General features: G+C 36.3%; 1 protein-coding gene across 1 annotated transcript; it reads right to left on the reverse strand.

The window, feature by feature from the left end:
• Window positions 1-503: 503 nt before the first annotated feature.
• On the reverse strand, window positions 504-5,919 carry LOC149569935 (rhamnogalacturonan I rhamnosyltransferase 1-like). Its single transcript, XM_089822616.1, has 8 exons — window positions 4,629-5,919; window positions 3,308-3,375; window positions 3,112-3,200; window positions 2,753-2,918; window positions 2,350-2,639; window positions 1,996-2,200; window positions 1,735-1,892; window positions 504-1,515 (listed from the first exon to the last, which is right to left on the reverse strand). Exons 1-8 carry the CDS (start codon window positions 4,960-4,962, stop codon window positions 1,266-1,268), a joined length of 1,560 nt encoding a protein of 519 aa, XP_089678742.1. The 5' UTR covers window positions 4,963-5,919; the 3' UTR covers window positions 504-1,265.
• Window positions 5,920-72,089: the final 66,170 nt, after the last annotated feature.

A 72,089-nucleotide genomic window follows, 5' to 3' on the forward strand; every position in this document is an offset into this window, starting at 1 on the left:
GTTAAAATAAAACGTTACAACCCCTTTTGACATTTGTACAATGGAAACGAGACAAGAAACTAAATCCCTCACAATTACCTGTTAAAATATAAGCTTCTTTCCCTTTCTTTGGCTATTACTTCCTGGTTCAGAAGCCCAATATGTTCTTACCTTAAAGTTATGTACATTACACAATTACCCCTTGCTCTCAAATATATTTTTCTTGTCTTATTTCCATGAACGAGGGCAGATTCAACTCCTACAACCTAAAAACTACTCATTAGACATAATGGTCGTTGAGTGAAGAACTCTGCTATTTTTTGTCAATGTTGGATCATAAACCCCCCATTTTTTGTCAGTGTTGGATCATAAACCCCTGACACTACAATGGTTTTGTAAATGTTGAATTATATAAGGTGAATCATGTGTACATAATTAACATAAAATAATTGCATTGCCAGCCAGCTTGTAGCCAGCTATACCATTGCCTCGCCAAAAACCAACCACAACTCAGTTTGACGAGCTTTCTATATAAATTGCTTCACTATCATAAATTCCCTTTGTACACAGGAGTTCAAGGACTTATTATAACAAGAAGCTGCAGCGTAAGCACAAATTTGCCTATGTGACTGCTGTGCATGTGAAAACAATTGAAGGGATTAACTAGACATTAATGGTCGACAAAATATCAAACTATGAACCTTTTTTCTCATATCCATCCAAGAGACAATTACCCATCTGAATCTGATATTGGTTAATGTCTGTAGATGCAATAGGACATGAATACATTTCCTTCTTGAATCTGCAATCCACAAGCTGCCTTCCATACACTTCAATAGGTACGTACAGTCATGCCTTTTCTGGCATCAAGCTGAAAGCTGTACACAATCAGGCAGCTCACTGAATAGATCTTATCTTAAAGGATGAGTAGATTTGACATAGCTGTAATTATAGGATTGCTTTACTCACTTAGGTGATATTAGCCACGAATTTCCAACTAGATTGCATTTTACAACACAGAAGCAATCCTTGCATTTGAACACATGCAGATGGGATATCTAGGAGGAGTTCATGAGGCCACCCATCTCAACATTCTAAAGTTGTTTAGCTCCAAATTGTCAGGAAACAGTCAAACGAATCCTCTTTAATAGATAGTCAAACAACAACTCCTCCAAAGAATTAATAATGTAACCAGACAGATGGATTCTTCATCATCCGAGACTCCGAACGTATCATCTTGTTGGGACAAGAGAACTCATCCAATAAATAATAAATTAATGGAATAACTAGAAGGAACTGTGGTCACCATCCAAAGGCTGCCGCAAACATTCTTGTGGGTTGGCATAAAAATAATCCTCTTCCTTGGGTCTATCAGGAATAGCTATTCTTTTTGTTGGTTTACCCATCCGCTCAGAATGTACTTCCTTAACTGCCAGGGAGAATTCATCCCAGTTTAAGGAACCATTACTATATTGGTCTAGAAGTCCAACTAGTCGCTTCCGATCCAACAGGATTGTTTTGCGAAATCCTAAGAATCTGCGGTACGCATTATAACATGTATAAATATCAAGTTGATGATGAAGAAAAATTAAATATATTCTACAACCATCTGCAAGCTAACAAAGAAAATTTAATTTGAATAATGATGAAGAGATATTTGAAAAGCACAGCGAAATATCTTTTACTTCAATATGCTACCAAACTAAACCACAGTGCCTTCTTGTATAGATAGAACAGTAAGCCATCTAGCATTACCTGCGGTGCCCTTCAACAACTTTTGCCATATTCCCATCATATGTTGGAACAAACACATCACTCTCCAGAGAAACCAAGTAATCCAGGGCAGCCATTTGAGATGAATGATTTTGGAAAGGCCTCAAATCCTCAGGATTGAGAAGCATTTCCTTTCTAACCTGTCAAAACATATCAAAAACTTATCATTAAGATTAGTGCTAGAAAAGAGAAGGAAAAACTACAAACAACATACAAGGCAACCCTTTGAATTATGCTAAATACCATATTCGGATAAGCTTCAGACAGGGCTCTCATTCTCCTCTCTCCTCCATATATTTCACCAGCTGCAATATAAATTTGGATGTTTTTATTGATGTCAAGTGCTTGCAAAATCAATGCAGTCTCTTCAGGTGTCAATGGACATAATCCATCCAGTCGTTTTAGATCAGAATTTATGACTTTTTCCTTCCACCATGGATATGCATACCTAAAAAAGGAGATGCCAGATCATGATAGTCAAGACCAACCTTGCAAATATTGTCATAGATAAACTATATTGCAGGTTGTGACAGTAAAAACCAACCCTGTAAATAACTTAAGGAAATAATGTTTCAATCATTCTATATAATAGGTCACCTCATTCTGGTGAGTTCCTCAGCCTCTTCATCACTGCATCCATGAGTACAACCAGAGAAAGCCAGCATATCCATTTCATAACGAAGATGTAAAACCAAGAATGGGCCATTTTTCCTCAACATTTGCAAGAGTCTTCGACCTAATTCTTCAATCTGTGATGTAAAGCGGAGTGCATTGTAATTTACACGGCAACGTAGCTTTTGAATTGCTAATGGCAAGCCATTGTTAGCTAGCCGTGCATCTGTCTTGTTCAAATGCAAAACTTTGTATTTCTGTATCAGTGGAAGGATCTGCAGAGCAGAAATTATAATAAGTATCATTTCAGTGTCATTCCAGAAGGTAACTGTGCAAATAACAAATTGTTAGAAATGGCCTTTGAATCAGCTAGAGAAGCCTAATTTACCTGATGAAGGTAATATGACATGTTTGACCAGCTAACAGGAGGCATTGACATTACCGGTATTTGTTGAATTCTTATCTTCAACCTCGGAGGTAGTTCTTTGATTATTCGAACTTCATCTCTCAGAGATGTAATGAAGTGATCTACATCAAATATGTCTTTGAATTCACTGCCCAGACGAAAATTCAATTTTCAATAAACCATGAGCAACTTATTCCAGAGAATATGATTCTCTATACCTCATTATTCTCATTTAATGACAACATAAATTAACTCAAGCTTGTTATTCAGAAAAATGAGACAGAAACATGAAACAAGACCATACAGAGATGAGGCTGCATTATAGCAAGTCGAATGCTCACCTTGGGTCTGCCCAGAATGATGTTTTGTCCAACTCAGGCACAATAAGAGTTACATTAAGATACCTTGCAATAACTACCATGTCACATATCTGTCATGAAAAAGTCAATAAAAATGATCAGATCGCACAAACATGTCTTCAATTATACATACACAAAACTTCAGCAATTATTTCAAGTATTGTGGTGGATACCATACCGCTGATCGCATCTGATTAAGGCCACCATTGCAAGACACCAACAGGTAACCATTGTTTTTATACACTCCTGTGTTGGCCAATAATCATCCCCATACAGTTTTAGTCCAAAACCATCTTGCCATTCTAAAATTTAAACTATTAATGTATCTACATTGTTTGTGAATTCAATCAACTTTTAAAAAAGTGGCCAATACATATAAGGCAAGCAAAATAAAGTGAGCTTAAAACAGCGATTAACCGATTATTGCAGATAAGCAATATGCTAGACTTGCCTCACAAGTAACTTGCTAGTTGGTTTTCTACAACTAAGGTTAGGTTAACACAGTTAAGTCTGCAAGTTTAATAAGCTAACATTATAAATGTAAACCGGTGTGCCTGAATATCAAAGAGTCCGTTGTTGTCATTTGCATGTTCCTTTGATTCATTCGATTCCAGCAAACTTACAAAGGACGCTAAAGCAAAATTTCGTCCAGAAATCTCGGAGTACAAAGCAAAACCATCTGTATGAGTTAAATAAATATATAATGTAATTCAGACAAGCTAGGGTAGAAGATGAGAATAGTTTTGATTTTAATTAGATGATCCATTCTGGCAGAACAAACTGCGGAGTCAAATGCACTCTCCCACCAAGAAAAATTACAGTGAGCAAACTACATGCAGCCACACAAAAAAAAGCTAATTGCACAATCGAAATGCAGACAGAGGGAAGGCATAAGAGAATCAAAGCACAGTAAACAGGGGCAATTTCAATTACAATCAAGATCATCCACAAGATTAATTAACATTTGAGGAGAGGATTTAGGCGAACATTGATTTCAGATCAAAATCTTCCATCCGCAGAAAGACATTGTCAAAGATTTTCAGGATAAAACCAATTATAATCTAATCGAAGTTTTTGTCCAATATTTATAGCTTTGCGTGCTTTATCGATTAGAAGCTACCCAAGTTTTTGCCCCGCATTTATGGCTTCAATAACTTTTACACAGTTTACCAAGTGGAAGACATTGAAGGTTTTGCCCGCCAGAATAGCATCAATACTCTCATTAAACGTCGTCTATAGCAAAGCTTTGATAGTACAAAAATTAATGTTTGAAAAGCAAGCAAAGACGACTTCGATCCATATCCAGCGATGCAAGCAATCGCGTGTAGATCCGACGCCATCAGGCCAAATTGAAAGCTTTCAGAGGCACGAAAACAAACAATCTTAAACCATTCTTTTTGTCTTATCCATAACGAGAGTAATCTACATTTGTTAAAACTTCAAAAAAGAATACAGAGTACCACTCAAAATGAAAAGAAATAGCGGAAAACAAGGCTTACTTTTCGGAGGCAGGGCGATCTTCTCCACTGCGGGCATTCTCAAGGGCAAAGTGCTATGAGAAAGTTCGTCCATGGGCGGATCGGCGTGAGTAAAACAAGAAGGCAGGCCTTTAAAAACACGCGACCCCCACAATTCCCCCAACGCCGTAAGCTGAATAATGCATGTCCACACCAAAACTGTGGACGTCGCACGAATAATCCACACCTGCGTACGAGAACGCGGCGGAACCACCAGATGCCTAAATTTCTCGGCCTTAGTGTGCCCCGCCACAAAGCATTTCAATCCCATTAAATGCCCTGCGTTTCCCTTGCTGTTCTTCTCTCCCTTGCACATTGCTAATCTATTTCCCCACAAACCCTCTCTTTAAATACAGTTCCGCCTATTCACAGCCCGAACCCTGGTTCCGCCGGGGGCTTTCTCCCAGCTTTATTGCAAAAACAAAACACAAAAAAGACCAAAACCCCACTTCCCAACCTCACTTTTAATGCTCAAAACGACGCAAAACTAAGATCAGCCTCCGCTCAATATATATCCAGCCCTCCAAATGTTTTACCGTATCTTCAAATACTATAAAGACTTTAAAACCATTAACAGCATCTCTGCAGAATCTTTACTTCGAACACCAGGGCATAAATTTGTATTTTACAGCATCTGCATGATTAGTAATGAATGTTACCCAAATGTCGGTCCGTCGCCCATGAGAGCATTACACACACACCTGCTTTTTCATTAATGCCCTCAAAATATCAATGCAATGCAGACCACCCATTACAGAAGGCCATCAGCACATTAAGAAGTCCAGGGTTCGAATCCTTTAAACCCTTCCGGCCCCGCTTCAACTTCCCCCTATTTATTTCTTCCTTTCCCCACATTTCAATCCATCCTTCTCCACGAATGCCCTCCAGATCGTTCTTATTTCGCCACTGTGCCAAGTGTCCAGATCGCCCGTAGCCGGTGGAGATTTTGCAGGCAGTAATATCTAAATTAAAGCCAGATTAAACTGTACAAATCTACCGCAATAATTTCCCGGCGAACAACTCAGACTCTGCATCAAATTCCTTTCATCTACCCATTGTAATCAATCTTCCTTCCCATTTTTGTTTTAACGATTTGCCACATCCGCTGGCCATGGCCGGCATTTAAAAATACCAGATCTTGAAAACGTAAAACAGAAAAATAAAAATATACGAGGAGATCTCGCTCTAATAACTCCTCCGGCATTAAAAATAGATTTTTATACTTTTTAATGCTGGATTTTTAGACATACATACTCTGCCCATTCCCAAGAACAAAGGTTAAATATTTAACTCCGATACAACTCCACGTAACGGGACGGCCCGCTTCCCGAGGTGGGACCCACCCACAACTGTGCCAGCCTGGCATTCACCTCTGTCCACATCGGCATCTCCATGATTCCTCTGACGTCACCCTTCTGCTTACGTGGAAAACATGAGTTTTTGACATTTATATTTAAATGTGATTGTGGAATTTTTTCGAATATAATATTTGCCCACCGACACTTTCCTCTGGTCTTCTGGAAAGTGTGAAAACGAGGGGATTCTTTATTTTCAACTCGGGATAACGCTCGTTCGGGTTGTGTCTGATGCGACGGTTGGTATATTTTTCGCGTGGTTGTTTACGATCCGACGGCTGATAGTTGCTGGGGTTAGATAGAGCGTGCGGGTAAATTTGTTGACGGGTGGACTGACTGAAAGTGACGGGGGAGCTGACGGGTTGAATTGGAGGTTTAGGAATTACATGGCATGGTTTTTGGGAATTTGAATTTATTGGTATTTAGAAAGCTAAATGGTATGTTGGAAAGAGACAAAGATTTGGTTCTACATTTGAGTGTCAATTATAATATGCATAACATAATAATACTAAACATAACATAAAAGGGAGGTGGGGTTTGCCAAGAGAAGATCCAAAGGGCTTAGATTTGCTCTCTACCGTGTGGGGATCAACTTCATCAAGGTCCAAATGATTAAGGATTTGACACAAAGTAGACCCATAAAGAGTCATGAATGTTGCTATGGACGGGCATTCAAGAGAGTTAAAAGTTGAGAAGAAGTTACTAATATTATATGTTTGTATTTTAGAGTTATTTTGTATTTTAGAATTAGTTGAGAAGAAATGTCTTTAATATTGAAAGAATGCATAGAATATTAAATATGATTTATAACAAATCCACACCATAGAACAATCACAAGTATGAATCCAATAATATACAATTACACAAGATACCACTTAACATAACCAAAATGCATAATCATCCACTATACAAGTCACATGGTATAAAAAGCTCAAAGAACATACATCATGAATAAATATATCATCTCATAAGATCTCCAGATAATCAATTACAGTACAATAGAATATAACCTTCCAAATAGAAAAGACAAGATCAAAATGAAAGGGACAACTGCACAAGTACATACAGCAATAACATCCAACTGTCAAATCTTAATGGTATAAGAAACACTACCACTCGACCTCGTGGAACCTAAATGGCCCACTCCCACTATGATGAGGAGATAATCTCAAGTCTAATGTGAATATCAATCTATAGGTCATAACCAACATCTAGGTCAAGGAAATCCTCATAGAAATCTATCTCAAAGGTACCAAGACACAAGTAACATCTAAACCCAAAGGCAACAAAGACAGATAGGAAATCTACTATGCAAGTGGGCAAGTGTCATCGCATGAGCCAACTCTAAGGTTACCCTGGCAACCTCTCTAGACTCTAGCCTCCTAGTATCTCTATGTGGCATCAATATCCTTTCGTACAGACAAGTCATACTAACGAGGCAAGGTCGCAATCAATCATCATCTCTACTCTCATCCTAGCCTATACTAGCACTCAAGGCATGGGCAAGGAAAACACTGACTCTTGTTAATTCATTTTAAACCCATTTAATGAAATGTTATCACTTATTAAAATAACTTATAATGGGTTACCCAAGCAGTCTCTTTAGGGCTTCGACCTCCATTGCAAGCCACTTCCCAACATACACATAGATTACCTACCCTAAGCTCATGAAAAGTACAACTCATAAAATCACAATTTTCACCTCAATCCTATACGAGCAATTGGAAAGCACCTAAAAATAAATCACAATATTCACCTTAGTCTTATGCAAGCAACTAGAAAACACCTATAGATAAATCACAATATTCACCTTATTCTTATACAAGCAACTAGAAAGCACCAAAATATAACTGATCGAAAACTCAAAAGTTACAATAAGAAACTCACAATAATCACCTCAGTTCTATAACAAGCAACTAGAAAGCATCAAAAGATAACTAATTGAAACTCAAAGGTTACACCAAGAAAATCACACTATTCACCTCAGTTCTATAAAAGCAACTAGAAAGCACTAACAAGCAATTGATGAAAACTCAATAGAAATACGTGAATACATCACAATGGTTGGGTATAAAAGATCGTGACCAAAATATACATAACATCATCATGGAACAAAACTCTCTAAGCCTCTTGTAAACATCCTGACTAGTCAATGTACTGAGTCAAACCCGAACCCAACACTAGTAGATCATACATCACATCTAGTATATAACAAATGTAGTTTTCATAATTCATTTGATTTTAAAAACATAAAAGTTCAATTTTCACAAATGGGGTTTCAAGTTTTCATTTTTTTCAAAAGTGGTCATAATCGATAAAGGTTTCATATGTTGTATTGATCAATTACAAGTCTCAAGTTCGTGCCCAAAGCTTATACTTTCAAATAGATACATATTTGAATTTAGTCAAATTATAACCTTTATGGGACAAATATCTTCATTTAAAAATATACACCTAAAAGTCCATTTACTAAGATTTCACAAGTTTCCCCTCTATAGATAAATAATCTTTTAGTAAATCAACAATAGATTTAAAAATAAACAAATCAAATATAGCATTATTGGTTTGAAACTCAATTTCCAAAAATATTTCAATTTTAATAAAACTATTGTAAACTTTAATTTAAACTATTTTAATTATATATATAATATAACTCTTAAATTAAATAACATACATATATATATATTTATTTTTTTTTTTTTTTTTTTTTTTTTTTTTTTAAAAAAAATTATTATTTATATATATATATATACTAATTAGAAACACTTTAATAGAAATAATATAATAATTTAAAAAAACAAAAAACAAAAAAACTTACCTACTCCCTTCATGTAGGCTACAACATGCAACTATGGGCTACCTTTGGCAGTCGCAGACTACATAGGCAACAACGGTCTACCTTAGGCAGTCGCGGTTTGCTAAAGCAACCATAGGTTGCTGGAGTTAAGGAGGGGAGGTGGGGGGTGGTGGCCCGCCTCCCAATCTTTTTTCTTTTTTTTCTTTTAAAATTATATTAAAATTATTATATATAAACTAATTAAAAACACTTTAATATAATAATTTTAAAAAAACAAAAACAAAAAAACTTACCTACTCCCTTCATGCAGGTTGCAGCATGCAACCGCAGGCTACCTTTGGCAGTCACAAACTACTTAGGCAACAACTCACCTCCCAATCTTATATATATATATATATATATATATATATATATATATATATATATATATATATATATATATATATATATATATATATATATATATATATATATATATATATATAACCCAAACCAAATTCAAAGCCCCCCTGCATAAATTCACTTTTTTTATTATAATATAATTATCACTGTAATTATCAATTGTGGTAATTATATTAATATTTTTTTCTGATAAAACTTCACCATAGATCTAATAGGGTAAAGAATCTGAAACAGTAAAAAATTAACAATTTAAAACTAGTCTTCTTTTCAAACCCCATCCCGAATTCACAATTTTCTAAAATAACTCATTTTCCAATAAGAGTATTTAATGACAAAAATCAAGATTTCTCATATTAGGTTTTCATATTGATTTCAACCACAAACATTTTTGAAACAAAGAACAATGATTTCACAAACAAGGGTTTCAAATGGAGCCATTTCCAAAACAAGATTCTCAAATAAGCATAAAGAAGACAGAGAGAAATATGAAGAGAAATTATTGTGATAAATTTAAGCAACAATCCTACCTTGATCTAATGCTAACCAGACAAACGCTCGAAAATTGCAAGAATTTCCTGTTTTCTCAAAAAACTCTTTTCTTTAAATTTGCTCCTCCAAACCTATGTGTGGAGAAATGAGCTCTAATTTATTAATAAAGAGCTTTCTCCTTTAGGGTTTTAGTTTTGCAAACACGCAAACCCCTTTTCTTTATTATTTTGATTTCATGCAACTTTTTACGTTTTAGTTAAAATAAACTTTATTTAATTTACTCTCTCTCTCTCTCTCTCTCTCTCTCTCTCTCTCTCTCTCTCTCTCTCTCTCTCTCTCTCTCTCTCTCTCTCTCATTAAATCACAAGACATCTTTAATAATATATTTATTAATTTAACTAATAATAATATTTATAGTTTATTATTAAAATGAAACTCCTAAATAAATTATTATTAAATTTAATAAATATAATTACGTCAAAATTAGAAATTCAATTAAATCTTTTAAATTAAATTATTTTATTTAATTAATTTCTAAATTAATTAAATTATTTTATTTAATTAATTTCTAAATTAATTAAATATAATTAAATTTTTTTTTTTTTTAATAATTTTTTTGTTAAATTAAATCATTTAATACTCTTTTAATTTTGATTTAATTATAACTGAAAATCACAACAGACCCATAAATCCAAATAAGAAAACCCATTATAAAGACAAAGTACTAAATCAAACTCAAGGGTCAACATCTCAAATTCATGTCACTTGACAAATTTGAAAGGGTAAATAACTCAAATACTTGTCCTTCTCTCCAGGACAATTGACTCAGGGTTAGGATTTGGACTCAAGGACTATCTCCCATCTTTACCATTGAGATATTGCGATAGGGTATGCTCATCTTGGCAATTCACGAAAGTTGATACCTGATACCTACAATCTGCATAAAAGTTGAGCATGCACATATACATATAAATCTAAACTAAATAGGGAATGGCGGGGAGTGGTGCATCGTATAGATCTTAACTAGCAGGTGACTACGACTCCCTCTTTCAACCACATTAGAAACATCAAACATAAATTAAAACATACAAGTACACCATACACATGCAAGTATGGGGTAAGTATCCATTGAAACTACATATAAATCATCTATCTAACTATCATCATGAAAATACTAAAATCATTATATACAAGCATCATCATTGAAAGAATAATCATAAACATTTTTTTTTGCTCTCAGTGACTCAGTGGCATCCTGATGATGGATCATACAGTATGATCCGAAACGTTGATGAAAAAACTCTCACACAATCTTCGCCATAAATTAATACAATATTCATGGATTGTGGAAATCTATTTGCTTTGAATAAGTAGCTTATCAAATATATCAACTAAGTTTGAAATAACATACAATCAAATCAAGTAATCAAGTACTACTAATCATAAAACATAACCATAAAGCTGGCCTAAAAGAATTTGGTAATTCAACATGAAAAGTAAACTAGGGGTAGCCACTATAGTGTGGATCTAGACTAGCTAGGATTTGGATCTTGAGGATCTTGCAAAATTGATATTGTAATTGCTATTGTATTTGGTCATACCCGGGAAGGCCTTACAACCCGACACATTGCATTTAATTAGTTATTTTATGAATAAAAAGTTGTGTTGGTATTAGATCTTGTATCTTGTATTGTGTTTTTGATGTGTGGTTATTTGTTGGGGGCTAGAACATCTCCTTTGGGGATTCTCCTACCTTGGACTATGTCATGTCCATAGCCATTAAAAAGACTACACAAAGCCCTTGAGGATGAAGATAACATAATAGCATATTGTTGCCCATAACCATCACAAAGTGAAGCAAAGAACCAAGAACACTAAAAAATGGTATAACAACATATTGATGCACATATAGCAGCATATGTTGCTCATGACCATCACAGAGACTACATAGATCCAACAATAATGAAGATAACTTATGTGGAGTATTTAGCCTAATAGTTATCCATGTTCAATTGCATTCTAATTGTGGGTGATTGTTCAAAAAATTGAAGGTTAAATGTTAGCACAGACAGTTGTTTGGCTAGTCATCTGTACTAATTACTAAGTCATACTTTGTTGAGCTTTAGTTGTTAGTTGAGAAAACTATGTAATATTCATATTAGGTGTTAATTTTAGTTTATATAGGAGATAATTAAGAAGATAACTCTATAGTTAAACAATTGTTGATTTCTAGTCATATAAGAGTGAATTAAGGAAAGGACTTTCTAGTCCAAAAGTTTTTAAAATAGATTTGGGGTCTACATAGAAGGTGGGGAAGAGATTATGAGTTTTGTAAATATTTTATAAGTTAAATGGAACAGATCCATGGTGTTTTGCTTCTAGTTCTTATGTGTTATTATTTATGATTTCGTAGGCTTGGGCCGAGTGATTGCATCAGTTTGGTATTAGAGAAAATCTTTCCTATGTGTAAGAGATAGTATGTTCTATAACAATATTGCCTCTATTTCTCCTTTTAGTACATGGACAATGTTTATGTTTGCAACCATCTTTAATTTGTAGAGTTGAATGAGAGTTGTTATGTCAAGTTTTTCACATAAGAGTTTGAGGAGACTTTGATGTGGATGACATGTGCTTTCAGGTAGCATTTTTCGTGCAAATTGAAGAAGTTGTGGAGTGGAAGAAAAAATTTGGACATCTATTATATAGAAGCAACATGCAACTTGGAAAAGAAAAAAGTGCATCAACTTGTGAATGGACATTGTTGTTCATTATTTCTTGATGCATGTGAAATATTCAATATTTGTGTGAAATTTGTCTAATAAAAAAATACTTATGGAGATATATCAAGATGCAAAAAGGATGATAACTAACTTGGAAGAAAGAGTAAGACAAAAATAAGGAAGGAGTTAAAAAAGGGCCAACAAAAGGAGTTGCAACAATTAAAGTTTGAGTTGGAGGAATTATTGTGCATATTGGAAGATTAAGGAACATGTAGCAATAAGAAGTTAAAGAAAAAGAAATCTACATCAAAGGTATTGAAGCATTATGAGAAGGTGAGAAAAAATGATGAAGTAAATTATTCATTTTGTGATAAAGGGTCATACTCAAAAAGGGAAGTCATTTTGTCAAGGATTAGACAAGGAATGACATTGTTAAAACAAGGAAAAAATGAATCAATTTATGAGTTGGCATAAATATTAGTGGATGAAAGACCCTCGGATGTGATCTTTTAAGAGTTACAAAGGGAAGGAATAAATGAATCAGATAAAAATGAAAAGATAGTTTAATTTGAGGATGATGTTGAATTGTGTTACATCAAAGAAGGGGAAGACATTGAAGAGTACAGTGCAAAAAGAAAAGAGGAAGACTGCAATGGGAAATAATGCAACCTATCACAAGAGGAGGCTCAAATGGGTGTAGTAGTGGAAGTATTTTGCATTGAAGAGGAAGCTACAACAATGATGGAGATCTATGGGAGCCCCATATGTGATGAAGATTTGTTGACTTTAGAGAACACAACTTGTTGGAAGCTACTACAGGATTGTCTTGAGGATCTCAGCAGTGATGAAAAAGGAGTAGATCATCACTTTCCTAAAGAGTAAACAATGATGCTTGAGAGTGAGAGTAAATATATGAATAGTTGTGATTTAAAGGACGATGTCGAAAAGAATTTATCTTGTGAAAAATATCATATTGAGCTAGAAGATGAAAGGCACCTCACAAAATCTAAAATAGAACACATGCCTCAATGACATAATGCAAAAGAGGAGAATACACTTGTCAAAGATTCTTATTTCATTAACTTTATTTCTATTTCTAATGATTTATGTGCAAGGAAAAATGGGATAAAGAACATCAATGATTTTCAATGGAGGAAAACTATTAAGCTTTCCATGAGCTTGAAAAAGAGCATGAAGACCAATTGGCAAAGGAAGAGGATCCTTATTTCAACAAGTGATTGGAAGCAAAAGAGGAGAAAATGTGATGATCTAAAAAGATATCTTGGTGGAAGGGAACATTGTGGCTTAATTTTTGAAGTTAAAGGAATGATTATATTATCTATTCCAAACTCTTTCCTAGATTTTTTTTGGGATAAATAGAAAATCCACGTTACAAACAATTAAATTTTATTGCTAGATTGTTACTTGTTAAAGCTAAGTTGAAAATAAGCTTTGAACCAAGAGGTTCAAAATTTTAAAAAGAAAGGGAGAATGATAAAAAACATTCAGCCTAACACATGTCCATGGTCAACTGCATTCTAATTGTGGGCGATTGTTCAGTTAACTGGAGGTTGAATGCCAACATATCCAATTATTTTCTTGGTCATCTTGAGTAATTACCAAGTCGTACTTTATTGATCTTTAGGCTTTAGTTGATAAAAACTATGTAATAATCATATTAGATGCTAATTTTAGTCTATATAGAAGACAATCAAAGAGATAACTCTCAAGTTAAACAACTATTGATTTATAGTCATGTAGGAGTGAATTAAGGAGAGGATTTTTTGGTCCAAAAGTTTTTAAAATAGAGTTGGGGGTCTATGTAGAAGGTAGAGAAGAGAGGTTCTGAGTTTTGAAAATATTTTATGAATTAAGTGGAACATATATATCGTGTTTTGCTTATGGTTCTTTTGTTTCATTATTTATGATTTCTTACTCCTGGGCTAAGTGACTGCATCAATGACATAACAACATATTGTTGCCCATAACCATCACAAATCACCACAAAGAACCAATATCATTGAAAATAACATTACAACATTTTGTTGCCCATAACCACCACAAAGTAAAACAAAGAAGAATAAACTAATTGTTATGAGGTAGTAGATCCACTTGAGGTTGATAATAATAAGGATCAACAATTAGAAAAAAGCCCTTAGACCCTATATCATCACCATATTCCTTTTGTTGAACAATAACCTTAACCTGGAGTTTAATTTGTTGAATTTGGAAATCAATCTTGAGATTTCTCTTGGCCTCATCCTAGGTAGTTGTGAAAAAAGTGAAGTCCAACAATAAAAAAGTGTCTGAATAAAGCTATACAAATGTGATTTCTAGGTGACCATCATTAAGATTATTAAAAATAGTTGTACACCCATATCTCTATATGTGACACAAAATAACATGTATGACTCCACCAATAATCATATTAATATAAAATTGTACTCTAAGTAGAGCATCTTTCCAATTTAGCTTGTGTTAAAAATTAGTTGGTAATTCATCAAAAACAAGATTCTATTATTTTTTTTAAAGTTGGCATCCCAAAAAAATATGTCGTATGACAACTACCTAGTTGGATCATCACACATTTCAATCTATAAAATATTCCAAGGAGTTAATTGTACATTTGAATTGGTGTTTGATTTTCATATTAGAGTAGATCATTTTCATTGAACTTGCAATTCTACTTCAAATTCAATTGAGACCCTAAGGATAATCTGGAAGGAGTTACAAGTAGGCCTTTTTAAATGGGAAGAGAAAAGGAAAGGATATATTGACATCCATAAGAAATTACTAATACATTTTACCCTGATTTCTGATAAATTCTTGCAATGAATAATGCATTTTGTGTCAAATTAATTTCTTTAGAAAAAAAAGGTTTGCATTAGTTAGAATTCCAACGAGTGGTGTTCATCAAAATTTTGATGAACGCAAACATTATATGAAAAAAAAAAATATTGCACATTCATTTTAATCACAAAAAATGTGTGCAAGTGAGGTTTACAATGTCACTTTGTAGAAGGCATATTTTTTTGTGGTTATTTCATTTTTTTGTATGCATTGGGAATGGATTTTGAATCAATTATTTTTCCTTTATGAATATTGAATCTTTCTTCCCCATTATTGGAGAGAGGATCATATGCCCTATTCATAATTTCTTGATCAGCAAGATCAACTATATATATATATATATATATATATATATATATATATATATATATATACAAGTGATAGGTGGGTTCTTTATTCCTTCATTGTTTTACATATTTGCAATAGGGTTATGACCAATGGGAATAGTACATTTTATGGTATGTCTAACAAAAACCAAAGCCCCTTGTTGAAAAAGATGAGCAATGTTCTTTGAGAGTAACATTATAATAGATGAAATGTGATTCTAATAGCATAGAATGTTATTTGTCCATTAATAATACAAGATTTGGATCAAAGTGCGATTGTTAATCACTATGTTGGATGGAGGGACCATCATGCCATTCAACTTGTTCATGTGCATGTCTCACATTAAGCTATGGTCCTCTTTTCCAGTCTTTGTATTACATAATTTTTTCATCCATCAAGATACGTATTTAATCTTTCTATATGTATAGGAGGAAAATGAATCTAGTACCCTATGCACGAATGAAGCATAAAACCCAAGATTCACCTTCTAATGCAAGCCTAATTTAACACAAGATAAAGTGTCAATTTGTAACATAATGCAAAAGCGCAAATTTATTGGAATTAATTCTCCCTCACCTTTATAAAGAGAGGTTTTGATGTAATGCAAAACTAAATATAGATGAATTGGAATGTTTATTGAAATGGAGAAGGAAAAGGAAAAGAGACTCACCTTGCAGAAATACAAACTTGTAAATGAGTTGTTGAATGTTGTTAGAAACTATTTCAAGTTCTAGACCTGTAACAACAAGATCTACAAAACCCAAATATTATTTGGCTCTTGGTCAGGATCAATCTCGGAGGTCGGGTTCAATCTAGAGGGAGATTAGGGTCACACTACACCCTTGACCCACAATGTCCAATCGTGCAACAATTTTTGAATCTCTTAAGTTCTTAAAAAAAGGTATCTAATCTACACTCTATTTTCCTTTTGAGATCTATAACCTACAAGAAAGATGGTTTTTGTTTTGTTGATGGGGGGGCTTGCCTTGATCAAAACCCAATTTAGGAATTAGCCTTGAAATGAGATAATAAGAAAAATAGAAAATGCTAGCAAGTAGTAGAAGTAGATCTAACTTGAAGCAATGTAAATCTATCAATATAATCTTAAATTTAAAATGTAATCAAGTATGTAGATTCAATAGCCTTGACTTAACTCCAAAAACCATAGGAATTTGAAATCAAAGTAAATCAAAACCTTTGTGTTTGAATGTTCTAATATTTTCCTTAGGAATGAATGGAATGATGGATGTAGAAGATAGAACAAAAGATCCCAAATGTATGGAGGGAAATCTTGAATGTTGAGAATGTTAGACCTTGCATAAACTCCTTCAATTGCTTGAATGCTCAAATCCTTGATCTTCAATGGAGAATTTTTTTTGAATGCCTTAATTGCTTGAACAATTCTTGAGTGTTTGATGTGTGTGGATGAATATTCTTATTCTTAATGTTTGGATGGATAGATAGATGGAAAATGAAGAAATTGGATGTGCTTATAAAGGATTCATAATAAACTTTCTCTCATCGACTGATCAGACAAGAAATTGATGCCTTAGATCAACATTGACACAAGGGTTAAGAAAGGGACCTAAAAATGGGTCCCAATTGCAAACATGTTGCATCCCTGACTCCCAAATATAGAAACCCCAAGATTCACTTGGGGTCCCATAACAGGTTCCATTTTTTGGAAACTAGGTGCAAATCTTGAGTAAACCTTGTTGTCTAGTGTGGAAAAGAGATTCTAAGTGATTGGAAGAAGACAAGGGAGAACCCAAGTCTATAGGTCTTGCCTCAAGCTTTTCTTCATGAAATAGGAATACAAAGGAGGATCTATTAGGTTCTACCATGATTTTATCTAGGAGGAATAAAAGGAGATCAGAAGAAATGGGAGAATGTGAATTAAATGCTTTATGATGAAATCTGTAAGAATTTTCCTTTGGGAAAAATTCACCGAGGAACTAAGAACTCAAACACAAGCACAATTGTAGACCAGAAAGAGAGAGTATGATCAGAATGACAATATATTCATTCAATATGCCTTAAGAGTACATTAGGAGTACCTATATATAAAGGCCTCCAAGATACATCTAGAATGCCTCAGAATTAGCCACATGATAAGTCATACAACTAGGCACATGTCCACTAGATATGGGTTATCCTCCATTAAGCACAAAAGTAAGTGCAATGATGAGAGGATAAGCCTACAAGGGTGTAACATGCAAATCAATGTTGTAGGCAACATGTGTTAAAAAGGGAGTGTGAATAACTATGTTGTCTACATGAAAACTCAATGAATGATGCAAACTCTAGTGTTGTAGACACCGTGTGCTGAATTAGAGTTGTGTACTTCTATGTTGTCAACATGACAACTCAAAAAGGTGTGCAAACTCCTAAGTGTCTCACACAATAAAATAATGCAAAATAATAAAATAATGCATTAACCTAAGCAAACTTAAGTAAGTGTAAATAGTAAATGCGTATTTACACCAACACCCCCCCTTAAGTGCAACTTAGGGGAATGCCCTTAAGCTTACATAAACTAGGATGAAATACATGATGGATCCTGACTACTAGGCCATGTTAGGTACCCATGTACACAATGAAATGCAATCTCTCATAAAGCGGAGAAAGAGGGAAAAACTCATGGGAAAAACCCTCCCCCAAAATGAGAGACAAATAGGGATGCATGGATGGATGGAGTAATCAAGACCCCCCCATTACGACATACATCCAATATATACAATAGTGAATAAGGAGAAGAACAAGACCTCATAAGACGAAAAAGTCCTCCCCATAAGAAAGAAGAGGAAGAGAGTCAAGGTAGTCCCCCCCCCCCAAATGAAGAATGCTTGCCAGTGAATGTTGCTCCAAGGAAGAAGCAGGTCCATGAATGTTGGATGATGTTCCTCCCCTTTGGAAGAAACAAAGGAAAAGGTGCAATCCTAAAGATGTATGGTGGTCTTGAAACCTACTCAAGTATCCCTGTGTTGATGCTAATGTTGACCCTTCCAACTATGCTCAAAAGAACGAATGCAGATCTAGCAAGGATTTATGTTGAACCTATTCTAATGAACCATTTATCTCCTCAATGGATAAAGAGACCTCTGAAAATTGTTGTTCATAAGGATCCACAATCATACCAACCTATAAAGATTAATCATGTAGAGAATGGACATGAGGGTCAGAGTGAGCCCTCGCAACAACTGTAGAAGGATCTTCATCATTAATGAGAAGATGCAAATCATCAAGGTTGTCTCCCAAATCTATGGTGTGTGATTCCATGAACAAACCTGTAATGTTTGCCATGTAGTCATAATTGGAGCTAGAGCTGGAAGACAACATGTACCATGCTACGATGGACCTTTCACTGTGGCAATGTATACATGTGGATTGGACTGATGATGTGATCTCTCACTGTAGCTGTCGATAGAACCCCACATGTCTGAATCTATTGAAGCACTATCAGTGGTGTCACTATTAGTTTCCATTGTGTATGAAGTGCGAAGAGCATTAGAGGATAATTTGGGTGAACTTTTCTCAAAGTGAACATCCTTCTCCACAAAAATCTCATGAGTCTCTAGATCCATAAGTTTGTATGCCTTAGCATTATCTTCATATCCTATGAAAGTACAAGGCATAGGTGTGAGTGCCTTGCAACCCCTGGAAGATAGGTTTGCCCATGCTGGATAACCAAAGACTCTGAAATGAATTACAACTAGTTTTCTTTCGCACCATGCCTCAAAAGGAGTCTTCCCATCTAAGGCATTATGAGGAGACCCGTTAAGTATGTGAGTAGCACTGATAATAGCTTTTACTTCTAATGTAGGATCAAGAGACTTGACCTTTATCATGCAACTTGCCATGGATTTGAGAGTCATAATCCTCATAGCTGCAACATCTATCTTGTGTAGACTGAATGCTAGTGGATTCTGAAGATTGATTCCCTCAAGTTTGCAAAAGTCCTTAAGTCTTTTGTCGACATATCTATTCTCATTATCCACCTATAGAACCTTGATGGCTTTCCTTGATTTCTGTTCAACACAAGTCTTAATGGCTTGAAGCTTATGAACCACTTCATTCTTGTGATGAAAAAAGTAGACCCAAGTGAATCGTGAAAAGTCATCAACAAAAGTAAGGATGTAGCGGCCTTGGCTGACTAAAGTCACTACAAAAGGTCCTACTAAAACCATGTGAACCAACTGGAGAACAATTTGAGCTTTGGAAGACTTGCCTTTATCATACTTCTCCTTGAGATGCATATCCACTGAACATGATGAATACTCACACTTAGAAAAGTTGATGTTAGGTAGACCTTTGACCATGTGTTTAAAGCAAAGTTGTTGAAGAGAGTGAAAGGAAAGATGGCCAAACCACTCATGCCATAATGTGGTTTGAGAAATAGAGTGAGTCAACAAGGCTTGAAAAGGATACGTATGCACAAAGTGGGAGAAGGAATAAAGCCTCTTGTCATCATTGCATTTCTCCACTGCAACCAATGAATCATCTCTAAGACTGTGCACCATCACTGAATTTGGAAGGAACTCAAATTTGTGACCATCTCCAAGGTGAGTGATTTGGTAAACTGAGAGGAGATTGGAGCTAAGGTTTGGAATGTAGAGAACATCTCTAAATTTCCCATTTTTCATTTCCACATGCCCTCTTCCTTCAACTTCCATTTTAGTATCATCTCCCACAAATATGTGTGGTACATGTGACTGCTTCAATGAAGAAAAGTCTCCCTCTAAAGAACCCATATGGTAGGAGGCACCTGAGTCAAGTATCCATTTCGAAGAAGAACTTGAATTAGCCATAAGTGCTTGCCCTTTTCCCTTTGAAGAAGTTGGAGTTGAATCCTTGGAAGTACCTAGCACTTGAATCTTGTTCTTCCTGAGTAGATTTTATAACTCATCGATTCTCTTAACCTTGCAATGATGCTCATCATGATTTGGCTTTTTGCAATATGCACAAAAAAGTTTTTCCTTGTTTTCACTATTTCCCTTCTTGTTGGAAGAAGAACCACCTTGTTGTGAGGAGGACTGTTGTGTCTTAGACTATGATTTCTTCCTCCACTACTTCTTCTTGTTGTTGCTAGAAATTTTTCCTCCTTGACTTGATTGGTGCTCATCACTAGCCATGAAGGCTTTGGCCTTTGATGTCATGAGAAGTCCTAAATCCATCAAGTGAGTTTGTTCAACAATCAACAATTCTGCAAATGCATCAAATGTAGGCTTCTGGTAAGCAGTTCCCATGGTCAACCTATGAGTATTAAAACTCGAAACAAAGGAAGTGTACTCTAAAAGTAGCCTTTTTAGGATGTGATGAATCAACTTTTCATCTTTCATGGATTACCATAATCTTTAAGTAGTGCCCTATACTCATTGGCTTTGTTGATGTAATCCTGAATTGTGTCAAAGTTCTTTGGATCCAAGAGAAGTAGATCGTCCTTAATCTAAAATCCCTTTTCTTCATCCACCTTTCCATACAATGATTCAAGTTTGTCCCATGCAGGTTTGGATTCTAAGAAACTGACAATGTAGAAGAAGAGATTTCTATGTACACAATTCCTAAAGCTTGTTGATCTTGTTTTTTCCATTCAATGAGTTCTTTAGCATCAGTAGGTCTGGTAATTGTACCATCAACATAAACGCTATAACCTTTTTCCATTAATCTACTCCATGCAATATCTTTCCATGTAAAGTAATTGTGTGAAGTTAGAGGTGGACATTTAAATGAATCCATGATGCAAAAAATGAATAGAGAACAAAAGAGAGACAAAAAAACACAGTACACCCCCCCCCCCCTTTCACTCAATCAAAAGAGCCCCCAAAAAAAGATGCTTTTGGAACTTTATAATTAGTGTGTGTACAATGGGCCACTTGTCAAAATGAACAAAATGGACTTTTTGATTTTTCTTTTTACAATTGCCTTTTGAGGCCCAAATTTATCACTAAGCACTATAGCTCAAACGTACAACAATTCTGAAAAGTAATCAAAGCATTACAATGCAGAAAAAGCCCTAGTTTTGAAAGTGAGAATTTTGTCCACATAACCCAAGAATCTAACTGTAGATCTGGAAAGTAGAAAAAAAATAACGTCCTTTGAAAAAAAAAATGGAACCTAAAAAAGTGACTAGATGTGCCTGTATAGAGCATTTGAAGTTGCAAAATGTAGGATTAAGTAGGTACAGTTGCCAAACAATGTAATTTATAAAAAATCCTTGCACCAAAACTAGAAAAGAACACCACCACTAGAAAGTTTAGGAGATTCTACCCAATTAAAAAAAAAAATCGCACCTGAATTGGAGTCTGAATGACCAAGTTATGGGCTCGCAAAGTTAGGTTGCCAAATCAAAAAGCAATCTAGAGAGGGGTCTGGCAAGAAAATTGCTATCTTAAATTTGATGGTCAAATGACCATCATAGTAGTTGAAAATTTCCTGGTTTTGGTGGTCAAATGACAGTCAAATTTAACCTCGCAAAAAGATGACACCAATAAAAAATCAGCGGCTGGGCTGACATGGCAGAGTGATTGGACTATTCGTACTGTACGACCTGTACATGTGGCATCATACGACATACATAAATGCTGATAAGGATGACATGTGATAGTTGTGTCACTATCTATGTGGTGTTGATGTGTCATATTAGGTGTCACTATCTAAGTGGTTATCTATCCATGTGTGCACCTGCATGCTTGGCTGGCAAGTATAGCTGGACTGCGCAATGGATGTTGAGCTAGCTAGAGGCTATGACATGGATGGGCACTAGGTCTACATGGAGGAGTTCCACATGGGTGTAGCTTTAACTGATATGTGGCGTCCTTACTGTGTAGGTTGAAATGGTCATGGGTGCAAGAGATTGGGTATGTAGCAGTGTACACAATGGTGTCGCGTGGTGGACAAGCAATGGACAAAGCGAGGGCCTGGAAGACTTTTAGATGACACTAGTAATAGTGTGCGGGGGCCAAAGAAATAAAAAACAGCGAGTAGGGTTTGTTTTTATTTATCCCACATTCATGGGGAAAGTGGGCTCTAGAGGCTTTAAAATGAAAGCCACCTGCATACAAAACAAAAGAAGAGCTGTCGTAGGCTAGGGAGAAGGTAGTCACCACCGGTGGTTTAAATGCCAAAATTTTTGACTTGGTTGATCTAGGGAAGGGTGTGTGTGCTATAAATTACAATAAGGCTAGATTTGATGCCACGACCGGAGTAATGTAAATGCCCACCAATTTGTATAGTCTACCAAATAAAATAATAAAGGAATATTCCTTTATGCAAGGTTGAGATCTGACAACCCGGTACCCGAACTATAAATCGGGGCCTTTGAGTGCTAATTTGCAAAAAAAATTGCCTAACAGTCGAATTTTTCCTAGGGTAGCCGAGTTTATAGTCGATCTTCACCAAATTAGCATTTTAGACGCAATGGCGAGGTCAGATTTGGCTCTAGACACTCCTAATTTCTACAGTACTCTGGATTTGGGCTGAGGTACTAAAGTAACAATGGTCTTGAATGACTATGTCATTAGAAAATCTCCAAGCTCTGATACCATGTAAGAATTTGCCTTAGGGAAAAATTCACCCAGGAACTAAGAACTTAAACACAAGCACAACTGTAGACTAGAAAGAGAGAGTATGATTAGAATGTCAATATATTCATTCAATATGCCTTAAGAGTACATTAGGAGTGCCTGTATATAAAGGCCTCTGAGATACATCTAGAATGCCTCGAAATCAGCTACATGGTAAGTCATACAACCAAGCACATGTCCACCAGATATGAATTGTCCTCCATTAAGCACAAAAGAAAGTACGATGATGAGAGGATAAGCCTACAAGGGTGTAACACGCAAATCAGAGTTGTAGACAACATGTGCTAAAAAGGGAGTGTGAATAAATGTGTTGTCTACATGACAACTTAGTGAATGATACAAACTCTAGTTTTGTAGACACCATGTGCTGAATTAGAATTGCGTACTTCTGTGTTGCCAATATGATAACTCAAAAAGGTGCGCAAACTCCTAAGTGTCTCACAAAATAAAATAATAAAATAATGCATTAACCTAAGTAAACTTAAGTAAGTGTAAATAGTAAATACATATATACACCAACAAAATCACATTAAATGGATGTTAAACCATTGTTAAATGGAAGGGCTTCCAATTTAAGATGATACATTTAGCCCCTAATTTAGAAAAGTTATAGGTCAACCCAAGCTCATGGTAAAGTAGAGAAGGAAATGAGTCTGGTGAATCACAATGAGATAGAACATCACTTAGTCAAAGGGAATAAGCCCCCAAGACAAAGGGTCCTAGCTCCACATACATACCCAAGGATGAGAAAATAAAGCAAAAGAAACAAAAACTAGAAAGATAAAGACACAAAAAGGGTTAGTACTAACACAAATCCAAATCAACTAGTGAAGAGACCTCAACCAATAATGTCATACCCACTAATATCATATTTGGAATGCTATTGCAAAAGCATGTGTGATAACATAAAAAATTCAAGAGCAACATCATTAATAGTATAGCTTCATGATATATTCCTACTAGTATTAAAGGAGGGGAGAGAGTGGGGGGGTAGGGAGAGAGAGAGACGTGATTATCTCACCTAGTAAGGTGATCACCCTACTATGAGCCACAAGAAGTATTTCTTATCAAATATGTCATTGAATAGTCTTACGAAGCTGTAACCTTCCAGTTAACCCATCGAAGTTCCACCCATAGATCAATGTCCTCACATCACCATGGCATAGCTCAATACAAATTTGTTACTCATTTATGGGACTTATCATTTTGTGTCTAAATACATTACCCATGTATGGTACTCGTCATATTTTTTTTTAATGTGTTACTAGTATATAGGATTTAACATTTACCCATGTACGAGATGTGACATATTATAAAGTGCAAAACTATATACAAAGGAGGGTGTATATATGCCCCCTCCTTGTCATGTCTATATAATAGATATGATAAGGAAGAGAAAGAGTGTACCTACTTCACACAACAAGAAAATATCCTTGAAGAAATCATGCATAATATATTCATAGAGAAGGGCATTAACTCTTACAATATAAGAATATAAGCAATCATGAAAAATGATATATGACTTATGGAATGAAGATCCTCTGTTGGGATTAACCTCAAATAGAAATAACAGTTACATGCAAATATAACCAATATCAAAAAATAATAGATCGCACATAAGAGAACATAAGGCACCAAGATTTAACATGGTTCACCCAATCCCTAGGCTACATCCACCAACAACAAGTCCAATATTATTATTATCCAATGATTACAACCTAATTACAATCCATAATCCCTTACAACTCAATACCACTGCAAGAACTAATTTTTGCATCACACATTATGAAAATCCCTAACCCTAAGCTCTTTTTATACAAGCTTTTTGCCTCTTACATAATTAGGGCTAGAATACTAGAAAAACAGCAGCCTACATCTTTTATAATATAAGGACATTTTTTGGCTTCAGGGGTCTTGCCCCCAAAAACCCTCGTGGGGGCATTGCCCCTTGACCCCACCCTATACTATGACAGGGAGCACACCTAGGGCACTACCCCAAGACCTTGCAAGGGTGCTACCCCTTGACCCTATCTTAGGGGCGCTACCCCCCAAACCCACGTAGAAATTATATGGGGAGAAAACCACTTTGGACAAACCTGCAAGTCTGATTAAGCTCCATATCACAATAATCTCCCACTTGGAGATTGATCAGACTCCACAACAATAACCTCCCACTTGGAGACTAATCATAGCACTACTATGTTGACATATCAGTCAAATTTTTTATTAGTGACATACAATTATTTGGATTGTAAATAGCTACCGAGCTTATTATATAGATAACAATGTTTGCCAAGCATTTTGGTTGTTGTCAAGTTCTACAGTTGCTATTGAGTCCTTTGGACAAATTCCAATGTTTACCGAGCAGTTACAATTACTATGAAGATCAACAGTGTAAACCATGCATCTCAGTTTATGTCAAGTTTACTAGTGCAAACTTAGCTGTGCAATGCTTATCGAGTTCACAGTTTATGTGATGCAAATCCAATGTTAACGAAGCTACTCAGTGTTAACCAAGTGACTCAATTTATACCAAGCTTGAGGTGATAGTGTTTATCGAGTCATACAATGTAAACCAAGAGACTTAGTTTATATGACAAGTTTCATAGTTTTCACAAAGTCACTAGTTTAAACTAAGTTCAAGACTACTTGGAAGTGATCAACATGGATCGAGCTTCTACGTCTACTGAGTGCATGACGATGTCGAGCATTGATAGTGGGTGCTAAGTATTAGAACCTCATTGAGTCAGCCTTTAGAACTCGAGTGTCTTCATTTGGGCTGACTTTGTAATATTTGTGTAAACTTGTATAGTGGCTTACTTTGTAATTAGTATAATTGGATTGGTATATATAGTGTATTGTATCACATCTAATGAGTGTAGTAATGATGCATATAAAATGTAATCTAAAGAGAAGAGCAAAAAGTGTGAATTACAAAGGCTAAAACAATATAAGAAGCAGCAAAGATTCATCTATCATAGCAAGGTGATTTGTACACTTAAAGGAATCTCATTCAACATACTAAGTTGTAGATCAGAGATAAGCTACTATTTCATCCTAACAGGTAGATTAGTCAAATCCTTTAACAAGGTAGACCTAACAGTCTTTTGTAAATCTCTTTACTGAGTGCATACTTCATTGTATGCTTGTAAATCCTTTCACAAGGTGGACCTAGTAGTCCTTATTTCTCCTAATAGGGCAGATCATCAGAAGTGACCAATGTAAGCCTTAACAAGCCAACTTTGTACTAAAGTACTAAAGCTTGTGGGTATCATCCCCACCCCAATTTTACTTTCTATTTGGAAGGTTTATGGGTCACCAAATCTTTGTGTCAAAGTGTTATGAATGCTTACATGTTTTTAGTTTCTTATGCCAACAATTAGATTAGATAATATGTGAAGGATTAAATGTTAATTGGACTGTTGGATTAAGAGTTAAAATTGTAGAAGTTTTAGAAGTTGTACTGTAACACCTTGCCCAGGATCCAAAAGAATTAACCTAAAGTTTTACTAAGTTTGCCAAACAATTTTTTTTTTAAAAAAGAAAGAACAACAGTAATAGAATAGCATACATGTCAAACACAAAGTAGCAAAAGCAATAACATACAATCATAATTAAGCAAACATCACATATTGCATTCCTTAAGGATCCCAAGACGTTGAGTCACATTTAAATTTAATTAATACTAAGTCTAACAATTATGACATCCACATGAAAGAATAATTAAAAGTCCAAAGTCCATTTAAATAATATACATTGGTTCTGAATGCCCCTTGGCAATAAAATTCAGAATGCTCAATCATCCACTGTACATGTCACAGAGTATGAAAAGCTAAAAGAATATACATTTATAAAAATAGATTACATCATCCCTCTCGGATCCATTATACAAAGTACAATATAATAAGTGAAAAAATCTATTATAAAGATCTAACCATACATCATAATACATAGAGATAGTATAAGAGGAAATGTAGACAAGGAAACTCCAACCACAGTATCAACAGACGAATCTCAATGGTAAGAGTAAAAAGCACTACCACTTGACTGCATGGAACCTAAATGGCCCACTCCCACCATGCTGAGGATATAATCTCAAGTCTCAAACAAGATATCAATCCAAATATCAAAAGTAATCTCTAAGTCTAGGAAACCCTATAAGCAATCTAGCTTAAAGGTTACAAATAAACTCGACATCTAGAGTTAGAGGCAAACATAGACACGTAGGAAATCTATACTGCTAGTGGGCAAGTGTCATCGCATGAATCCAACTCTAAGGTTATCCAACTAGTCTTTTAATCCTCTAGCCCCCTAGTGACCCTATGTGGCACAAGTATCCTTTTGTACTAACAAGGCAGACTAACGAGTCAACTCTAAGGTTACCCAACTAGTCTTTTAACCCTTTGGCCCCTTAGTGACTTTTTGTGGTATCAATATCTTATTAATTCATTTTAACCCATTTAATGAAATGTTATCACTTATTAAACAACTTACAATGGGTTACCCTGGTAGCCACTTTGGGCCTCAGCCTCCATTGCAAGCCATTTCCCAACTTAACATACAGATTACCTACCCTAAGCTCATAAAAGTATAAATCAAAGAATCATATAAAATTCACCTCAGTCCTATATAAGTGACTGGAAAGCATCAAAAGATAATTCACAATAACACATCAGTTCTCTACGAGCAACTGGAAAGCATCTCAAAAATAGCGATCGAAGACTCAAAATGGTTAAGTCAAATATGTCATAACATTCACTACAGTTTCACACAAGAATACTAGAAAGCACTAACAAACAATAAAGTCAAACTCACATAGAGCATACTCGACACATTACCATGATTGAGTTAAAAAGATCAAGATCAAAACATTATAATATCACAAACACAAAACTCCCAAGCCTCTAGTAGACATCCTAGAACTGGTCAACACTCTAGTCAACCCAAAACCCAAAGTACAGATAACATACCTAATAGTGTAGTCTCATAGCTTGTTTTGGTTTTGAAAACACATAATTTCAATTTACAGTAAGGTTTGAATTTTTTTTTTAGTATAAGTTTTTGAGTATACAAGATTTGCGTTTTAACCCTTAACTATATAACCCAATTTTTATAATTGAATAAAATGCACAATTACCCCTATTTGATTAAAAGTTATTTAATCCAAATAATTTAAGGGGTAATTATTTATTTAAATTACTAAAATAATAAACTATTGATTTCTAAATAAAATAATTTACAATTTTATTAAAACCAATATTACCAATAATAATATTTAAATAAATTTAAAATGTCACTAATAATTTCCATCATTAATTAAAATTTAATTTATTTAAATTAAATTAATAATTATTTAAAAGGAACTACATTTTCATTCATTAATTTTTTATTAAATTATTAAATATTATTAAATATTATTTAAATATTAATAAAAATTATTAATAAAATTATTAATAGACAATAATTTAAATTAATAAATATTAATAAAAATTATTAATAAATTCATTAATAAATAATAATTAAATTAATAAACATTAATAAAAATTATTAATAAACTTAATATTAATTAATAATTAAAATTAATTAAAATTTATAATAAAAAAATTAAAACACCCCAAGCATATAAGGCCTGCATAGTCGGTAGACTATTGTCTACTGCAACAAGGTACTATTGCATCAGCAGTACTTGCTATCACAACAGTACTGCTACTGCAACAGTACTTGTTGCGACGCAGGGAGAAGCAAGGGGGATGGGGGGTTGGTGGCCCCGCCCACCCCATTATATATATATATATATATAATTTTACTTAAAAATATAAATTATCAACAACCCCCCCTCATAATTATTTTTTTAATATATATATTTTTAATAAAAATTCTAGCAATACCTTGATAGGGAAAATACGGCCCACCGGTCGAATTTTCTATTTAAAATTATCATTCCATTCGAAACCCCTCTCAATTTAAAACTAATTCCTTTTAATTATAGAACGAGATTTTCTAATTGGTCTTTGAATCCTGATATACATATGGAATTCAATATGAATAGCAAAAGATTCAGAATGAAGAGTAGAAAGATTCATGCAACAAAATTTGAGGAAACAAATTTCTACAATCATGAAGTAGACATGAATATCGAATTACATAGTTCATTCAATGATCAAAACACAAGACCCTACCTGAGCCTGAGGCTAATACGCAACCATCTGAAGATTGTGAGAGAATTCGCTTCTCTCAAAACTTTCTCTCTGAAGTTTTTCCCCTTTCCCAAAATTTTGTGTCCTTCGAAAATGAACCCTCAATTGGTGATAAAGAGTTCTCTCTTAAAATCGAGGCACTAATTGTGCGATCACTCGAGAGAACTCTTTGCTCACCAGACTTTAACTATTTATTATCTTTTCTTTATCTTTTTCATGCATGTTTAATGAATTATAAAATAACTTTATTTAATTTCACTTGACTTCTCTTTTTAATTAATTTATTAAATTTTAATCTCATGCACACTTCATGCAATCTTAAAACTTTTAATAAATTAATATTTTTTCTTCTTCTTAATTTATTTTTGAAATGTTAATTGATAAAATATTTATTAACTTAAATAATAATAGTATTTAGCATTTATTTAAAAATGAACTCTAAATATATTATTATTAAATTAAATAAATATTATCACGTTCTAAAATTATACTTATAACTTTTATCTTTAAATTTAATTCTTTTTATTTAATTAATTTCCCAATTAATTGAATGTTAAAAATACCATAATAATTTTTCATTAAATTAAATCATTAATTAAATCATTTAGTTTGACTTAATTAATTAAAAAATACCAAAGACTTATAAAACAAAAATACAAAAACCTATCATAGAAAAACACATACAAGATCAAACTAAAGGGTTATAATCATGAATTAACATCATACAACATATTCGAAAAGCAAACAACTCAAATACTTGTCCTAATTTTCTAGGACAAATGGCTTAAAGGTTTAGGATTTGGAATTAAGAATTTACCTCCCCTATCTTACCATTGAGATAATATGATAGGGTATGCTCATCCTTGCAATTCAGGGAAGTCAATACCCGGTACCTTCAATCTACATAAAATTCATGCATGTGCAAGCACATATATACTAAACTAAATAGGTAATGGCAGGAAGTAGTGCATCGTGTAGATCTCGACTAGTAGGTGACTATGACTCCCTTAACCACATCAGAAATGCCATACATAAAAGAAACATACACGCACACCATAACATGCAGTACGGGGTAAGTATTCATAAGAAAACACAAATGTTATTCCATCTAACTAATCATCATCAATAACTAAAAATACTGTAATAATCATCATGCATACATAAAGTATAGAGTACCAAGTAATCTCATCATAAAATTAACTAAATATGAAACAATATCTGATAATCTCAAAATAATGCTACTAATCATCAAGCATAAAACTGGCCTAAAACAGTTCAACAATAATAATAAAAAATGCAAACTAGGGGGAGGCACTACAATTACAGATTTACCCCTCCTCTCTCAGTAACTTAACCTAGTTAAGAATATTTCCAACAATTGGTATTAGAGCATTGTGGTTCTTAGAAGAAAGCTTAACAGCTTGAGCAAAGATCAAAGCCATGGAGATATTTAGACTTGACAAAGCTATTGACAATGAAAAGCTAGATTTGGAAATAGCTATTGCCCAACTCAAGAAAGCAAAGGAGCAACTCTCTCAATTCTTGAAAAAAAGAAAAAAACTTGCAATTCAAATGAATGATCATCTCTGTATTGAAGAAAAGGTTGAAGATCTTCATTCAAGTAATCAAGATGAAGCCAATGAAGTAATCAAAGAACTTCTAGAAAAGAATGGTTCCTTGCAAGAAGAAGTAAGAAAACTAAGAAGAGAACAAGAAATTTAGTCAGTAAGGCTATGTGAATTCATGGAGTAGAAAAATAAGATAAAAGAAGATATAGAAGGAAAGAACAATGAAATCCAACACCAATCCCTTCAGCAAGAAAACCTCATTGATCAAATTTCCGATGCAAATGAAGAAATCATGAGCTTAAGATCTAAAAATGAAAGATTGCGAAATGATCTAAACTTTGAAAGGCAAATCAATGAAAGAATGATGAAATCCCAAGCAGACATGAATCAACTGAATGTGAAAAATCTCTATAGACAAAAAGGAGAATCATCCAAGCAAGTAGCTCAAAAGAATCAAAGACCTACTTGCAATCATTGTGGTAAGATAGGTCATACATCAAACAAATGTTGGAGCAATGAAAAAGAAAAATTCAATGGAAAATGCTACAATTGCAATCAACATGGTCATAAGGCTAATGAATGTAAAGAGAAACCAAGATTTGAAGGCAAATGTCACAAATGTAAGAAACATGTACACAAGTCATCAGAATGCAAAACCAAGATATTGAATCCAGAAGAGCAAATTGTGAAAGCAATATTTGGTTGGGACTACAACACTTGGTGTAGATGTCATTACTGTGGAGAATTTGGACACATTGGAATAAATTGTGTAAAACATCATATGAGGAAAAGAGATACCACTAGAAGATGTTTCACTTGTACAGAATTTGGTCATCTTGCCAAGAACTATATGAATACTGGTAGAATAGAAGATGAAAAGAAGGCAAAGGTTGATAACATTCAAAAATAGATGAGATGACAATGGGTTCCAGAGTCTACCAAGAATACAAGTCCATGCAATGGTGATCAAGTAACTCAAGAATTGGGCGACTCTACCATTTCTACTTAAGTTCTTAAGGGAGAACAGGAACTAGGCTATCAAAGAAGACATCCAAATCAGTTCTAGTTGAAAAGTCAAAAAGATCCATATCTATATTCAAGATATAAAGGGATCACTGAGTTAAAAAGGGGTACTGGCTACTACCACGTTACTTTCCTTACCAAGTGAGGTCAGGTAATAGACTCTACCTAGTGAGGTCAGGAGTAACTAAATTTTATACAATTATCGAGTAATGGAAGACTCTATTGAGTGATCAATGCAAGCGAAGTGGATGACAGTTTGTTAATGTGATGTTAATCGATCTACCTTTCGTACTAAGAATTTATGGCAAAAATTTGATAAAAGGAATGGAAACGAAGTCATTTTTACCATGAAATTTTTGAGAGCTATTGTGAAGTACAATCTTCAGAGCATCCAAGTGATTTGAGCGAATTATCAACAAAAGTTTTTGAATTATCTCAAACCATACCAAGTGAAGATGGCATCCAAAAGCAACAAGGCAAAGTGAGGTTCAAACATGCTAGTTCGTGGTGAATGGAAGGCACCAAACTTCAAGCTCACCCCTACAATCACAAAAAACCTAGATCCAAGTGGAGCGCAATCACAAATCCCTCCAAAGGTACTATTGATCAATGATATACAAAATCACTTTAAATGTGTCATTCAAGAGATTGTCACTTTAGAAATGGATGATGCCCTAGACAAAGTATGTGTAAATGGAGTTTTGAAACCTGAGCACCAACACCTGGAAACTAAAGGGTTAACTCACATCCCTCACATGCCCCTTGAATTTCAAGTAAAATGGATTAGGTTTCTCCTTAGTTGGGTGCATAATGGGCAGTTGTGGTTGGAGTAACCAGTATTGATCACAAAGAAGATGATTCATTGAATTATTGGTCTCCCAATGTTGGCCAAAGCTAAGATGACCAAAACCCTAGATCAGACTAAACTTGAAAAGAAAATCCTAGCAAAATGGGATGGTAGAGGCATGGAAATAAGTAGTGTCACTGATGTGGAATTGAAGTTTGGCATCCATATCATTGTACACAAGATTTATAGATCATGCAGGTTAAATAGCGTGTTGTGCAAAGTAGTTGACCTTATATACAAGTAGTGAAGAACAATCTATCTTTTGACCTTGCCAAGCTACTATTGAAATAGTTCAAAAAGAACATGGAGAACATCAGGACATCAAAGAATAACCCATGTAAGTTTGGCTCCTTGTTAACCTATTTATTCTTTTATGTTTATAAATTTTTCCCTTCAAAAGGCTCTGTTGTGTGGAGAAAAGATGTGCCGGTGCTATATTAGATCAATGAGTTTATTGTTGAGATGGGTGAGAATTATAACAGTATTATGGACAACTATTTTGATAAATTTAAGGAGAAAATGAATAATAGATACCAAATTCCCAAGAAACTTGTTGAAGATTATAAGGATGATGTGTGTTTCATGGTAGATAGTGACAAAGTATACATTTAGGCAATTAGGCCTAGAATAGCATGGGTGAAACCTCTTGAATATGAGGTTAATATTGATGAAACTAAAGACATCATTAAGGCACTTGTTAATGAACCAGTTGATCCTAAGGTTGCATATTTTGGCACCTATGATGAAGCTAAAACCAGGATAGAATTGGAGATCAAGCTCCCTCAGGCAGTTAACAAAGGAAAGAAAATAATTGCTAAACTAAAAAAAAGTTCTACTCTCTTATTGACTGAGGGAAAAGGTGAGGATGAAGAGGCAGAGGATAAAGAAGAATTAGAGGAAGAGGAACCACATAAGAAAAAGGGCAAGGTAATTATTACCAAGCCAACCAAGCCATCCACTTCCATGTTTACTAGGAGATCAAGGAAGAAAACTAACAAGGAAGGAGGAGACATTATATTTAGCAGACCTCCACCCACCTTCCAAGATAGGTTGAAAGAACTGGAAGCAGAAGTAGGTATAACAAATTTTAAAGCATTAAAATATGAGATTAGGACTAATGAAGAAAAGAAGAAAATAGAAGATCTAGTCATGGATAAAATGGGTAAGTGGAAGTACTCACCTGACCAGCTTACATCTTAGATTCCTAATGTTTTAATGGAGAAGATCAAGCCAAGATGAGAATTTTCCATGCAAATTGTGAAAGACATCTATGGGAAAACCCTAAGGCAGCTTTTACTGAGCTTAACAGACAAAGAGATTGTGGAATCTCTAAAGAAAAATGAGGAAAAATTAACTCTCAAATTCAATTCTTGTCTAGTTCTCATGAAAGACATTGAGCATGTTTTAAGGAATGCAACAAACACATGGAAAAATTTCTATCTTTTACATAAATTGAGTGATTTTTTTGTTGATGTAAAAGATGATGATGATGATGATGATGAAGATTATGGAGATAAGGATGAAGAAGGGGATGGTGAAGAGTCAACACATTTTTTTACTATTGATTATGAAGAGTATAAAGAGCAAGAGGCTACCGAGGAAGCAACATAAGAAGATGAGGAAACTGATCCAGTCAAGATTGTTGTAGCAGTTACTACCTCACTTCCTCACTCTCTGAGCAAGTTATTGACAACATCAAGTGTGGAGACAACTTCAACAAGATTGATTGTGACTACCAGTGTGAATACAAACGTCAAACGTCCAATCACTTGCTCCAATTCAACTCAACACATCATTGATTGAAGTGACCTCCACTTCATCTACTGAGATGTCGACTCTTCCCTCTTCTATCGAGTTGGCTACATCAATTTTGAATACATTAGTTTTGAGCACAATAGTCTTAGACACATCTATGATTGCCACATCAATTTTGGATTCTTCATGTATTTTTGTTAGTATTCCTTCAATAAGTGTAGTATTAGTTTTTACAGCCAATCCTGGTATGTCTACAATTATTTATATTCTGGTCACACAAGCAATAAGTGCAATGATAGTCGAGACCAACCCCCGAAAAAGAGATGGAGGAAGAAATAGACCTAGATGAGGAAATTGTAATCACTAATTGGGACATCTCCAAGCTTAATCTAGACCAAATGTAGACATTTGGTGAACTCCTCCAGAAGAAAGCCAAATAGCAGAGATTAAGAGAGGAAAGGGATAAATAATTTAAAATTATTGAGGATGCAAAGAATATTTTGGTAGATGCTATAGGTGTAGACATTGATTCTTCACAACCGATTTTGTATCAATTAGCAAAGGCAGTTCTAAAGTTCAATGAAGATACTGATGGGTAGGATAAGTTATTATAGAAGGTAGGGAAGAAATTTGAAAATAAAGTGTTGGAGCACATTTCTCAACAAATAGCTATCTATTAAGTAGAACATTCTACAATTTTGGGCTCTCTGGAAACATCTTGTACAAATGTATCATCACTTTTTGGTAAGCTATGTGATGTTTCTAATTTTACCAAGGAAATAAAGGACAAATTGTCCAAGATAAGGGCTCAATAGTTGCAGCTTGACCCTAATTCAAGTTCTGCACACTTTAAGAAGATAAGGTTTTTAATAGATATGCAAGCAAAACTGCTTAGAGAAGAAACAAGGATTAGATCTACATTAGTAGATATATAGAATATGATTCTTTCAAATATGGATGCACTGAAAAAACATATTACACATTCTAAAACTCTCATCCATGACAACAACTTCTCCATAGTAGACCATATGATAGAGTTGTCTATAGAAGTGCAAATTGTACTACACAAAAGTAAGGTCTTACAAGAGGACTGGGACAAGACCTTGGCAATCATACTCAAGGTAAATTCAATTTTTTTAATCTCATTTTGACATTAACATGTAAATAAATAGAATATATCTTTGGCATTAATGTCAAAAAGGGGGAGAAAGATATATGTATAGGGGGAGTATATATTGTGAATAAGAAGATATGAGAAAGATGCATAGGAGGAGAAAGATGGACAAAAATGTAAAAAGTAATGGGGGAGAAAATGTAATAAGTTGTAAAAACAACAAGGGAGAAAGATATGTATAGTAAGTATATGTTGTATATAGCAAGAAGATGTATAATATACTGTATAAAAGAACCTTACCATGTATAGATATATCAAATTGAAAAATCTCAAAAATAGTATACTCTACCAAGCTAGTATCAAAACATGATGGTATTTAGGAAACTTTTGGCTGATAAGTGTTTTTGTCACTAATGCCAAAGGGGGAGATTGTTGACATATCAGTCAAATTTGTTATTAATGACATACACTTATTCAAATTATAAACAGCTACAGAGCTTATTGTATAGATAATAGTGTTTGCCCAACATTTTAGTTGTTGCCAAGTTCTACAATTGCTACTGAATCCTTTGGACAAATTCTAGTGTTTATCAAGCAGTTATAGTTACTGTGAAGATCAGCAGTGTAAACTATGCATCTCAGTGTATGCTGAGTTTACTAGTACAAACCAAGCTGTGTAGTGCTTACCGAGTTTGTAGTTTATGTGATGCAAGTCCAGTGTTAACCAAGCTACTCAGTGTTAACCAAGTGACTTAGTTTATACTGAGCTTGAGGTGATAGTGTTTACCAAGTCATACAATGCAAACTAAGAGACTTAGTTTATATGACGAGTTTCATAGTATTCATTGAGTCACCAATGTAGACCGAGTTCAAGACTACTTGGAAGTGATCAGTATGGACCAAGCTTCTACATCTACCAAGTGCATGATGATGATGAGCATTGATAGTGGATGTCGAGTATCAAAACCTCACCAAGTCTATCTTTAGACCCAAGTGTCTTCATTTGGGCCGACTTTGTAATATTTTTGTAAACTTGTATAGTGGTCAACTTTTTAATTTGTATAATTGGATTGGTATATATTATTAATGATGCATATGAAATGTAAACTAAAGAGAAGAGTAGAAAGTGTGAATTAAAAAGGTTATAGTAGTATAAGGAGCAACAAAGATTCATCTATCACAACAAGGTGATTTGTACACTTAAAGGAATCTCATTCATCAAACCAAGTTGCAAATCAGAGATCAACTACTATTTCATCCTAACAGGTGGATTAGTCAAATCCTTTAACAAGGTAGACCTAACAATCTTTTGGAAATCTCTTTACTGAGTGCATACTTCATTGTATGTTTGTAAATCCTTTCACAAGGTGGACCTAGCAGTCCTTATTGCTCCTAACAGGGCAGATCATCAAAAGTGATCAATGTAAGTCTTAACAGGCCAAATTTATACTGAAGTACTAAAGCTTGTGGAAATCATCCCCACCCTAGTTTTACTTTCTATTTGCAAGGTTTCTGGGCCACTAAATCTTTGTGTCAAAGTGTTATGAATGCTTACATGTTTTCAGTTTCTTATGCATACAATTAGATCAGATTAAATGCTAAGGATTAAATGCTAATTAGACTGTTGGATTAAGAGTTAAAATTGTAGAAGTTTTAGAAGTTACTGATTCACCCCTCCCCTCTTAGTAACTTAGCCTAGTTAAGAATATTTCCAACATGCTAAACTTGTAGCTCCCATTGGAATATATCAGAAGACCTTGGACTCTATTGTTCTTTTATTTTGTTCAATTGAGAAGACCAACCAAAGCTAGAGAGGAATTTAGTTTCTCCCTTGTTACTACTTTTGTAAACATATCTATTGGATTGTTATCTTTATGTATCTTGTCCAAATTTAAATGTCCATCATCCAAAACTGACCAAATGAAATGGTATTGCAAATGTATGTGTTTTGTCTTTGAATGCAAAGCTAAATTCTTTGCAAGATGAATGACACTCTACTATCTATAAATAAAAAAATTTCCTTCTAAGGGTGTCCCAATTCTTCCAAGAAGAATTGAAGCCATATCATCTCCTTGGCTACCTCTGTAGTAGCAACATATTTTGCCTCTATAGTGGATAAAGCCTAAACCTTTTGTAACCTAAAAACCCAACTCACGACTACCCCACCAACAATAAATACACAACCTATAGTACTCCACCTGGTATCAATATCCCCTGCCAAATCTATGTCAACATATCCCTATAAATCATTAATAGAGCCCCAAAAGTGTAAATACTTACTGGATGTACCTCTCAAGTATCTGAGAATCCATTTAACTGCATTCCAATGCTCAATTCATGGATGAATCATATGTTAGATACAATTGTTCAGTTGTGTGTTGTCTTTGATGTTACACAAATGTCATATTAGTCAGTAGACAAAGTCTACCGAGCTCAGTTGGTTAGAAAAGAAAATTCTAGAGTCTACTGAGTGTTCCTAAAAATTACTTTGTGGAAATAGTTTCTACTGAGCTCACTTGGGTGTTGAAGGATTCTATGGTAGAAGTCAATGTTAACCAAGCTCACAAGGTTAGCAAAGGAAAGTCTATGTTTACTAAGTTCACTCAGTCTCCAAAGGATTTTGCAAAGTTCATAGTGTTCACCGAGCTTCAGTTGGTTAACATTGGAAATCAGTTCTAAAGTAGTGTTTACCGAGCAGGGTTGGCCAATGAAGGATTTTATTGTTTTGGGAAATAAAGTTTAATTATTTCATGTAAAATTTGAATTCGAATGATGTAATGATTATTGATAATTGTAAGTTGTTATTAGGCTGACTTGAAAATTTGTAAGGTATAAATGAAGGGTCAAGTTGAGAATTCTAATGTATGAATGAATGAGCGAGCATGCAAGTGTATTGATTGAAGAAGAAAATGTGAGTGAATTTTGAAGAAGGATCAGATATCCTTGAGGAGCAACAAAGTTTTATTCAATTGAAGAGGATCTAGTAAAGCATAATAGAGATATGTATTAGCAATTCATTTGCATCTCATTCAGGTCAATTCATTGTTACTTTCTCACCATTGTAGTAGTGATTTCTAAATCTCTTCACAGAGTTGGTCTAACATCCATTTCATAAATCCTCTCACAAGGTGATAGTTCTATTGAATTGTTCTAAAGTCCTATAGCAAGGCCACTCCTAATAGGGTGATTAAATCCTCTAACAAGGTCACACCTAATAGTGTGTTTTGTAACCTTTAATAGGGTTGGCTCCTAACAGGGCTCACTTCAGAAGAGTGAAAATCAATAGCTAGTTACTTGGTGGTTTTTCCTATATTGGGTTTCCACGTTAAATCTAGTGTCTCATGTGTTCATGTTATTTTCTTTATGGTTTCATGTTAATCACTGTGAATGTTTAAGTTCTATTAAAGATAACATACACTACATCTACCGAGTTATAGCATTTTTCTGTGTGGTTATGGAGTGACAGTAGTAACTAGTTTTATAAGACATTTAAGGGATCTATGAATTTCTTTTTGTGGTAACTGATTCACCCCCCCCTCAGTTACTCCATCTATATTTTCAACAATCAGTATCAGAGCTTTTGGTGCTTGTAGGAAGGATTTCAAGGATCTAAGTTAAAGATCATGATGTCTTACAAGAGGGAAATTCCAAGGCTTAACAGGGATAAATTTTCAGCATGGCAATGTCTCATGAGACTCCATTTGGCTTCCATTAGAGATATAGGATTGAAATATCTTGATGAAGAATACACAACTTCTTCTAGTACATTATCTGTCAATGACATTGTCGAGAAGAAGACTCATAACACCATGATGATAGACATTGCATCTACCCTAAGCTATGAAGAATTTGATGATATCAAGGACTGCAAAATTGCCTTTGCTATGTGGAACAAGCTAAAAGATATCTACGGAGGTGATGAAAATGTGAGGAGAGCCAAAGTAGAAAGTCCAAGAGGAAAATTTGATTAGATGAGGATGAGAGAGGATGAGAACATTGCTAAATATGTTGAAAGAGTCAAAGCAAGCATCAGTGTAATCAAGGTTTCTGGAGGAGATATCAAAGAAGAAACAGTTGTAAGTAAAGTGCTTAGAACATTGCTTCCCATTTATGCAATTAGAATTTCTAAAATTCAAGAAAGAAGATGTGAAGCAAATCATATGATAAATTTAGAACCCATAGTAGGAAGTTTGATTGCATTTGAGCTAGATAACTATGACAACTATGTTCCAGCTTCCAAGAACATTGAATTAGCATTTGAAGCCAAGCTTCACTCAAAGAAAAGGGAAAGAAGATAAATGATTCTTAGTCAGCAAGTGAAGAAGAATCAGGAGAAATTTTTGATAGTGATCTTGAAGTAGTTGAAGCTCTACTAGCAAGGAAATATTCTAGAGGCAAAAGAAAATACAAAGGTAAGGTTCCTCTAATCTATTTTTCACGTGATGAAATTGGTCATATTGCTGCTAGGTGCCCAAATAAGTAAAACAAGGATGAGAAGAAAGGTCACAAGTGCAATGGCAAGAAAGATTTCAAATCATTCAAGGACAAAGGTAAGAAAACATGTTTCATGGCTAAGGATTCTGATAATAGTGAAGATGAAATTGTTTACATTGTTGTGAAAGATGAATTTGATAATGATGAGGAAGATAAGATGGCACTTATCTCTCATGTGAGTAAAAATAATACATGGGTAATAGATAGTGGTTGTTCTCATCATATGACTAGTGAGAAAACAAAGTTTGAACAATTTGAAGACTATGACAGTGGTAGTGTGAGGTTTGGTAATAATGAACCTTGTTGCATAAAAGAAAGAGGAAGAATCTTACTAACTAGAGAGCTTATATGTGATAATTCCTATTGGGTTGAAGGACTAAAACATAATCTATTAAGTGTGGCACAACTAATCAATATTGGATTCAAGGTGGAATTCATGCATGGAAAAGCAAGACTGTTAGATGACAAAGAAAAGATGATTGGATCAGGCATATAAACAAAAGTTAACTTGTTCTATCTTGAACTTAGTGAATGTTTATGTTTTATTGCTCAAGTAGAAGAAAGTTTGTTATGGCACAAAAGGTTATGTCATGTGAATTTTGATAACCTAGTGAAAGTAAGCAAATTTAGGAAAGTAAGAGGCATTCCTAGTATAAAGAAACCTGATGTTGGTGTACGCAAGAATTGTTAGATTGGTAAGATGGGAAAGACTAGCTTTAAAAGTAAAAATTATCAGTCTGAAGAATTTTTGGAAATTTTGCATACTGATTTATGTGGACCTATTGGAATTGAGAGCTATACTAGAGAAAAGTTCTTCATTCTTTTTATTGATGACTACTCAAAAATGATGACTGTTATGTATTTGAGAGAGAAGTCAGAAGCATTTGAAAAGTTTAAATGGTATTTGGCCAGAGTAGAGAAGGAAATAGGGAAACGATTGAAATGTTTGAGATCAGATAGAGGTGGTGAATTCATCTCCCATGAATTCAATAACTTTTGCATTGAAAGAGGAATCAAAAGACAGATATTAGCTCCTGAAACTCCCGAGCAGAATGAAATAGATGAAAGAAGGAATAGATATATCATGGACTGTGCAAGAACTCTAATGATTGAAAAGAACATTGCTATCAAATACTGGAAGGAAGCTATTAGCACTGCAGTTCATACCTTGAACTGAGTATAATTGAAGAAGGACTCATTCAAACTCCCTATGAGTTATGCTATGGCTATAAACCCAATGTAAGTTACCAAAAAGTATTTGGAAGTAAATGTTACATCTTGAAAGAATCTAGAAAAGGCAAATTTGATGTGAAGGGTGATGAAAGCATATTTTTGGGATATTCTTGCAAGAGTAAGGCATATAGATGTTTGAATTTGTCTACTCACAAAATCATACAAAGTGCACATGTGAAAGTTGATGAGTTTGCAGAAAGGACTGAAGAAGAAAGCAAAAAGGAACTAGAAGACTACATGAGATTTGTTTTCATTGAACCTGATATAGTACCAGATACATTTGTCAATCAAGTAACTTCTACTCCCAAGTCTTCAGTCATCGAGTTGCATGAAGTTCAAACCAAGTTGTAGGAACCCGAGTCACATTCAGATGCTATCGAGCAAATGCCTACTGAGCCAAAATAGCTAGAACCTAAAGTTGAAGTTGAAGAGGATGACAATGTAGTTCATTCAAAAGGCAACGAACCTATATTGGCCAAGTATGTTAGGAGACATCATGCACTAGATTAGATTATTGAAGACAAATCTGAAGGTACTATGACAAGAAGTAAACTAAAAGGTACTTGTTTACTTGCTGATATTGAAACTAAAAATGTCAAAGATGCATTGGAAAATGAAAGTTGGATTGAGGCCATGAATGAAGAAATAGAGAAAATAGAGAAAAATAAAACATGGACTCTTGTACCCAAGCCTAAAGATAAAAATGTGATTGGAACTAAGTGGGCATTCAGGAATAAATTGAATGAAGATGGTAAGGTATCAAGGAACAAAGCTAGACTAATATGTAAAGGCTACTTTCAAGAAGAAGGAATAGACTATGGAGAGACTTTTTCTCTTGTTGCAAGATTGGAAGGTGTCAGGATCTTACTTGCATATGTTGCACACAAAGGATTTAAGGCATATTAGATGGATGTCAAATCAACATTTCTCCATAGAATTCTGGATGAAGAAGTCTACATTGAGAAACCTAAAGGTTTTGTTGATCTAGACAAGAAGGATATGGTCTACAAGTTACACAAAGCATTGTATGGTCTGAAACAAGCCCCTAGAGAATGGTATAAAAGATTACATAACTATCTTATTCATATTGGTTTTCAAAGAACTAATGATAATAGTAGCTTGTACATCAAGGAATGACTAGATAACAAGATTTTTTTGGCAAAAATATTTGTGGATGATACTCTATTTATAGGGAATGATGATCTATGCAAGGAGTTTTTAGAACAAATGAACAAGGAATTTGAAATGTCTATGTTTGGTGAGATTAAATTCTTTGTTGGTCTTCAAATTCAATAAAGCAATAATGGTATCTACATTACTCAGTATAAATATATCAAGGAGATACTCAATAAATTTGGTATGGAAGATTGTAAACTAGTTGAGACTCCCATGTGTACTAGACTAAAGCTTACCAAGGATGATGAATCAAAAGAGGTAGATCAGACCTTATATAGATCAATGATTGGAAAGTTGTAGTATGTAGTTCATACAAGGCCTCATATTGCTCTTGTAGTTCATATAATAGCAAGATTTTCAGCAAAACCCAAAGAAAATCACATGACGACAATCAAAAGGATCTTGAGATACTTGAAAGGCACTAAAGATTATGGATTGTGGTACAAATTTGGAGGAAATCTAGACTTGAATGTATTTACTAATGCTGATTGGGAAGGAAACATTGATGACAAAAAGAGTACAAGTGGTGGAGCATTCTTTCTTGGAACAAGGTTGGTTTCATGGACAAGTAAAAAGAAAAATTGTACATCCCAATCTATAGTAGAAGCAGAGTATGTTGCAGTAGTAGTAAATTGTTCCAATATTATTTAGTTTAAACAATTGTTGGAAGGAATGAAAGTTGAGATCAAAGAACCAGTTGTTAATTTTTTGTGATAATACAAGTGTAATCAACATATCAAAGAATCCAGTAATGCATTCCAAAACCAAGCACATTGCAATAAAGTATCACTTTGTCAGAGAATTGGTGTAGGATAAGGAGATCAGATTGGAATATGTCCATATAAAAGAACAAATTACTGACATATTCACCAAGCCATTTCCTAAAGATGCATTCTTGTATCTAAGAGGTAAGCTAGGGGTCATTCCCCTATCTGAAGCTCACTAAAATAAAGTTTTAGTGATGCATCAATAGGAGCCGAGTTGAAGATCTATCAATTGATTGTATATGAATCAATACTTAATGTACATTGTTACTCATTTGGTTTGTGTTGTCTTTGGAATGTGTTGTCAAAGAGGGAGAATTTATTGTCATATCTTTCTAAAATTTGAATCTATTGGTGGAGAGTTTGTTGTTTAGAAAAGAAGCTATGTAAATTCTTCACAGAGGGAGATTATTGCATTAGAGAATTTTGTGGCATATAATCTAAGAGGGAGAAATGTTTTGTTAGGAAAAGACTTGTTTTCAAATTTCATTATGCTATGACATGTTGTGTTGCCATCAATGGCAAAGAGGGAGATTGTTGGATATAATTGTTCAATTGTGTATTTTTTTTTTATGTTACACAAATGTCATATCAGTCAGCAAATAGAATTTACTGAGCTCAGTTGATCAGCAAAGAAAATTCTAGAGTCTACCGAGCATTCTTGAAAATTACTTTGTAGAAATAGTTTCTATGGAGCTCACTCAGGCATTGAAGGATTTTGTGGTAGAAGTCAATGTTAACTGAGCTCATAAGGTTAGCAAAGGAAAGTCTGTGTTTGCTGAGTTCACTTGGTCTTCAAAGAATTTTGCAAAGTTTGCAGTGTTCACCGAGCTTCAGTTGGTTAACATTGGAAATTAGTTCTGAAGCAGTGTTTAACAAGTAGAGTCGGTCAATGAAGGATTTTATTATTTTGGGAAATAAAGTTTAATCATTTTATGTAATATTTGAAGCTGGCTGATGTAATGATTACTGATAATTGTAATTTGTTATTGGGTTGACTTGACAATTTGTAAGGTATAAATGAAGGGTCAAGTTGAGAATTCTAATGTATGAATGAATGAGCGAGCATGCAAGTGTATTGATTGAAGGAGAAAATGTGAGTGAATTTTGAAGAAGGATAAGATATCCTTGAGGAGTAGCAAAGTTTTATTCGATCGATGATGATCTAGTAAAGCAGAATAGAGATTTGTATCAGCAATTTAGTTGCATCTCATTCAGGTCAATTCATTGTTACTTTCTCACCATTGTAGAAGTGATTTCTAAATCTCTTAATAGAGTTTGTCTAACAACCATTTTGTAAATCCTCTCATAAGGTGATAGTTCTATTGAATTGTTCTAAAGTCCTCTAGCAAGGCCACTCCTAATAGGGTGATTAAATCCTCTAACAATGTCACACCTAACAGTGTGTTTTGTAACTTTTAACAGGGTTGGCTCCTAATAGGGCTTACTTCAGAAAAGTGAAAATTAGTAGCTAGTTACTTGGTAGGTTTCCACGTTAAATATGGTGTCCCATGTGTTCATATTATTTTCTTTATGGTTGCATGTTAATCACTATGAATGTTTAAGTTCTATTAAAGATAACATACACTACATCTACCGAGTTACAACATTTTTCTATGTGATTATTGAGTGACAGTAGTAACTAGTTTTATAAGACATCTAAGGGATATGTGGATTTGTTTTTGTGGTAACTGATTCACCCCCCCTCTGAGTTATTCCATCTATATTTCCAGCATCATATACCTACTAACAACTCCCACTACATGTGCAATATCTAGCCTAGTACATACCATAGCATACATCAAACTTCTTATAGCTAAAGCATAAGGTACCATGGACATCTTGTCCTCCTCTTCTTGTGTCTTTGGACACATCTCCTTAGTCAACATCAAATGACCAGGTAAAGTGTGCTGAAAACTTTAGCATTCTCCATAGAGAAACATTGCAACACCTTCACAGTATAATCAACCTGAGATAATGTCAGTTTCCTATTCTTCCTATCTCTACAAATCTTCATACCAAAGATTTTTTTTCTACCCCAAAATCCTTCATAGCAAATGCATGTGCTAATTGGCATTTCATCCCCTTAATGTGACCCATGTTAGACCCAACTATAAGAATATCATTAACATATAAACATAAAATAATATAGCTGTCATCATCCAATCTCTTAAAATAAACACAATGATTTGAATCACACCTACTGCATTTATGCTCATGCATAAACCTGTCAAATTTCAAATACCATTGCCGAGGTGCTTGCTCCAAGCCATATAAACTTTTCTTCAATCTACACACTAAGTTCTCCTTACCTTTGACCTCAAATCCCTATAGTTGTGCCATATATATCTCTTCATCCAAATCAGCATAAAGGAAGGTTGTTTCAACATCAAGCTGCTCCAAATGCAAATCTTCAGTGGCCTCAATAGTTAAAACAGTGTGAATAGAAGTCATTTTAACAATAGGAGAAAATATCTCATCAAAATCAATGCCCTTTTTCTGTACAAATCCTTTTACAACTAACTTGGCTTTAAATCATTTCTTACCTCCATCCTCTTCTTTCAACCTGTAAACCCACTTATTTTGTAAATCCCTTTTACCTTTAGACAACTTACATAAATCCCAAGTCTTATTTTTTAGCAAAGAATCTCTTTTGTCTTTCATTGCGGGCTCCCACTGAATCTTAGTATCCACCTACACAATTTCATCATAACATTCAGGTTCACCAACATCAGTAAGTAAAATAGAATACAAAGAAGGAGAAATTCTTTCTGGAGGTCTACTTAGCCTTGTTGCCCATGTAACATTCACTAGGGTGTGTGGTATTTGTTGTTGAAGTTGTTATAGATCATGAGGAAATGCTCATCTTTTGGAGTATCATCTAGCACTACATAATCATTTTCTTTCTTCTCATGTTGCTACAACAGATCTTTGTACAACACTTTCTCATTGAATATGACATTCTTGCGTCTTAGAATTTTATGATTTTCAAAATCGCAAAGCCTATAGCCATATTCATTAATGCCATATCCAACAAATACACATTTCTTTGACTTAGCTTCTAGCTTGGTCCTATTTTTAGAATCTATATGAGCAATTGCTTCACAACTGAAGGTTTTGAGAAAAGAATAACTCGCTTTATTACCAGTCCATGTTGCCTCTAGAATACCAAAATTCAAAGGAGTAGAGGGACCTCTATTAATCAAATATAGAACAATATTGAGAGCCTTTGCCCATGTGTTTAAGGGTAACCCAACATGCAACCTCATGCTTCTTGCACGCTCCATTATAGTCCTGTTCATGCATTCAACCACTCCATTTTCCCATGGAGTCTTTGGAATGGTTTTCTATCTATGAATACCATTAGTGGAGCAATTTCAAATTCATGACTACAATACTCACCACCATTATCAGATTTGAGACATTTTAGTTTGTTACCAGTCTCATTTTCAACCAAGCATTTCCATTTTTTGAAAGTTTGAAATATATCAGATTTCTATCTAAGAAAATAAACCTATACTTTTCTAGTTGCATCATCAATAAATGTAACCTAATAATGAGAGCCACCAAGGGAAGATACCTGAGCTGGTCCCCATACATTTGTATGTACAAGCTCTAATATCTCACTTTTATTTTCCTTCCTAATCTTCACAAAACTCACTCTCTTTTGTTTTCCATACACACAACTTTCACAGAAATCCATATTAACACATTTTAGACCTGGTAAAACTTTCTTTGAATGAAGTACTTTCATACCTTTCTCACTCATGTTCCCAAGTCTATTGTGCCACATCGTTGTATCAGAATCTACAACAGCTATTTGTTCTCTTTGCTGAACTATAGCAACTATTCCTGAACATTCACTCTCTGAAGTAGTCAAAGTAGAAGGAACAATATGACTTGTACAAATATATAAGGTGCCTACTTTCATACCTTTTGCTACTACAAGGGAACTTTTTGAAACCTTCCAATTTTTATCATTAAAAGTAGCTACACAACCCTCATCATCGAGTTGCCCTGCTGAAATTAAATTCATACTCAGCCTTGGAACATGTCTTACCTCATGTAGTAGCCAATGATTGTCATTTTGCAACTTAATCTTAATTTTTCCCTTTCCAACAGTTTGATAGGGTTCATTATCCCCCAAATAAACAAGCCCAAAATCCCCTTCGACATAATCAATGAAATAACCTCTATGAGGTGTACCATGAAATGAAGAACCAGAATCTAAAACCTATGAATCATCAACACTTTCTAAAGATAGAAGTAAAACATCCTCATCAGACTTGATACTTACCATATTTGCCTCCTCATTCCCTTCTGGTTTATCTCCTTCATTTTCCTTTTGAGTCCAACAATATTTCTTCTTATGCCCTATTTTACCATAGTACCAACAATTTCTCGGTCCTCTAGATTGAGACCTCTTGCACTTTGACTTTCATCTTGATTTCTCATGATTTCTGAAATGATTTCCTCTCTTAATTGTTCTGCCTCTACTTTGTGCATTTAAAGTAGTTCTTGGTGTAGATCCACCTGAGGATTTCTTATGAGTTTCTTTACTCAAAATAACATTGATGACATCATTATATTTTAAGGTATTAGATCCAAAAATAGAATTACTCACAACTATTACCAAGTCATTCCAACTTTTAAGCAAAGAACACAAAATCAAGAGAGCCCTATTTTCTTCATCAAAATTAATATCCAAAAAAAAAAAACTAACTAGTAACAATATTAAACTCATTTACATGATTTGCAATAGATCCACCTTCTTCCATTTTCATATTAAATAAATGCTCCATGAGAAATACCTTATTTGAAACAGAGGGCTTTTCATACAAATTCACTAGGGTTTCCATCAACTCTTCCGTCGTCTTTGATTTTGTAATGTTAAATGTCACTGATGGTGCCAAGCATAATCAAATTCTTCCAAGTGCCTTTTTGTCTAAAATATCTCATTCCTCATTTTTCATAGTTCCTTGGTTTTTAGTTTTTCCTTCCAACAACTTCCATAAATCCTTCTAATAGAGATAGTCCTCCATTTGCATTTTCCATAACTGAAAGTTCTACCTATTAAACTTTTCAACCCTTAGCTTATCCTTGTCTACCATCACTCCCACTCAACCATAAGACTCCCACTCAACCGTGAGACCTTCCTGTAGAGGATTGCTAAAAAAAAAGACAATGATTTAGCTAAAAAAATTGACAATCATCTGGCTCTAATACCACTTGTTAGGATTAACCTTAAATAGAAATCACAGCTACATGCAAATATAACCAGTATGAGAAAATAATATATCGCACATAAGAGAATATAAGGCACCAAGATTTAATTTGATTCACCCAATCCCTGGGCTACATCCACAAACAACAAGTCCAATATTATTATTATCTAGTGATTACAACCTGATTACAATCTATAATCCCTTACATCTCAATACTACCACAAGAACCAATTTTCGCATCACACATTATGAAGATACCTAAAACCATGCCCTTTTTATACAAGCTTTTGCTACTTACAAAATTAGGGTTATAATAATAGAAAAATAGTAGTTGACACCTTTTACAATATAAGGGCATTTTTGGGTTTAAGTGCGCTACCCTCAAAAACCCCCATAGGGGTGTTTCCCCTCGACCCCACCCCATACTACGATAGGGAGCACACCTAGGACACTACCCTAGGACCTTGCAGGAGTGCTACCCCTCGACCCCATCTTGGGGGCATTGCCCTCAAACCCCCATAAAAAATATATGGGGATAAAATCATGCTGAATAAACCTCTGAGTTTGATTAGGCTCCATATCACAATAATCTCCCACTTGGAGATTGATTAGAATCCTCCCACTTGGAGACTGATCATTACATTGCTAAACCTATAGCTTCCATTAGAATATATCAAACCACCCTAGACTCTACTATTCTTTTATTCTGGTCAGTCGAGAAGACCAATCAAAGCTAAAGAGGAGTTTAGCTTCTTCCTTGTCACTACCTTTGTAAACATATCCACTAGATTGTCATTTCTATGTATCTCCTAGACCATGCTAAGCTCCTAGACCATGCCAAGCTCTATGACCATGCTGAGCTCCACAGACCATGTCGAGCTCCAAGATTATGTCAAGCTCCATAGTGTATGTCAATCTCCCTTCAAATTGTTGGAAATGTAAGAGGAGTAACTGAGAGGGGAGGGGTGAATCAATTACTACAAAAATAAATCTCAGAGCCCTTAGATGTTAGTACAAAAATGAAAATAGATAACTGAATACTATTGAAGCTCGATAAACACATAAAATGCTGTAACTTGATAATAACTAGATTAGCTCAGTAAATGATAAATCATTAAATGTTATTTTTGATTACCATAACTTTAATTTAGTTGCAAACACATAAAGAAAATAGCATGAACACATTTGACGCTAGGATTTAACATGGAAACTCAATTTGGGAAAAACCACCAATAGCAACTAGTTACTGATTTTCACTCTTCTGAAGTGAGCCCTGTTAGGAGCCAACCCTGTTAAAGGTTACAAAATACACTGTTAGGTGTAACCCTATTAAATGATTTAATCACCTTGTTAGGAGTGGCCTTGTTAGAGGTCTTGAGAACAATTCAATGGAATTGCCACCTTGTTAGAGGATTTGCAAATAATTGTTAAGCTAACTCTGTTAGGAGATTTTGATCACTACCACAATGGTTAGAGAGTAACAATGAGATGACTTGATTTGTCTACAACTAATTTTTTGATTTAAGATCTTTGTTCTGGCTTGTACTTGATCCTTCTTGATTGAATATGGCTTTGCTACCCCACAATGATATTCTACTCATCCTTCAAATTTGATTCCTCTACTCATTAATAGATCTTTAATCACATCATCATAATTCACACATACTCATCAATAGATCTTCAATCACATCATCATAATTCACACATACTCTTGCACATTCTCACACACACTTTGAAATCACAACTTGACCTTATACTTATATCTTCCACTTTGTCAAGTTGGCTCACATACAACTTAGAATAGTCAATATTCATCACCTTAGTCAGCTAAAATCAATAGATAAGTCAATTAAGCTTAATACAACAAAATAAGAAAAATCCTTCATTAGCTAACCGTTCTCAGTAGAAAGTAACTCTGAAACAATTTCCTTTGTTAACCAACATAGGCTTGGTTAACATTGAAAACTTACAAAAATCCTTTGGCAACCGAGTGAGCTTGATTAGCACTGGTTCCATCTAGCTTTTCTTTATTACTTGAGTGAGCTCGATTAACACTTGCTTTCTACAAATTTTTCTTCGATGCCCAAGTGAATTTGGTAGACACTGCCTTCTGAACTAGGTAAACATAGGAACACTCAATAAACACTAAGAAATTTCTTGACTACTCAAGTAATCTCGGCATATATTGATTGATAATGATTATGACATTTGTGTAACATCAAAAACAACACATAATTAATCAATTGTATCCAACAATCTCCCTCTTTGGCATTGATGGCAACATAGCATGTCATAACACAATGAAACTTTGGATTTGAAAACTCCCTCTGTCAATACCAACTCTTCCTTTCATTGAATTTTGTCTACAATGGTTGTTACCAAGTTCATTCAGAACATCCTCCATCTTTCAACATACTTCTTCTTTTAGAAGACTTCTCCCTCTCTGGTTTCTAACTTTATTCAGGTTCCAAAAATTTCTCAGAGATATGAAAGTAAACTCCTCCCTCTTTGACAACACATGCCAAAGATAATAAATTTGTAAATACCAATGTACCTTAAGTACTGATTCATCTACAATATGCCTTTGCCAATTCTACATCAATTGATTGATCTTCAATAGGTTCTGGTTGATGCATTCACTAAACTTTATTTAGTGAATTTTAGATATGGGAATGACCCCTCTCTTACCTCTTAGATACAAAAATGCATCCTTAGGTAATGACTTGGTGAATATGTTTGCAATCTATTCCTTTGTATTCACATATTCCAATCTAACTTCTTTATCTTGCACCAACTCTCTTAAGAAGTGATACTTTATACCAATATGCTTTGTTTTGGAATGCATTATTGGATTTTTTGATATGTTGATTACACTGATGTTATCACAATATATGACAACTGGAACTTTGATCTCTACCTTCATTCCTTCAAAAAGTTGTTTGAACCAAACAATGTTAGAATAATTAACTACTGTAGCTACATATTCTGCCTTTGCTATGGATTGAGATGTACAATTTTGCTTCTTGCTTGTCCAAGATACTAGTCTTTTGCCAATAAAGAATGCTCCACCACTAGTGCTTTTTCTATCGTCAAGACTTCCTGCCCAAATAGCATCAGTAAATACTTTCAAGTCCAGATTGCCTCCAAGTTTGTACCATAAACATAGTTTTCAGTATCTTTTAGATACTTCATGATTCTCTTGATTGCCATCATGTGATTTTCCTTGGGATTTTTTGAGAATCTTGCCACTATTCCAACTGCTAGAGCAATATTAGGCCTTGTGTGCACTACATACTACAATTTTCCAATCATTTATTTGTAAGTGGTCTTATCTACTTCTTTGAAATCCTCATTTTTGGAAAGCTTATGTCCAATAGACATAGGTGTTCCAACTAGTCTTGAATCTTCCATTCCAAATTTCTTTGGTATCTCCTTGATATACTTAGATTGAGTGATGTAGATACCATTCTTGTTCTGTTGTATTTGCAATCCAAAAAAGAATTTTATTTCACCAAACATGGACATCTCAAATTCTTTACTCATTTCTACAGAGAATTCTTTGTATAAATCATCATTTCCTATAAATAGAGTATCATCAACAAATATTTCTGCTAACACAATCTTCTTATCTGGTCCTTCCTTGATATATAGACTACTATTATCATTAGTTCTTTAAAAACCAATATGTACCAAGTAATTATGGAGTCTTTCATACCAAGCTCTGGGAGCTTATTTGAGACCATATAATGCTTTGTGTAGTTTGCAAACCATCTCTCCTTTGCTAGGATCTAAAAAACCTTTTGGTTGCTCAATGTAAACTTCTTTATCAAGAATTTCATTCAAGAATGCAAATTTAACATCCATTTGATATACTTTAAATCCTCCAAGTGTTGCATATGCTAGTAAAGTTCTAACACCTTCAAGTCTTGCTATAGGGGTAAAAGTCTCACCATAGTCAATACCTTCTTCTTGAAAATAACCTTTGCACACTAAGCTTGCTTTGTTCCTCGATACTTTTCCATTTTCATTTAGCTTATTTCTAAATACCCATTTTGTACCAATTACATTTTTATCCTTAGGTCTAGGAACAAGAGTCCAAGTTTTGTTATTTTCTATCTGTTCTACCTCCTCATTCATTGCTTCAATCCAACTTTCATTTTTTAGAGCATCTTTAACACTTCTAGGTTCGAATTCAGCAAGTAAACATGTATCATTTAATTTTCTTCTTCATTGTTCCATCTAATTTGTCTCCAATGATCTAATCAGATGCATGATGTCTTCTGACATATTTTTCTAACATAGGCTCCCTGGTCTTTGAGTAAGTTCCATCTTCTTCTTCTTGAATGTCAATTTCAAGCTTGGGTCCTTTTATCTATGAATGGGGTCCATCAGGCTCAGTTTGAACTAGTTTGGTAGCTTCTAATTGTGACTCGAGTCCTTGCAGCTTGGGTTGAATTGTCTACAACTCGGTAGCTATTGGAGTTTCTAGGGACTTGGGAGTTGAAGCTTCTTTTCTTTCAGATAGATTTGGTAGAGTACTAGGTTTATAATAAACAAATCTTCTATAGTCTTCAGGTTCCTTGTTGCTTTCTTCTTCACTCTTTTCTACAAATTCATCAATTTTGACATGTGCACTTTTGATGATTTTTTGAGTAGATAAATTCAAACATCTATATGCTTTACTTCTGTAGGAGTATCCTAAAAATATGCCTTCATCACCTTTTACATAAATTTTTTCTTTTCTAGATTCTTTCAATATGTAACATTTGGTGTCAAATACTTTCAAGTAACATACATTAGGTTTGTAGCCATACCATAGCTGATAAGGTGTCCTATTTGAATCTTTCTTCAATTAAACTCTATTCAAGGTATGAACTGTAGTTCTGATTACTTCCTTCCAGTATTTGAGAGCAATGTTCTTTTTAATCATTAGGGTTCTTGCACAATCCATGATAGATCTATTTCTTCTTTTTGCTATACCATTTTGTTGTGGTGTACCAGGGGTTGATACCTGTCTTTTGATTCCTCTTTTAATATAGAAAATATTGAATTCATCGGAGATGAATTCACCAGCTCTATTTGATCTTAGGCATTTCAACTTCTTTCCAGTTTCTTTTTCTACTCTTGCCAGATACCACTTGAATTTTTGAAAGACTTATGATTTTTCTTTTAGGTACATTACTGTCATCATTCTAGAGTAGTCATCAACAAAGAGAATGAAATTTTTTTCTCCACTATAACTCTCTATTCCAATAGGTCCACATAAGTCTATATGAACAATTTCCAAGACTTCTTCTGACTGATAGTCCTTGCTCTTGAAGCTTGTCTTTCCCATCTTACCAATTTGGCAATTCTTGCATAGACCCATGTCAGGTTTCTTCAAATTAGGAATACCTCTTACTCTTTTGCTTATGTTAACCAAATTATCAAAATTCATATGACATAGCCTTTTTTTCCATACCAACTTTCCTCTACTTGAGCAATAAAACATGAACAATCACTAAGATCAAGATAAAATAGATTAGCTTTTGTTTGCTTGCCAGAACCAACCAAATTTCCTTTCCCATCTAGTAGTTTGGCTTGTCTATTCATGAATTCTACCTTGAATCCAATGTTATTGAGCTGTGCCACACATAGTAGATTATGCTTTAGTCCTTCAACCCAATAAGAATTATCACACACAAGTTCTTTAGTCAACACGATACATCCTTTTCCTTTTATGTTATAGGTTTCATTGTTTCCAAATCTTACACTACCTCCATCATAATATTCCATATGCTCAAATTTTGTTTTGTCACCAATCATATGATGTGAGTAGCCACTATCAATAATCCATATATCATTTTTTCTAACATGAGAGATAAGTGTCATCTCATCTCCTTCATCATTAGGTTCATCTTTTACAACAATATATATCATTTCATCTTCACTGTTATTAGAATCTTTAGCTATGAAACAAGATTTATTACCATTATCCTTGAAGTTCTTGTAGTTCTTGGAGTCCTTGCCTTTATTCTTATTGCTTTCCTTTTCATCCTTGTTTTCTTTGTTTGGACATCTAGCAGCAATATGACCAATTTCTTCACAAGAAAAACATATCAGAGGAACTTTACCTTTGTATTTTCCTCTTCCTTTGGAATACTTCCTTACAAGCAGAGCTTCAACAACTTGAAGATCATTGTTTGAACTTTCTTCTAATGATCCATCTTCTCCACTTCTTGATTGATTGGATTTTGAATTTTTACCCTTTTCTTTGAGTGAAAGTTTAGCTTTAAATGCAGATTCAATATTTTTTGAAGCAGGAACATAGTTATCATAATTGTCTAACTCAAAAGCTATTAATCTTCCAACTAGAGCATCCAAACCTATCTTATTAGTTGGATCACATCTCATTTCTTGAATAGGAGATACTCTAATTGCATAAATGGAAAGAAGAGTTTTGAGCACTTTACTTACACCAATTTCCTCCTTGATATCTCCTCCAGATGATTTGATTGCACTTAACTGGCCTTAATCCTTTCCACATATTTTTCAATATTTTCATGTTCTCTCATTCTCATTTGATCAAATTGTCCTCTAAGGCTTTTAGCTTTGGCTCTTCTTACATTTTCATCTCCTCCATAGATATCTTTTAGTTTGTTCCACATTTCAAAAGTAGTTTTGCAATCTTTTACCTCATCAAATTCAACATAACTGAGAGCAGATGCAATTTCAATCATCATGATATTATGATTCTTCTTTTTAGTAATGTCTTCAACTAATAATGTTCCAGTGGGAGTCTTATGTTCAACATCAAGATACTTGGAACTTGAATCACTGATGGTAGCTAGATGTAATCTCATAAGTCCTTGTCGTACTACAAAATTGTCTCTATTTAGCTTGGGAATCTCTCTTTTGTAAGACATCTTGATCTTTAGCTTAGGTCCTTGAAATCTTCTCTACAAGTACCAAGAGCTCTGATACCAATTGTTGGAAATATAAGAGGAGCAAATAAGAAGGGAGGGGTGAATTAGTTACTAAAAAAATAAATCTCAAATCCCTTAGATGTTAGTACAAAAATGCAAACAGATAACTAAATACTACCGAAGCTCGGTAAACACACAGAATGCTGTAACTTGGTAATAACTAGATTAGCTTGATAAATGATTAACACATAAATCATTAAATGGTAGAAACTAACTCTAAAATGATTTCCTTTGTTAACCAACAGAGGCTTGGTTAACACTGCAAACTTACAAAATTCCTTTGGCAACCAAGTGAACTCAGTTAGCACTGGTTCTATCCAACTTTCCTTTGTTACTCGAGTGAGCTTGGTTAACACTCGATTTTTGCAATTTTTTCTTCGATGCCTGAGTGAACTTGGTAGACATTGCTTTCTAAACTAGGTAAACATAGGAATGCTTTGTAGACACTAAGAACTATCTTGACTGCCCAAGTGAGCTCGACATTTACTGACTAATAATGATTATGACATTTGTGTAACATCAAAGACAACACACAATTAATCAATTGTATCCAACACAAAGACCAAGCTACTTGGCCAACACTAAACCCAAAAGTGATTGAGCACCACTCCTTTGAGCAAGTAATAGTCCAAGCACCCTCCAAAGCAATTATTGAGCAAACCCAAGATGCTCCTGCATCAAACTCCCCAGGTAAATAGAAAAGTGTGACCAACACTTTGATGCCCAAAGAAAGATCAACAACCATCTTCATCTTCACCAAAGGCTTCCACTCCAACAGAGATGAGAAAACCAACATGCACATCTTCCAAATTTGTATCATTTTATCAAACACCAGAATCTCAAACATCCAATTAGCATGCTCACTCCTAGGAAAAAAACTAACCATAATACTTCATCAACAAATCCTCATCCATAATAGCAACTAGTGAATCAAAACTAGCAACAAAAAACTCCACATTAGTAGCCATATGTAACCCCTCAATAGCATATGCCAAACTCTCAACACCAACAATCTCATTTCTCACAACAAGATGCTCTACAACATACAACTCACCACCAACAACAACCATATCATCCATGACCAAGTGCTTTGCAATTTCCATGTCAGACCCAACTGACTGTTCATGAAAACCAATCTTCATCCCAACATCAATAAGATTAGGAATATCCTTAGCAACAACCTCCAGTTGCTCTATAGGTTCTATATCCAACTCCACAAACTGATCAAAAAAGCCATCATCTTCCACCTTGAACTTGTTATGCCATCTCCTCTCTCAAACAAGTCTCTTAATTGAATAAAAAACTCTCTTCTAGATTGGTAGACTCCAGCTCCACAAAAATCTATGAAATGCCTTCCTTACCTCATCCTTAACTTGATAAGAAAAGCTAGCTTCAAACTAAGTAGAAACATTAGAAAACCTCCTCTCCACCACATCATAGAGATTCATAATCATCCCAGGGTCCAGTCTTCTCAAAGCCATCTCCCAAGATCTTCACACACTTTTGCAAAAAATCTTTCCCACACTCTTTATGACAACCCAAATTGTTTGCAAGTCAGATTGCAACTTGCCACCTTGCATAGACAATCAGGAATCATAAGTCTGGGAACACAAATCTGCAATACATAAACTCTCTGCGATCATGTCTCAACAAGATCAACCTTCCATCTTTGCATCCATTGATCCATCTGCAAGTCCTCTGCAATTGTAAGTAAGAACCATGATCTTCCACCTCACAACCAATATATCTAAGACTCTAGAAAGAACAATCCACCACCAAATTAAGATTTTCTTAGATCAACTTCTCCAACTCAAGGTCCTAGTGTAAACTTCCTCAACTTTGATGATCATTTCACACACTTGAGAAAACCTTCGCTCTAATACCACTTGATGTAGTGTAAGGTAGGAGAATCCCCAAAGGAGATGTCCAAACCCCTAACGAATAACTACACAGGAAAAACACAAAAACAAGGAACAATAATGCAATCTCAACTCTTTATTCATAAAAAAATAACTAATTACATGCAATATGCCCGACTATAAGGCCTTCCGAGTTAGGACCAAATACAAACAACAATTACAATATTAGTTCTGCAAGATCCTAAAAGATCCAACTCACAATCCTAATCTCAGCTAGCCTAGATTTGTATTCTAGAAGATACCCTCAAGAGCTATACTTGTGCTCACAAGCCCACCAAGAAATCTCCTTGTTTCCCAAGTCTCCACTACTAGCCCTTCTCACAAGCTTGCAACTCTACCACAATCCTACTATAAATTATCTCACATTTGGTGCTCTACCCACAGACTTAGGAAAAATTTCTCTTCAACTACTCTCCAAACTCACACCTCCAAAATGAAATGAATGTCTAAAGGCTCCACAAGACCCTTTACTTATACCCAACTAAGCCATAAGTCGATCTAGAAATCAAAAACTAAAATAAATCCCTTACATTAAAAATATGTTGAGCCACAAGTTGGCTAAAACACAAATTAATACCACTATACAAATTAAATGCCAAGGTTGGCTCATAGACAACTCAGTACCAACAAGAATCAAGACCAAGCTGAGTGCCAAAGAAACTAAGCTAAGCATCAACAAAACCACAAACAATGTTGAGCTCCTAGAACATGTTGAGCTTTAAGACCATGCTGAGCTCCAAGACCACACCAAGCTCCATAGACCATGTTGAGCTCCAAGACCATGTCGAGCTCCAAGACCATGTTGAGTTCCATAGTGTATGTTGAGCTCCCTTCAAAGACCAAGCTACTCAGCCAACACTAAACCTAAAAGAGATTGAGCACTACTCCTTCTTTGACTACATACTAGTCCAAGCACCCTCCAAAGCAACTACCAAGAAAATGCAAGATGCTCTTGCATCAGTTTATTATCTTACATGGTCCAAATTTCTTCATTTTCAACTTACTATATGTACGTACTTAAAATTGATCTTCTCTCAAATGAACCGTGATTTCATCTTCAACCTAAAATTCCTTATGTCTCCTTCTTCCATCTACCTTATCCTTGTACTATGTATTCATCTTGGTAATGTGCTTCCTCACCTCCTCATGAATGTTCCTCAAGTGCTCTATAAAATAATCAACTTCAACACTACTTATCTCTCCTTTGTCCAGCTTCCCCAATTTAGAAGCATTTCTGGGACTACTTTCATACACTATCTAGAATGGTGATTTACTAGTGATCCCATTTATAGAATTATTGTATGGAAATTATGTCTATGGTAAAATCAAATCCCATCATGTTGGCTTATCTCCAACCAAACATCTCAACAAATTTTCCAAACTTTGGTTCACCACCTTTGTCTGTCCATTAGTCCGTGGATGATGTGAGGAGCTGAACTTCAAATCTATCTTTTACTTCTTCCAAAATGTGCACCAAAAGTACCCATCAAACTTGGTGCCTTTAGTTGAAACTATTATATTTGGAAAATCATATAGTCTTGCTACTTCTTTGAAAAATAATTTTCCCACATGAACAACATCATTAGTCTTCTTGCAAGGAATGAACTATGACATCTTCAAAAAAAATTAACCACCACAAAAATTGAATAATTCCCCCACTGGGTCCTTGGTAAACCAAGAAAAAAGTCCATACTGATATCCTCACATAGCTTCTTCATTACAGGTAATGGTTGATACAACCATGCATTCTACTTTGTTCCTTTTGTCATCTGGCATACTTTGCAACTATGTGTAAACTTCTTGACATCTTATTGCAACTATGGCCAATAATAAATCTCGCTAACCAATGAAATGGTTTAATCTTGACCAAAATGTCCATCAAACCCTCCAATATGGTTCTCTCTCATATAACTCTTTGGAATGCACAACTAACTTCCTCTAAATAGCATTTCATCCTAGATGATGAAAACCATCCACTTGGCTCTATTTAGAGTAGCAAGTTCTATACAAGCTTTCCAAGCTTCACCAAAATCAAGATCTTTTGAATACAAATTCTTTAGTTCTTTCAATCCAACAACCTCATTTTGCATCTTTCTCAACAAAATTTGTCTCCTGCTAAGAGCATATGCAACCCTGTTATACTCCACACTCTTGTATTTCAAAACAAATGTGCAACTCTATAAAAAATCAAAGCATTTCAAATGCCTTTGATTCAACTTTTCTTGATTATTCAAATAGTACAAAGCTTGATGTTCAATATATAAAATATACTCCTTAGGAAGAAGCTAGTATATCCACTTCTTCAATGCTTGAACTATAGCATAAAATTCCTAATCATAAATATAATATTTCTCTTGGCATCATTTGACTTCTCACTAAAATAAGTAACAGGTCTAGGTTCTTGGCTCAAAACAACTTCTATTGCAATACCACTAACATCATAGTCTTCTGGAAACACCTTATTAAAATCTAAAAGTGCTAAAATGGGTTATTCTATTACTCTTTTTTTAACATCTCAAAACTTGTATCCTCTGTTGTAGTCCACTTAAAATCCTTCTAATCCCCTTGTTACCTCTGGTTTTACCGCCAAGGATTTAAATTTGAATGCGTGGCTCGTGCAACGGTTAGTCTCAGAGTAAGTGTTTTAATGTTACAACCTACAAGTTTCTGGCCGTCAGATCTGAGCAGACCGATGGTTGGCGCCATTGCGCTATAAAGAAAATGCACGATATTTATGATAGCGCGATGATGCCCTGAGGACACGTTGCAGAGGTGGGTCCAGCGTTCGGCGGGTCAAAAAAGTTCCACGGTGCCTTGTCCACTATGTCGCTATCGCATATCAGCCAGAAAATCTCCATAGCGACATAGCGCCCAACGAAAATAGTCATGGCAACAAGTTTCAATGACTGACGTGATCAGGTGTTCCGAATGGCAGATTAGAAGGAACCACGTGTAACCAGGCCAAAATTTTTGTCAGCACGACTCACACAGTCAGGGTCTATGATCTCCACCGTCGGATCGGCTTGGATCGATGGTAAGCGCCATCGCGCTATGGAGGAGTTGCGTGAGGGTGATGACAGTGACATCGTACCCTAGTGATGCATTTTAGGTGGGGCCGTGTCTCAAAGTGATGCCAGGTGTATCGACATGGAGGTCGGAAGCATGAGGTACGATGAGTCCTCACGATCGTTGGATTTGGTCGCATCAACGGATGGCGTCATCTCGCTATGGTGGAGATGCATGGATTTTATCATGGCGACATAGCGACCATCCGCCACGTGGATCGGCATGGGCCAGGTCTCACCAAGGACTGCCAGGTGTCATTCAGGGTCCGATCGTAGGTCACAGAGTCCGGTAGGTCAGAGGTTTTATGGCGGTGGGCAGACAGGTTCACGGCCCAGAGGTTTCAAAAACACGGCGAGGCGCTATGGCGCCAACGGAAAACCAATGCATTTTTCGATGGTGACATAGCGCCCAAACGGAAAGTTCATCGTGGCGAGGAAGGATCAGGAAGATGGGTCTCGTCGGTACTCTGCAATGCAATTTGTCAGCCCGACGTCAAGATAGCGAATCAAATAGGTACATGTGTAAATCTCAAGGCACGCTGTCAGTGGGCACTATGGCGCTATGGGAATTTGGTCTCAATTTTTGCATAGCGATATGGTGCCTAGCTGACACGTAGTCACTTTGCGGATCAGGTCTTGGGTTGCCAGCTAGTCTTCATCGAACCAAATAGGGAAGTGCCATGTGTATGAGTTAGTGCATGACGTACAATGGGCCCAGTAGTCTCAGCATAAATGGCGAGTCTTCACGATCGTCGGATCCGTAGGGATCTACGACTGGCGCTGTCTCGCTATCGAGACTTGCCCGGGAGTTAACGTCGGCGACATAGCGCCCGTGCGCCACGTGTCCTGGCGGGGCCACATTTCATGCTGTCGGCGCAGTTAGATTCAAGTAGCCAGTAGACCAACAAGGAGATGCCACGTGCCAACGGGCCCGACAATTTAATAAAGAAGGTGGGTCGCGGGAGGTCAAGTTTTTTGTGACCGTCAGATTGGAAATGGATCGGCGGCAGGCGCCATCTCACCATGGTGAGGCTGCAAGGTTTTTTGCATATCGACTTGGCGCCCTTTCGCCATGTGTCGGTAGGGTCAAGTCTTGCCAGGATGCATCGCTGAGGTGGTGCCAAGTGGAATGGGCCTAGTCGTAGATTGAAAAGTTTGTGGCAAGACGGAAGTCTCACGACGGGCAAACTGTGTCGTCGAAAAGGTGTACCGACGGTGGTTGGTTTTACAGTGAATAAAGAACAGCCACGTGTGCTAGATTAGAATGCAGACATGAGGTGGCACTAGATCTCAGTTCGACCAACACAGCCAAATGGCGAGTCTTCACGATTGTCAGATTCGCAGGGATCTACGACTGGCGCTGTCTCGCTATTGAGAACTGCCCGAGAGTTAACGTTGGTGACATAGCGCCCAGGCGCCACGTGTCTTGGTGGAACCATGTTTCATGCAGCTGGTGCAGTAAGGATTAAGCAATCATCGGACCAATAGGGAAGTGCCACATGTGCCGCGGGCCCAGTGACTTACAAGGGAAGGGAGTTGTAGAATGACGAGTCTCCATGATCGTTGGATTGAGGCCGATCGATGATAGATGCCATCGCGCTATGGCAAAGATGTGCGAGGGTTATGTTGGCGACATAGTGCCTTGTCGACACGTGTCCTGTCGGTGCAGTTGAGGATGGCGGTTGGCGGTTAGTGTAACCGTCACAGTCATGATAGTATTCAAGGTGGCGCGGTTAGTCCAATAAAGGGTGGTCGACCGCGGGAGGACCTCCAGGTGGTGAAATAAAGAAATGCAATTGGCCCACGCGGCCTAGTTGACACATAGGGAGCCCAGTTGGCCTTTTGACCTTGATGGATTCATGAACCAGGAAGCAAGGATAATCGATTTTGTCGTGTGATCTGATCTCTATGATCAATCTCGACCTACCAGAGTAAATGTAAAACACAGAATGACACTCCACCCACCCGTTGATCCATCTACCAGGTCGAAGCACAGTTATGGCACCATTTTCAGTCTTCTCAGGACATTATTGGCAAAAGAGATCAGATTTTTTGGAGATTTTTTCCATGATTGTCTTCCATGGTACTCAATGGTAGGTAGTTGCAGGGTCATTATAGCCAAGAAGATCTCAGTTACGCCTGAGCTATAAAGGCAGATTTTGTACATTTTGTAAGTGTCGACTCTCCCTGATTTTCTCTGCTACTGCTTGCAGACTTGCAGTGTAAAAAATCCCTTTGTCTCTGAGCTAGATAAGCATTCTGTATCATCTCTTTCAGCCATCAACGTGTATGTGCATTGTTTTGCCTCTCATTGATGTATTTTTGAGATCAGTGGTCTGCGTACTGTATCTATCTTTGGCCTATTGAATAATATACAAGTGAAATCTTCTTTTCCTGGTGTTATTCAGTTGGTTTCCTAATTTGTATGTAGTTATTGATCGATATAAGTTTGAATAAACATATGACTTTGGATGTTACCCTAGTTCAGTAGTGCATATATGGGCAGGAATGGGTCTGAACACTCTTTTTTGGTGCATCACCACCTTAGATTAGACTAGGTAGATTTTCTTAGTGCTCTCCCTCTCCCTTTTCCTTCTGAGAATAGATAGGTGCACCCTGACAGTAAGAGGAAGCCAGACTTCTCCGGAGACTCAACCTCGCAGTTCAAGTCCCACAGCTTGGAGGTTGTTTCCATGTTTCACTAGGTTGTCCTCGTGCATAGGCCTTGGACAAGGGTGCAAACCTAAGTGACAACAATTTTTGGCACGCCCGGTGGGACTCATATCAGAAGATTTCAGGTCTATTGGTGTCAAGAAGAAAGGATTCTAGAGACAAATGCTGAAGAAGTAGTGCTGGCTTCAGTTTTCGAGCCTTCAAGAGGCTGATTCTTCAAGTACTTGGCGACTCTAAACATCAAAAAGTTTGGTTCCAAACCAAGTTTGCAGTAATTCATGCCCAGGACTGAAACAAGGGCATCTTCTAGAGGTAAATTTCAATATCAAGAGCTTTCTCTTTCAAATCCTAGGAGAAGAAGGACTAGAACTTCATTATCACCATTTAGGGGTAGAATAACAGTTGATATACCTGTAAGATCTATCTCTACTCCCCCTACTGTTCGAACTCAGCCTAGATTGCCATCAACACTCATCAATAGAACACTTGTTTATATGGCACAGCCAAGAGTTCATGCTTTTGCCACCTTTAATGGTGGAAGTCCTCTGTTGTTAGCCCAAAGACATGATATACCAGTATCTGCACTAAAAAGTATACCCGATTTTACTGGTGAAACTTCTATTTCCCCATTAGAGCATATCCAAGAGGTAGCGAATGTCTGCAATATTCATGGTATTATAGAAGAGGATGTTGTTGTCAGACTTCTAGCCTCATCTTTAAAAGGAAAAGCATTGCAGTGGTATAGAGGCTTAGCTCATGGTTCCATAACTGATTGGGATGGACTAGGAGTAGGATTATGCAAACATTTTGAGGATAAGAGTGACCATTTGTCACTACTAGAGCAGCTGACTACAATAAAAAGAGCCCCCCATGAATGTATGACTAATTTTAATTACAGATTCCAAAAGATATGGGATAGGATACCTACTATAGTGAAACCTACCCCTGGTAATGCCTTCTTGCATTACCTTAGAGCTTTCAATAGTGACATTGCCACTATAATCCAAACTATGGGAGGAGATACATTACCGAATGCTTATGAGATAGCTATAAAAGCCGAGAACATCCTACTACAAGGAGGAAAGTTGGCTCCAAGGCCTCCTATGCCTTTCTTTCCTGAGGTTCCCAACCACCAACCATCAATAGCCCTTCTTCCTATAATTTCTACATCACAAGCCCTTACTCCAGTTCCCCAAGCTTCCACATCCTCAAACAGAATAGAGGAACTCAAGGAAATGCTCCAAGGTCTAGTGCTAAATACAGATAAAAGAGAGAGGACTCTGGATAAAAAATTGCAAGAGCAGGGGAAGGAGTTGCAGGACCAAGGGAAGAGATTAGAGGATAGTTTTTCTCTAATACAAAAAATGAGTAACAAGGTGGTGGCCTTAGAAAGGCAGAAAGCCCAAAGTGGCAAGCCCCCCAATTACAACATCAGGCTCTAAGTGGTGGTAGGCCTCCTAATCATTGGAATAGCTCTTTTGATCACAATAGGCAAAATAGTCATGCTGCTGCTTCAAGCTCAAATCAGAGTAGAGCTTTAGTTCCTCAAAATAACTTAGCCCAAGATCAAGACTTCTGTCCTTCATGTAACTATTCTTATACCTACTGCCTATGTCAGAAAGCAGAATCTTATTTGGCCCTAATTGTCCATGAGTCCGTAGTAAAGCAATCACAAAAGGAAGATCATCCCAAGGAGGCCTCATATGTTCAGAGGCAGGGTGATTGCTCTTTTATGAATCACCAGATGGAGGAGCATTGTAATGTAAACCAGGATTCCATTGCTCATAACACAAGAAGCAAGAGGAGAGCTATGGAACATACTGGCCCCCTTTCTCCTGAGTAGGTCTCAACTTCAAGTGTTATACCTCATACACAAAAAGCAAATGAGCAGACAAACACTTCACAATAGCAAAGGCAAGGTCCAAGAAAGGAGGATGCAAGTGATCCCTATGTTGCTTCATCTCGGCCTCTCATGGGTACAGCTCCCAAAGTTTCCGCCAAAATTCCTAATGCACCCTTGAGTGTGGTAGAGAAAATGAAGAAAACCAATGTAAGCATCTCCATGTGGGATGCAGTTGCCACCATACCAATGCAGAAAAGGATGCTGTAGCAAGAATTGGAAAAGATCGAACCCAAAGATCAGTCATCTACCATGGAGAGCTACACTAGTTTAGTACAACCATCAGGTAATGCGGAGACGAATAAAAAGGTCAGACCTCCTCCATTCTATGTTTCTCTGATTATAGGGGGCAAGTTAGTCCATAATTGCATGATAGATTCAGGGGCTAGCAGCTCAGTAATGCCTAGGTGTGTTGCCGATGCTTTAGGAATGAAATATGAGCCCATTATTAGGGATGTGTTACAACTAGATGGGAGTACTATCAAAACCGTAGGCATCCTTAGGAATGTGGAAATGGACCTACATGCATGCCCTGGTTGTACTGTGATTCAAGACATATCTGTTGCTGAAGTCAAGCCCTATTTTGCCATCTGTCTTTCAAGAGACTTCACTGCCCAAATAGGTGGATTCATATCTGCTGATTGGTCTTATATAATTCATTTAAAACCAGATATGGGGCCAATGCTTCAATTAGAGCAGAACCTCAAGCCCTTCATCACACTGAACCCTACACCCCCAACTTCATTAATATGAATTGCCCTATTTTGGAGATGGATGAAAATGACATAGTGAATGAGCCTGCCACCTCCATAGTAGAGATTCCTGATTTCTTCTTAGATGAGTGGGCAAATACATGTCAGTTTGAGCATATGTCAGAAACTTTTGAGACAGGCCTTAGTACATATTGCATAATAGAGAAGGAGGCTCAAGTTCCTGATCTTGTTGGAGCTAATGATGACATGAGTGGAATATGGAATATGTACTTTGATGGCTCAAGGAATAGAAATGGAGCAGGGGCCGGTGTTATGTTGATCTCTCTTGCACAAATAAGATACTACTTCTCTTTTAGGCTCCAATTCAGTTGTACCAATAATGTGGCCGAGTATGAATCTTTGATCCAAGGTCTCCTACTTGCCCAAAAGAGGGGAATTCAAGCCTTGAAAGTATATGGAGATAGTGAGTTGGTAGTGAACCAAGTGAGAAATCAGAATATCACCAAAAATGGCCTGCTCAAGTCTTACAAACATAGAGTCTGGGATTTGCTTGAGGGTTTCCAAGCATTTAATATCCAAAGCATTCCTAAGAAAGAAAACAAATATGCTGATAGACTTGCAGCAGTGGGTGCATCTTATGATGTGCCAGGGAATCTTGAGGAAGAGAGGAAGCAACAAATAAGGGTGGTAGTAAGGCCTACTATTCCTGATAATAACACTCATTGGCAGGTGTTTGATTCTGATGAGCAGATTGTGAGTTTCTTGCAGAATGAAGCAGAATTTTCAGAAAGAAATCAGTCAAGACTACAAGATCAGTATGGTGATCAGATCATTCACCTCAGTTCCAACAAGTTGCCCAAGGGTCTCATTACCTTGGAGAGTGTCTTTAATCTTGATGATCAGACAAGAGGAAAAGGAATAAATCTAGCTACAGAAAAGGATGATCATGCTCCAGTTACTATTGCTGATGGAAAATCTCTTAACATGGGGAAGGTATGTTCTGAGGCTGAGCAAGAAAATTTCATTCATCTATGTCAAGAATTTAATGATGTGTTTGCTTGTTCATATGATGATTTAAAGGGGTTTGACCCTAGTTTGTTTCAGCATACCATAGATTTAGTTGATAGGGTCAAACCAGTAAGGCAAAAACAGAGGCTAGTGAATCCCAAGATTGAACCCTTAATGAGAAAGGAACTATCCAAGTTGATTGAAGCTAACATAATTTTTCCTATCAAACACTCATCATGGGTGGCTAACCTTGTCCCTATAAGGAAGAAGAATGGAGAAATCAGATTGTGTGTGGACTTTAGGGATCTTAATTAGGCTTCCCTTAAGGATCACCATCCTCTCCCTTCTATGGAGCAAATTCTGTCCAAGGTCAGTGGGTCAAGGAGGTTCTCTTTTCTTGATGGATTTTTTGGTTATAACCAAGTGTTGGTTAAAGAATCTGACAGATATAAGACATCATTTACTACTAAATGGGGCACCTATGCTTATTGCAAGATGCCATTCAGACTAACAAATGCAGGTACCACGTTCCAAAAGGCAATGGAGGTAGCTTTCAAAAGATTAATCGACAAGTTTTTCTTAGTATACCTTGATGATATAACTGTATATTCCAAGAATGTAAAAGATCACCTTGATCATTTGAGACAGGTATTTCTAAGATGTAGAGAGTTTGGGGTTTCCCTCAACCGAGCCAAGTGTGTCTTTGCTACAAGCCAAGGAAAATTACTGAGACAAATTGTATCTAAGGATGGGTTGACCATTGATCCAGAAAGGACAAAAGCCATACTTGCCCTTCTCCTCCCTAAACACAAGAAAGGGCTGCAAAGTTTCCTTGGTAGGATAAATTTTGTAAGAAGGTTTATTCCTAATCTTGCCATCATGGTGAAACCCCTCACAGCCATGCTTAAGAAAGATATGGTCTTCTCATGGACCAAGGAGGGGAAGGAGAGTTTTGAAGAAATTAAGGCAGCCATAGCCTCAGCCCCCACTCTCATGAACCCAAATTTTGAGAAAGATTTCATCCTCTACACTTTAGGTGGTGAGTCAAGTGTTTCTGCTATCTTGACTCAGACAAATGACAAGAATGAGGAGCAACCCATAGCCTTCTTTAGTGAAGGACTCAAGGAGTATGAAGATAAGTATAGCTTTGTTGAGAAGCAAGCCCTTGCAGTCATTAGAGCCTTGAAGAAATTTAGACACCTCTTATCCCATAATAGGATCCATTTATTGGTACCCCATGCGAGTGTAAAAGACTTCCTGTTAAGCAAGGATATCAGTGAAAAGAGAGCTGGATGGATCACTAGGGTAATGGAATATGATGTTGATATTCAAATTACCAAGTTGGTAAGAGGGAGAGGATTATGCAAGGAAATGTTATCAGGTCAGGATTCAGATGAAGGGACTGCTATGGTAATTACAGAGCAGCAGGAGGAAAGAAATGTTAATGCCCCAAGGAGCTGGATGGATGACATGAGGAACTTTTTATCAGGGAATGGATACCCTTAGGGATTGGACAGAGCTAAAAGAAGACAATATAGACTGCAATCCATTCCCTATGTTGTGATTGATGATATCCTATTCAGGAGGGATTTTAATGGGACCCTGTTGAGATGTATTGAAGAAGATCAGGTTGAGAGGATGATTAAAGAACTTCATGATGGCCCTGATGGTGGCCACTTCTCTGCAAGAACAACCACCATGAAGATCATGAGGGCTGGATATTACTGGCCATCTCTGTTCCATGATTGTTATAGGTATGTGAGAAAATGTGAGAGATGTGCCTTTTTCTCAGGTAAACAAAGACTTGCAGCTCTTCCTCTTCACCCCATTCAGGTGGATCAACCCTTCACCCAGTGGGGGTTGGATTTCATAGGCCCCATTAATCCTCCATCTAGTGCAGGTCATAAATGGATCTTGGCTGCTACCAATTCTTTCACTAGGTGGACAGAGGCAGTTGCCTTGAAGGATGCTACAGAGCCATCAGTTGTTGAATTCCTTGATGGAATTGTATCTAGGTTTGGAGCTCCTTCCACTATCATCTCAGATAATGCCAAATCTTTTGTTGGAACCCAGATTTGTGCATGGGCAATGAGTCACAATATCAATTTGAGCACATCATCAAATTACTACCCACAGGGTAATGGTTTGGCTAAATCCTCCAATAAGAATCTGATCAGAATCATAAGGAGAATGATAGAAGACAATCAGAGGGTCTGGCATAAAAAATTAAGGACTGCTCTATGGGCTGATAGGATAACACCCAAGAGATCTATTGGGAATTCACCTTTTGTGCTGGTATATGGTAGGGAGGCCAGAATTCCAATCTCGTTGGAATTCCCATCCTTGGAGTTGGCTCATCAGCTGGAATTGGTTGAAAATAGTCCCATGTCAGTGAGAATGGCAGATTTGATTGAACTGGAAGAAAAAAGAAACAAAGCTATGCAAACCCTAGAGATACACCAGCAATAGATGAAGAAGAGTTTCGATAAAAAGGCAAGGGCCAGAATCTTCAAAGAAGGAGATTTAGTTCTCAAGTGGGACTCAGACAGAGCAAAACTAGGAAGGCACTCCAAATTTGATCCAATATGGAGTGACCCTTATCTGATCTCTAGTTGCAAACAGGCCAATGCATTCCAGCTAAGCAGGCCAAATGGTGAAATTCTGCCCATTCCAGTCAATGGGATCCATTTGAAGCCCTGTTTCTGAAGGACTGTGAATCCATGTACATAGTTAGCCTAGCTGCTTCCTATTCATTCCTGTTGCAATAAGTGCGCGTGCACATGGCTCACTTCTTGAGTCCCCAGTTCCCAAAGTTTTGATAGGTCTCAGGTTGCTGAGGAGGTCCTATTTTTTGTTTTCAAGTCGTCAGACAGAGCTAGAGTTCAACAGTTCTTTAATGTTTTGATTTCCTCATTAAGGGTTAGGGTTTCTCGCAGCTCTTGATTTCGTACCTTCCAGGCCCTCTTTTTCGACTTTGTGGCCCAATGGATAATTCTCAGGCACTGGTCATGCATTGAGCAGGCTCATGCCCCCTGTGAGTTGCCAGAAGTGTTACCTCTGGTTTTACCACCAAGGATTTAAATTTGAATGCATGGCTCATGCAACGATTAGTCTCAGAGTAAGTGTTTTAATGTTACAACCTGCAAGTTTCTAGCTGTTAGATCTGAGCAGACCGATGGTTGGTGCCATCGCGCTATAAAGAAAATGCATGATATTTATGATAGCGCGATGACACCTTGAGGACATGTTGCAGAGGTGGGTCCAGCGTTTGGCGGGTCGGAAAAGTTCCACGGTGCCTTGTTCGCTATGTTGCTATCGCATATCAGTCAGAAAATCTCCATAGTGACATAGCGCCCGACAAAAATAGTCACGGCAACAAGTTTCAATGACTGACGTGATCAGGTGTTCCAGATGGCAGATCAGAAGGAACCACGTGTAACCAGGCAAAAATTTCTGTCAGCACGACTCACATAGTCGGGGTCTATGATCTCCACCGTCGGATCGGCTTGGATCGATGGTAAGCACCATCGCGCTATGGAGGATTTGCGCGAGGGTTATGACAGTGACATCGCACCCTGGTGATGCGTGTCAGGTGGGGCCGTGTCTCAAAGCGATGCCAGGTGTATCGACATGGAGGTCGGAAGCATGAGGTACGACAAGTCCTCACGATCGTCGGATTTGGTCGCATCAATGGATGGCATCATCTCGCTATGATGGAGATGCATGGATTTTATCATGGCGACATAGCAACCATCTACCACGTGGATCGGCATGGGCCAGGTCTCACCAAGGACTGCCAGGTGTCATTCAGGGTCCAATCGCAGGTCACAAAGTATAGCAGGTCAGAGGTTTCGTGGCGGCGGGCAGACAGGTTCACGGCTCGGAGGTTTCAAAAACACGGCGAGGTGCTATGGCACCAACGAAAAACCAATGCATTTTTTGATGGCGACATAGCACCCAAATGGAAAGTTCACCGTGGCAAGGAAGGATCAGGCAAATGGGTCTTGTCGGTACTCTGCAATGCAATTTGTCAGCCCAGCGTCAAGATAGTGAATCAAATGGGGACACATGTAAATCTCAAGGCATGCTGTCAGTGGGCGCTATGGCGCTATGGGAATTTGGTCTCAATTTTTGCATAGCGACATGGCGCCTAGCTGACACATGGTCGCTCTACGAATCAGGTCTTGGGTTGCCAGCTAGTCTTCATCGAACCAAATAGGGAAGTGCCATGTGTATGAGTCAGTGCACGGCGTACAGCGGGCCCAGTAGTCTCAGCATAAATGGTGAGTCTTCACGATCGTCAGATCTGCAGGGATCTACGACTGGTGCTGTCTCGCTATCGAGACTTTCTCGGGAGTTAACGTTGGCGACATAGCGCCCGTGCGCCACATGTCCTGGCGAGGCCACATTTCATGCTGCCAGCGTAGTTAGATTCAAGTAGCCAGTAGACCAACAAGGAGATGCCACGTGCCAGCGGGATCGAAAATTTAATAAAGAAGGTGGGTCATGGGAGGTCAAGTTTTTTGTGACCGTCAGATTGGAAATGGATCGGCGGCAGGTGCCATCTCACCATGGCGAGGCTGCAAGGTTTTTTGCATAGCGACTTGGCACCCTTTTTCCACGTGTCGGTAGGGTCAAGTCTCGCCAGGATGCATCGCTGAGGTGGTGCCAAGTGGAATGGGCCCAGTCGTAGATTGAAAAGTTTGCGATAGGACAGAAGTCTCATGACGGGCATACTGCATCATCGAAAAGGTATACCGACGGCGGTTGGTTTTATGGTGAATCAGGAACAGCCACGTGTGCTAGATTAGAATGTAGACATGAGGTGGCACCAGATCTCAGTTCGACCAACATAGCCAAATGGCGAGTCTTCACGATCGTCGGATCCGCAGGGATCTACAACTGGTGCTGTCTCACTATCGAGAACTGCCCGAGAGTTAACATTGGCGACATAGCACCCAGGCGCCACGTGTCTTGGTGGAACCATGTTTCATGCAGCTGGCGCAGTAAGGATTAAGCGATCGTCAGACCAATAGGGAAGTGCCACATGTGCCGCGGGCCCAATGACTTACAAGGGAAGGGAGTTGCAGAATGATGAGTCTCCATGATTGTTGGATCGAGGCCAATCGACGATAGACGCCATCACGCTATGGCGGAGATGTGCGAGGGTTATGTTGGCGACATAGCGCCTTGTCTACACGTGTCCTGTTGGTGCAGTCAAGGATGGCGGTGGCAGTTAGTGTAACCATCACAGTCATGATAATATTCAAGGTGGCGCGGT

The sequence above is a fragment of the Cupressus sempervirens genome, chromosome 3 (genome assembly GCF_028749045.1).
Source record: "Cupressus sempervirens isolate cs-2001-9-10 chromosome 3, ASM2874904v1, whole genome shotgun sequence".
NCBI classification, from domain to species: domain Eukaryota; kingdom Viridiplantae; phylum Streptophyta; class Pinopsida; order Cupressales; family Cupressaceae; genus Cupressus; species Cupressus sempervirens.

Excerpts from the sequence above, each read along its gene's own strand:
- LOC149569935 (XM_089822616.1), bottom strand. The coding sequence starts at position 4,962 with ATGTGCAAGGGAGAGAAGAACAGCAAGGGAAACGCAGGGCATTTAATG. Across the intron at positions 2,640-2,752 it reads TGTCATATTACCTTCATCAG|ATCCTTCCACTGATACAGAA; the intron begins GTAAATTAGGCT and ends TCTGCTCTGCAG. Across the intron at positions 1,516-1,734 it reads GTTGTTGAAGGGCACCGCAG|ATTCTTAGGATTTCGCAAAA; the intron begins GTAATGCTAGAT and ends TGCGTACCGCAG.